Source organism: Malus sylvestris, chromosome 3, assembly GCF_916048215.2.
Source record: "Malus sylvestris chromosome 3, drMalSylv7.2, whole genome shotgun sequence".
NCBI lineage: Eukaryota > Viridiplantae > Streptophyta > Magnoliopsida > Rosales > Rosaceae > Malus > Malus sylvestris.
In genome coordinates this window covers 15759593-15831681 of record NC_062262.1, presented here as the reverse complement: position 1 = coordinate 15831681, position 72089 = coordinate 15759593, and the positions used below count along the sequence as shown (strand labels likewise).

The following is a 72089-nucleotide window of genomic DNA, read 5'->3' as shown; positions in this document are numbered from 1 at the left end:
GCTCACATTTTAGTAAAGGTAGAAAACTCACGAATCAAAATAATATTTGTTATTCTTTGTAAGTAAACATGCCCTTGAATTTATCAAGAGGTCATGACATAAGAGAATCAAATGATATGCTTATCTTAAGAGCGTCCCCAAGGAGGGGCTCTATACAAAGCTAAAAAAGTGGTAGATATAGCCCAATTTAGAGTTCTAAAGAATCTTTCACTCTAAAAACTAATCTCTCCAATGAGGGGCAATATACCTTTCAAGCTCTATGTATTTATTTTTGTAATGATTTGATTGCGCAGTAAATTTATTTTTGTCTTAACTTTTCTTAATTTGATTTTTGGACGTGTTATTTTAAATTTTTTTTATGAACTTATTTGATTGGCAGATTCTCCAAAATCAAACAAGATAAAATTTCATTTCATAACAACCATTGGATTGGATTATCTTTTTCAATTTAGTCATGTTGTTTGTTTATGTTTTCAGTTTAGGTCTCTAAACTACCAATGTTAAATTTCATCATTTTTTTATGAACTTTTCAACCTAGAAATTTAATCACAAGGCACAACATTTTTCTCTTGGCCAATCACATACAAAAAATAGCTGTTGTTTGTTTATGTTTTTATAATCAAACAACCGATTGAAAAATAAACCTTTAAAATCATAAATGGTTTAAAAAATAAACCGTTAAAAATCATATTTTGAAATTGAAAATGAGACTGATCTATTTCTAAATTTAAAAAAAAAAAAAAAGACTGGGCCCCCAATTTGGTGTAGATCCTCATGCTTTTTGGGGCTAGAAGTAGTCAAAGTTTTTGCTACTCGATAAATGAAGTTGCTAGTCCATGTGATGGATGTTGCCCTATTTTCCGGCTCTTTGAGAATGAAAATTTTCACTAGAATTATAAATATAGTAGCCTTAAGGAGGCTAAAACCTTCATTGGAAATGCTCTAAGTTATTTGAACGCTTGCCTCCATGGCTGTCAGGTCGTCATCAACCACAATCATCGCTTAGTCTAACTTTAAATGTCCCCCTACAATTTTGTTAGAAACTAACAAGTGAACTCAAAAACTAAACACTCAATTTTTTGGTTATCATTTCATGCATGACTCAAGTTTTGTAAGTTGTACGTTTCATGTTACCAATAACGGAATGGAAGAATTTATTGTTTAATTAGTATCGGATTCAATCTCAACCATTGATTATAATTTTTAATGTAAATTAATGAATTAAAAATGAGTGTCACAATGTATGTTAAAAATGTATCTCTCGATTCTAATCCAATGTATCGTAATATGTTCTTAATATCGATATGTAGATAAGACATTAAGCTTCTTGATTCAGCTTCTTTGAAATGGGAGGGTAACAATCATGCCATATCAAAAATGTGCTTCATCTAACTTGGTTGCATTGCAAGGAAGTTGTAATTGTGATGATTGGGGAAACATTTATTTAACTAAATTTAATTCTCTGATTTAGTACACCGTACCTTTAACTTTCTGTGTTAATGATATGAAAATATATACAATTTTTATCCATTGCATCATTAACAGGAGATACCATATATAAAAATATGAACAAATTTTTGTCCGTTGCATCTTTTGACATAAAATACGTTCTTTTATAAAAGTGGGTATAAAAAAAGTTGAGCTCAAAAAAATGTTTGGTAAACACTAAAAAACAGCTTATTTTCAGAGTTTTTGGTGAAGAAAAAGCTGAAAACGTGAAGCAACAAAAATGAACTTATAAGGCAGGTGAAAATGATACATCGAAGCAAAAAAACTTCCAGTCAGGAACCAACTGCCTGAAATCCCTTCCCTGATTGCTTACCTGGCACTGCTCTCAAGTACTCATCTTCAACTGTTGATGTACTTCTGAAAAAGATACCAGATGCCTGGAAAACATAAAAGGCAGGTGAAAATGATACATCGAAGCATGTGGGGACAAGCGCAACAAATACTTATGCTGATTCATCCACTACTTCTTCAAAAGCAAAAGTATCTCATATCATCAGGGCTGAAAACAAAGGTATCTCATATCATGCCTTTTCCCTTTGCCCTTACTCTTACCAGCAAGACAAGGAGAAAGAAAACAATCAGTCAGAACCTGAAATCAAACTTCCGATTTGGAACAGATTGCCCGAAACCTTTTCCTGGTTGCTTACCTAGCATTGCTCTCGAGTGCTCATCTTCAACTGTTGACAGGTCTCGAATTTCCTCAGCAAATACTTCAGGACGGTTGATGTGATGTTGGCTTTTTACACTGAAGCTGCCAAGCATGGATGAGTCGCTGAGAAGTGATGCTTTGAAGGACCATTTAAAGGCAAAAGGTTGAACACCACTTCTGCTATGCAAGAGAAACAAGCAGAGAAGAATGCAGCACGATAAGCTGGAACAAATCATTATAGCAAGACACCCTTCTCAGCAGAACTGCATAATCCAGACAGAGGAGTCCAATTCAAATCCAAGCCCGTCATCGTTGCTATAATCAGAGAGCTCGAGAAGCTTCAACAGCATTTCGCTGGCACTGTCGCCGAAGAGCAAAACCCCGACGACCCTTTAAGAAATCACAAGTCTGATTCAAGATCAAGTGTCCACCACCCTTGAAGAACATACCGTTAACCAAACTGCTCAGGTATGAATTGGAAAGATTGAACAAAGAAACAGACCATCACCTTCACCTCGTGCCTGCTTGCCATATATCTGAATCTTGAAACCGCTCGTGGAGTCCTATTTAAATTCAAGATCAAGCCCCAACGGCCCTTGAAGAAATCACAAGTCCGATTCAAACTCAAGTGTCCACCACCCTTGAATCAAATTCATGTCCACATAAAAAGAGTAAGTTCAGACCTTTTAAGGAAACTAGAAAACCCTCTAGCCTAGTTCAAGATTAAGCCTGTGGAAAATTAACAATTGGAAGAAACCAGAAAATCTTCCAACCGAATTCAAGATCAAGCCCCGAAGGCCCTTGAAGAAATTTCCACCCCAATTCAAGATCAAGCCTCGACGGCCCTTGGATCGACATCTACATTAAAGGACTTCAAAACGCATCTTCTACACATGACAAGCACATGTATACGACACGCCTTGAAGTGGGGGCAATTGTAGACATCAAAATTTCGGTGAAACAAATGTTGATCAATAATTAAAATTTCAACGTTCATGTGTCACATAAATTTTACACGTAGCACGTGACTTAACAAGAAATCGAAAATCATCGGAAAAGTCATCAAACAGGACACGTGTCAACACCAGGCAGAAATGATTTATTTCATCTGATTATTTAAGTCCAAAAATCAAGTTTTAGAATTCTATAAATAGGAAGCCAAGGCAATCATTTTAATTCACCAATTCATAACCAATTCACATCACACCAAAACCTTGAAGCTTGGGAAACTCTAAAGCTCCCAAGCAAATCCCGGAGTATCAAGAAAGCTCTCTTTGTTCTTCATCAAATCCTCCTTCAAGATCAAGCCCCAATGGCCCTTGAGGAACTTCCACCAAATCCTCCTTCAAGATCAAGCCCCAACGGCCCTTGAAGAACTTCCACCAATTCAAGATCAAGCCCCCGACGTCCCCTTGAAGAAAGCGTTCATCGTTCATCACCTGTTCATCGTAAGATCAAGCCTCGAAGGCCCTGAGATCAACATCAAATTCCACAAATCTACACATTATGAAGATCAAATCAGAGGCTAAATTTGTAGAAGAGATTGTAACCCCCAAATCTACACATTTTGACATGTTAAGGAAAATGTTCTTTTGATGATTTTTATTTTTTAAACTACTAAAAACACTTACTATAAAATACAATAGACATAGTGTATATGTATATATTGTGTATGAAATCTGTATTATTGTATATATAGGCATAGAGTGAGATTAAAAAATTACACATTAAAAATAAAAATATCAAGTAATTTAAAAATACCTAAGACATCTTGCTCAAAAATACCAAATACATTACAACAATTATAATAATTAATTTACAAGTGCAAAAAATGTGAAAAAATAGGTAAACGCTCATGATTGCATCCTCTACGCTTTGAGGATGGGTACATCGGCGTTCGAATTTTTAAAACCATACAAACCCTCATGCATAGTTTTCTTTAACGAGTAACGGTTTAGATCATATAACCTGATAATATTAACGGGTCATATTACCCGTTTACTTTAACAGGTGTTACACGACACGACCTGTTAAGATATCAGGTATGTCACGAAAATGATACGAACACGAAAAGCAGGACATGATGCTAGGTCTAAAGCATATATGGTGAGCAAACACACCATAGTTATGGTGATGACTAAACATGCTTCTGCAACGAAAAGTGCCAAGATTTATGGAATCCCAATACGCAATATCATAAGCTAGGCAATACGCAATATCATAAGCTAGGCTTGGCCAACTTAGAATTTTGAAGTTGGATCGGTGCAGACATGCCTTTATAATGCCCATCAAGGTCTTTTCGAATCGCCTTTATGTTATATTATGTGGTCCATTCCTCAATAGTTTGACTTCAATCCCTCGAAACTTGGAAAACCCTCATTCAAACATAGCACATATATATTTTATGAAGGGAATAAAAAATTGAAAGACATGATAAACATCCACAAAAAGGGAAGATGTCAAACAGCCATGGATATGTGGTTTGGGAATTGTGTCTGAGATGGAGGTGTTTCTGTTACTTTTGTTAAATTTTTTAACTTTTATTTTTAAGTATTTGAATGATGTCTAATTTAGTTGTAATTTTATTTTTAAGCTCTTAAAGGCGGATAGGGATTCTCTCCCCTCCCTTTTACCCTCCCTCCTTCCACTCCCCTCACAATTTTTTTTCCTCTCTCCCTATAAAAATGAAAAAACAAGATGAAATATTGAAAGTTCAAACGAGAGGGGAGAGGGAAAAAAAAAAGAAAAAAATAGAAGAGAATCGTTGTCCTTTAAACTGCAACTTTTAATTACTATTTTTTAAATAAAAACTCCATTTCTATTGGTTCCTATTTATTATGGCTCCCTAAATTAAATGGTATGGTTGGAGTATAAATGTTTTAGGGAGCTAATAAAATAGTTTTCCACCCCTTTTTACTTAATTTAACTAAAATATCTTTCTACTCTTTTTTACTTAATCTATGCACATCAACTGTAGAACAAAATCAAATAATATATTAATGCATTTCTTTTGATACATCCTAGTGGGATTTGTTCTTAGCAGCACCCACCCATTTTCACAATAAAATAATGCTAACTGAACTGAAGAAATTATAATGTACATGTTCTAACCTTAAAAAGAAATATGTAACTGTGCTTATTTATGACCAACTGTATTATGTATACCACATAGTTGCCAACAAATTAATCAATAATTCAATTATACAGTAAATAACCCTGCTGCAGCAGTTTGCATATATAATTCTTCACTTGTTTTTCCCAGTTTTTTTCGTGTCCCTTCCAAGAGCAATATGAGTATTTGGCAGATAGGAGCTTCCACCATTCTGAAAAGATGACTGGGATGACGAAGACTTCGTATCGTCCCTACCTAGATCACCATGAGCGTTTGGCAGATACGAGCCTCCAGCCCTCTGAAAAGATGACTGGGATGACGAAGAATTTGTTTTGGGCCTTCCTAAAACATTTTGAGCATCTAGCGGATCCGAGTTAGAAGATATAGTTGCTAATGATCAGCTTAATTAAACTTGTACACAGAAGGTGTATAAAGGAGATCAATTTCTGGATTTTGGGCATTGAAGTTGGAAATATTTATAGTTGCCGATTGGGAGGGACGTTAGGGTTCGTATCATGCATCCACAGAACTACAAAGAAATTAGAGTAACCTAAGCGCATAAGTAAACACAATTGATTTGTTTAACTTGAATTCCTTTTTCTATGTCTCCAGCTGAATGTGAGTGGTCGGCTGAGCTAAGAAGAATTGGTTCTTACGCCGCTTGTGCAGCGCAGTTAAGAAGAAATCATTGACTGTGTTTTGATTGCGCTGGCATGTGATTGCTTGGGGGATTTCTCCTCCTATATCATACACACATATTCCTGGAAAATGAGAACAAGTTTCTGACAAGGTTCTTTGTTAGATTGATTGAGTTAATACATGGATATTTACATAATGTATGGGAAATTTCTCTTAAAATTTCTCTCCATTGATAATTTCTGATGTTTCTCTGTGATATAATTTTCTTCTCTCTCTGTGACCCCGTGTGTGTGATAGAGTATAGCTTGATGTATAGGATGATGACATGTGTAATTAGATTAGAAGAGGAGTTAGTTAAGGCAGTTAGTCTTGTTGTTAGAAGGGTATAAATATCTCAACCTCTTGTATTACTTAGTTGTTAAGAAATATATCAAGAACATTCATTCTCTCTCTCTTCTCTCTGAATTGTTATCTCTCTCTCTAGAATATCTGTATACAATTTCATAGATTTAGTTACATTTACATGGTATCACTCGCCTTTGTTGCCTGCGCTTGATCTTCGATCCTCCGTCTCTGCTTCCGCTCGCCTCGACGGTGTAATTGTTCTTGGAATTTGTCTTCGGTATCTTCAATTCTCTTCGTCTTCTCAAAATTCTGATCTCTAGGGTTTTATTTTGTGTTCTTGGTTGATCGTCTTCCTGCGTTGATCATTTTCTCTGCTCTTTTGGTCAGTGCCTTCCACCTGTTTGCTAAAAGGTCTCACTGAGTTTGTCTGAAGCAATTTCAATGGTGACTGCCTTGCAACTTCAAATTGTACAATCTCCGATTACTGCCCTAATCTCCTCCATTTCGACTTCGGTGAATGTCAAATTGGATGACTCCAACTACCTTAATTGGCATTTTCAGATCCAACTCTTGTTGGAAAGCAATGGCATTATGGGGTTTGTTGATGGCTCACATCCCTGTCCTCCTCAATTTTCCGATCAATCTGGTGGCTCTGGTATGAACTCTAGCTCTAATGCTTCTATTGCAACGGATGAGTTTATGATTTGGAAAATGCATGATAAGGCTGTAATGCAACTGCTCACTGCTACCCTTTCGCCTGCGGCTCTATCTTGTGCTATTGGTAGTAAGAGTTCTCAGGATATATGGATTCGTTTGAAAGAACAATTCTCTACTGTGTCTAAGACTAGCATCTTTCAAATGAAATCTAATCTCCAAACTATTAAGAAGGGTTCTGATTCGGTGTCCCAGTATCTTCATAGGATAAAAGAGGCTCGGGATTACTTATCTGCTGCTGGAGTTCACTTTGCTGATGAAGATATTGTTATCCTTGCTCTCAATGGATTACCCTCTGAATATAATACTTTTCGGTGTGTCATTAGAGGTCGGGAGAATGTGATATCTCTTAAAGAGTTTCGGTCTCAATTGCTTGCTGAAGAGACTATGGTTGAGAATTCTATCACTGCACCATTTACTGCAATGGTTACAAATAATGTTTCGCATTCCGGAAATGGTGCTTCTGGTCAGTCTCAGTTCTTTTCTGGTGGTTATAAGCAGTTCAATGGCAACAGAAACAAAGGAAAAGGCAAGTTTAATCAAGGGTTTCGGTCTTATCCACCCAAACCGTCTTTTTCCACTCAAACACATGTGCTATCAACACCGAATCCGGGCATCCTTGGTCACTCTCCTTTGCAGTCTTATGGCCATTCAAGTGTTGCCTTGGTGCAAACCTGTCAACTGTGTCATGCTGAAGGACACACCGCACCATTCTGCCGGTCTAAACCTTCTGACAGAGTTAATTGTCAAATCTGTGGCAAGCAAAATCACACCACATGGTATTGTTTTTATAATGATAAAGGTCCTAATTTTGTTGGTAATCCCAGTCAGTTTTATCAGTCTCAGCTGCATTCCTCAACCTTTGGTGCTCCCGAGTACAATGTTTCTAGTCAGCCTTCTGCCATGAATGGACACCAATTCTCTCTTCAGGCTATGCATACTGTGATGCCTCAGTCTCCTTCCGTGGCATCTCCTTCTTCCTCTAATCCTCAAGTGTGGCTCACTGACTCTGGTGCTACCAATCACATGACTTCTGATCTCAGCAACTTATATCTGGCATCTCCATATCCTACATCTGAGATTGTACAAACTGCCAATGGTGAAGGTTTGCCTGTATCTCATATTGGCAGTACTGTTCTTAATCTTTCTACAGTTAATTCTGTTCCTCCAATGAAGCTCAATTTTGTGCTATATGTTCCGAAGTTAACCCAAAATTTATTGTCTGTGCATCGGATCTGTTTGGATAACAATTGCTGGCTAATTTTTTATGCTTTTTGCTTCTGGATTCAGGACAAGGCCACAGGGAGGCTCATTTACAAAGGAGTATGCAGTAATGGTCTATACCCGATTCCCTGTCTTTCAACCAATTCTCATGGATCCAATTCAGTCCCGTTCCAAGCTAAAGCTATTCTCGGTCAGCACATTCACTTTACTACTTGGCACCATAGACTAGGTCATCCATCCAATTCTATTGCTTCTTTGATGTTAAAACAAGCTCATATTCCCTGTCCCAAACTATCCTTACCTGTCCTGTGCTCTAGTTGTTTGGAGGGGAAGTTTTGTAAACTTCCTTTTTCTCTCAGTCCACATAAGTCTGTAAAACCCTTTGCTATAGTTCACAGTGACCTTTGGGGTCCAGCTCCTTCTGTTTCTATTGATGGTTACAAGTATTATGTGACCTTTATTGATGAGTGTACACGATACTGCTGGATTTTCCCATTAATAAATAAATCTGATGTTTTTGCCAAATTTGTTGCATTCTATTCCTTTGTTAATACTCAGTTTGCAACTTCTATTCAAACTCTTCAAAGTGATGGAGGGGGAGAGTATGTTAGTAAAGCATTTCAGTCCTTTCTTCTTGACAAAGGCATTACACATCATAAATCATGTCCATATACCCCAGAGCAAAATGGCCTCGCTGAGCGAAAGCATCGGCATATCATTGAAACAACTGTGACCCTTTTGCAAACTGCTAGATTACCTGCCATGTTTTGGTCCTATGCTTGTCAAACAGCCATCTACCTCATCAATAGAATGCCCACTCCCGTTCTAGGCAATCATTCTCCATTTGAACTATTGTTTGGGCTTCTCCCTGTCATTTCTCATCTTAGATCATTTGGTTGTGCTTGTTATCCGCTATTAAGGCCTTATAATGACTCTAAGCTACAACCAAAGACCACCAAGTGTATTTTCCTGGGGTATGCTACAAACTATAAAGGATATATATGTTATGAGGTTTCTAAACAAAGACTATACATATCCCGGCATGTAGTATTTGATGAGTCTCAATTCCCATACAAAGACTTGTTGGTCCATCATACCTCATCACACCTTAGTTCTACCACCCACAGTCCAATACTTGTTTCCACTGATAATGTTGTGATCCCTATGCCTACTGTCCCCATAACATCACAATCCCATTCTGTCTCTTCAGACTTGCCTGGTTCTCCTCCTATGTCACTGTCTCTGATTACATCATCACCACTATCCTCTCAGTCCATTACTGCCTCTAATACTTCCCAACCTCATGTGGCCCTTGTCAATGGTTCTCCTCCGTCTCAAGGTTCAGAGGTCCACTTTCATCCTGATACTTTGTCAGTGGTACTGGAGGTTCCACCCATCAATTTACATCATATGCAAACTCGGAGCAAGAGTGGAATTATCAAGAAGAGGGTTTTATTAGCTACTGTTCAGGAGGCTGAGGGTACTGATTTGTCTCTTATTGAACCTTCTTCCTACAAATCTGCCCTTAAGGATCCAATTTGGTTTAAGGCTATGCAAGAGGAACTCAGTGCTTTACATACACAAGGTACCTGGAATCTGGTGGTCCTTCATTCTTCGAAGAATTTGGTGGGGTGCAAGTGGATCTTCAAGATCAAGAGACATTCTGATGGTATTATTGCCCGACATAAAGCTCGGTTAGTGGCTAAAGGGTTCAGTCAAGAACCTGGTATTGACTATGGGGAAACATTCAGTCCGGTGGTTAAACCTACCACTGTTCGATTAGTATTGGCTCTTGCAGCTCAGTTTGGTTGGTCCCTTCGCCAACTCGATGTCAAAAATGCTTTTTTACATGGCATTTTAGAAGACGAAGTGTACATGGCTCAGCCTCCTGGATTTGAAGATGTGCATCATCCTCACCTCGTTTGCAAACTGCAGAAATCTCTATATGGCCTTAAGCAAGCTCCCCGAGCTTGGAATGATAGATTCACCAAGTTCCTGCCTCAGTTGGGGTTTAAAACTACTTATGCCGATTCCTCTTTGTTTGTCAAAACGGTGGATTCTGGTATAGTCATTCTTCTCCTCTATGTGGATGATATTATCATCACAGGGAGTGCATCTGCATCCATACAACAGGTTATTACTGCTTTACACACTGAGTTTGACATCAAGGATTTAGGGGATTTGCATTATTTTCTTGGCATTCAAATTTCCCGGACTGCCACTTGTTTATTCTTGTCCCAATCGAAATATGTGTTGGATCTTCTCACCAAAACAGAGATGATCGATGCCAAACCTTGTGACACTCCTTGTTTGCCGTATACCAGGCTTCTCAAGGATGATGGTGATCCATATACCAATCCCACTTTGTACAGAAGTGTGGTAGATGCCTTGCAGTACCTTACGTTTACAAGGCCGGATATAGCTTTCTCTGTTCATCAAGTGGCTCAGTTCATGCAATCTCCTATGGTTACTCACTTCACAGCAGTCAAACGCATCTTGCGGTACTTAAAAGGCACCATTAGTCATGGCATTGGTTATTCTCGTGGCTCCCTTCAATTACAGGCCTTCAGTGATGCTGACTGGGCAGGGGATCCTAATGACCGCCGGTCGACTACTGGCTTGGTTGTGTTTTTAGGGAATAGTCCTATTTCCTGGTCATCCAAGAAGCAACTGACAGTATCCCGGTCGTCTACAGAGGCCGAATATCGTGCCCTGTCATCCACATCAGCAGAATTGGACTGGATCCAGCAACTCTTAGTATTCTTGCAGGTTCCTTTATCCTCCCCACCTGTGTTGTTTTGTGATAATCTGTCTGCCATTGCGTTGTCTTTTAATCCCGTTCAACATCAACGCACTAAACACATTGAGATTGATGTTCATTTTGTGCGGGAACGGGTGGCAAAGAAGCAACTCTCTGTGCAGTTTGTGTCGTCCAAAGAGCAGTTTGCTGACATTTTGACTAAAGGATTGAGTTCTCCTTTGTTTCATATTCACTGTTCCAATCTCATGCTTCGTGCCTCCCAGCATGAGTTTGCGGGGGGATGATAGAGTATAGCTTGATGTATAGGATGATGACATGTGTAATTAGATTAGAAGAGGAGTTAGTTAAGGCAATTAGTCTTGTTGTTAGAAGGGTATAAATATCTCAACCTCTTGTATTACTTAGTTGTTAAGAAATATATCAAGAACATTCATTCTCTCTCTCTTCTCTCTGAATTGTTATCTCTCTCTCTAGAATATCTGTATACAATTTCATAGATTTAGTTACATTTACAGTGTGTATATCTTGTGTGTGTGTGTGTATATATCTGTTGACTTTCAACCGCTTAATAAAATGAAGAGAAAGGCTTACTCATATAGAAAAACATTAGTGGATCGAAACCCACAAAAGAATTGTAATATTATATGTGGCTCTCCAGGCATGCATATGTGTGTTGATCCATATCAGTTTCCTTGTTAACAAAGAAGGAAAGAAATCTTCTAAGGCTTACAGGCAGTAAGTTGCTGCACAAGTTCCCAGATTTTTCCCAAAAACACAAATATGGGATTGATCGGTGGGTATGACAGACGGACCATTTCCAAATCAGAAATATGTGTTTGTGACCAGAAGGGGAGGTGTTTGCCGAGTGAAGAAGAACAAGTAAGAAATCAAATGGAGGATTTATGAGTCTAACGATATTTTAGACCGTTCTTCGTATCATCACCTTCAATGAATTGGAACCAAGCTCATAGATCCAAAGAAGCCTCCCATCATCCAAGTTGCCAAAATTTCGGTCCTTGGTCGAAAACAAGCACACACAATGAAACTTAATGCCCCACATAATTAAGAATTTTTGCAAGCTGTACGAGGAGAAAACTTCTTGAATCAAGATGAATTGAAAAATGTCAAGTGACGTAAACACCACATCCAAGTAGCCCGTACTGATTTTAGAGAAGAGGACTCGGTTTCCCATCCTCTTCATAAGCTAGGCTTGGCTACTCTTAATTTTGAAGTTGGATCGGCAAGGACACGCCTTTTAATGCTCATGAAGGACTTTTCATTTTGCCTCTATGTTATATTTTGTGGTCCATTCCTTCATGGTTTGACTTCAATCCTTTGGGACTTGGAAAACAACCCTCATCCAAACATAGCACATATATATGCTATGAAGTGAATAATAAATTGAAAGAGATGAAAAGCATCCATAAAACGGGAGCATGTCAAAGAGCCAGGGATGTATGGTTTGGGAATTTTGTCGGAGATGGAGGTGTCCCTCTCCTCCCCACCCCACCCCTCCCTCTTCCTCTCCCTCACAGTTTTATTTTTCTTCTCTCCCCTCCTTTAAAGGCAACTAGATTTAATTACAATTTTTTTATAACTTTTTAAATAAAAGAACTCCATTTCTATAGGTTCTTATTTATTATGGCTCCCTAAATTAGGCGGTATGGTTGGAGTATACGAACGATAGTATCTACACTAAGGGGGTGAGGGAGTGGGCTACGCCTTACAATAAGCTTGCCATAATAATATGGTTCAACTTCGGCTTTGGCGAGAATCGAACCTAAGACCTCTCACTCATAAGTGGACAGGAATACCATTAAACCGTAGCACTAAGTGTTTGCTTTTTTAGTTGAACAAATGATAATATTTGCACTAAGGGGGTTGGGGAACTAATAAAATAATTTTCTACCCGTTTTTACTTGAAATTTAACTAAAATAGCTTTCCACCCCTTTATACTTGCTTAAAATCTATGCAAACATCAACTATATATAGAACAAAATCAAATAATATATTAATGCATTTCTTTTGATACATTCTTGTGGGATTTGTTCTTAACAGCACCCACCCTTTTTTACAATATAATAACGCTGACTGAACTTAAGAAATTATAATGTACATGTTTCTAACCTTGAAAAGAAATATTTGTACCAAATAATGGAGACAAATATTTTCCAAGTTTGTAAATATAAATATGCAATTGTGCTTATTTATGTCCAACTGTGTTTTGTATACCTCCATGGTTGCCAACAAATTAATCAATAATTCAATTGTATAGTATATAACCTTAATGTAACAGTCTGCATATATAATTCTTCACTTGTTTTTCCCAAATTTCTTCTTGTCCTTTCCTAGAGCGCTATGAGTATTTGGCGGATACGAGCCTCCACCACTTTGAGATGGTGATTGGGACGACGAAGATTTCATCTTGTCCCTTCCTAGAGCACCCTGAGCGTTTGGCAGATACGACCCTCCAGCACTCTGAAAAGATGACAGGGAGGAGGAAGAATTCCTTTTGGGCCTTCCTATAACAGCTTGAGCATCTGGCGGATCCGAGTCAGACATAATTGCTAATGATCAGCTTAATTAAATTTGAGCATTAAGGTGTATACCTTGTGGATTTTGCATTGAAGTTGGAATATTTATAGTAGCCGATTGGGAGGGACGTTAGGGTTCGTATCGTGCAGTTTGGTTTCCACAGACCTACCAGGAAATTAGAGTAACCTGAACGCATAAGTAAACACAATTTATTTGTTTAATTTGAATTCCTTTTTCTATATTTCCAGCTGAATGCGAGTGGTCGGCTGAGCTGAAATTTGTTTTTATGCCGCGTATGCAATTCTGTTAAGAAGACGACGGTGTTTTGATTGCGCATGCATGTGATTGCTTGGGGGATTTCTCCTCCTGTACCATACACACATATTCCTGGAAAATGAGAACAAGTTTTTGACTAGGCTGTTTGTTATATTAATTAAGTTAATACATGGGCTGTATATTTACATTATATATTGGAAATTTCTCTTAAAATATTTTCTCTCCATTTTTAATTTCTGATGTTTCTCTGTGATATAATTTTCCTTTCTGTGTGTGTATATCTTTATGCCAATGGATGGAGGGCTCAGATCTTAATCTACAGGCTCTTCATGCGTTCCTATGTGTGTGTATTCATCCATATCAGTTTCCTTGTTAACAAAGAAAGAAGAAATCTTCAAAGGGCTGCATGCAGTAAGTTGCTGCACAATTTCTCAGCTTTTTCCAGAAACACAAATAAGGGACTGATCGGTTGGTAAGACCAACAGACCATTTACAAATCAGAAATACGTGTTCGTAAGGGGAGGCGTCTGCCGAGTGAAGAAGAACAAATAAGAAATCAAATGGAGGATTTATGACCCATGCATGTTAATGGCACACGAAGTCCAGTATATAGTTTCCTAGCTACAACAGTGGGAAATGAAAACGTACAGCTAGTACAAACACGTTTATACACACACACACACACACACACACACATATCTATATATGTGATCAACACGTTTTGACATTAACCATGTAATTTCGACTTAAATCTCATTGAAAGTCAATCCTCGTAGCTCCACAGAAATGGGTGGCATGGCTCCATGGGTCATAAATCCTCCATTTTATTTCTTATTTGTTCTTATTCTTCACTCGGCAGACGCCTCCCCTTCTGATCACGAACATGTATTTCTCATTTATTAATTGTCCATCGGTCTTGCCTACCGATCAATCCCTTATCTGTGTTTCTGGTAAAAATTTGAGAAACTGTGCAGCAACTTACTGCATGCAGGTCTTTGACGATTTTTTTCTTTCTTTGTTATAAAGGAAACTGATATGGATGAATGCACACATATGCATGCATGGAGAGTCTGTAGATAACATCTAAGCCCTTCATCCTCCGGCATAAAGAGGGACACGTAGGCTTCATACGCTGGTTATCCCATGTAATTTGGGGAAACGGGTTAAATTATTTGGATACACATACATATAACGTTTTTTTTTATTTTCTTGTCAATTCGAAATTTTACAACAAAGTCCAAACAGACAATGGATAAAGATTTTGAATATGGCAGACCAGCCACCTCAAAAATGATGAGGCTGCAAATGAGACGTCACAACTTAAGGTGTTTACATAAAGCGGACATCAACCCAAATAATATAAAGACCTACAGACAAAAAAAGCCCAAAAACAAACAAAGAACTAAGAGAAATACTACAAAGGTCACCCACAGTCATCGCCTAAAATCTAATGAAGCAGGCCATCCACCAGAAAACTCAAAATGACCACCCAAACACAACTATAGCCCATTATGTATCATCACCTCCAGTGAAATGGATCCAAACCAGCAGATCTAGAGAAGCCTCAAATCTCTGAGTTGTCATAATTTTGATCCTAAATTGAAAGCAAGCACACACGAGCCTATTAACTGCATTAGGAAAAATCAAAGCACAATGAAGAATTGAGAAGACGAAGAACTAGAGAGAAACTTTGGAGAGAAATGAGACTTCTGTATTTCTTAGAAAAATTACTAACACATTACATTTTTAAGTTGTAATTCTTAATATAACAAGCACAGTAGAAGCTTACTTGTAAGTTATAACTAATTAACCAACTAACAAATCACTTAACAGCTTAGCAATATTCTAACACCTTTGATTGACCTGGCAGTGATTGTATGACAACTAATGATCATAAGATATCTATCTTTAGATGCAACTTAACAAAGTTCATAGAGAAAAGAATTTTGTGGCGGACAATTTAGTGACTTATAGTCTTGATTTACATTAGGTAATTTTTATTTTGACACTACTCCTTCTTGTTCAGTTAGTTTTATTCATGAGGATCAACTTGAGATGTCTCGGTCTAGATTTATTATTGAGTAGGTTTATTTGGGCTCTTTCTTTTAGCCCCTTTTTTCAACCAAAAAAAACTTAACAAAGTCCAAACAGACAATTTGTAAAGATTACGTAGATGCAGGTAGAAAACTGCCCAAAATATGGGGATTGTGGAAATGGGATGTCACGTGTGCATATGTATATTACGATTAAAGGTTTATTGTTTGTACCCAAAACAAAAAATTTCATAAATTGTGTCTAAACCCAAAATAATGAGGAGGCCAATACATAAAGGGCCAAGAGTGGCTACAAACAGAGGCTTTTACTACAAAGGTCACTAGCTGTCACCGCCATAGATCTGGTGGAGATGACAAGCTAGTGGAGAAACTTAAAAAGACCATTGTAACCTTACATTAGGGGCCATTCTTCGTATCATCACCTTCGATGAATTGGAACCAAACTCATAGATTAAGAGAAGCCTCACATCTTCCAAGATGCCATAATTTCGTTCCTTAATAGAAAGCAAGCACACACAATGCAACTTAATGCCCCACATAATTTAGGTTTCTTTTATGAGTTGTACGAGGAGAAAACTTCTTGACCAAAATGAACTGAAAAAGTCAAGTGATGTGAACACCACGTCCAAGTAGCCTGTATTGATTTTAAAGAAGAAGACTCAGTTCCCATCCTCGTTTTTGTATTAATGTTATAGTAGACATATTTTATAGATGTTTAGCTCTACATAGGAGAAGAAATGAGAGGGAATAAGATCAACCAGTCCTTTTAGTCGATATGATTTCTCATTTTTAGGTATTTGATTACAGGTTTTAAGAAATTTTTTTTGCACTTTTCTAATTTCTTGCATGTAAGTTGTTGATGCACAAAACCGGAGGTCTTGGAACAACGTAAATCCGACTGTGAATTTGCAAGAAAGTAAATAACACAAGATGTATCAAGGTTCACCCCAATGTTTGGTCTACGTCCACACTAATTATTGTATTTCTCTGAGAGGTGAGGGGAGTGAGGGAGAGAACTTCTGAGGGTGAAAGAGCTCTCCCATGGCCTAAGAATTGGCCTCCCCTAATTGTGAGGGTGATGAGTCCTTTTATAGAATAAGGGCTCCTCACTTATTACATATTTGCCCTTTCCTTTATTACATAATTACATTTAAGTCCCCCGAGTATTTGTACGAGATCTAAATACGGATGCCCTAAGTATGGTACAAACAGTAGTCCCCTAAGTCTTCAGTCAAGAGAGTCTTTTGGCTGGAGACTTGAAATTCAGTTCATGTGTGGGCCGAAGTAACTAGATGTCGTCTTGACCTGAATACTCGATATGAGGCGGTGCTTAATCTGAAATGATGCTCAACTAGAAGTAGCATATGTTGCGAGGTTGCTCGGCTTGTGGCTTATGTTGCCTTGGTTGGCTCGGCTTGTGGCGTTGAAGGTGAGGGAGTCCCTTTTATAGAATAAGGGCTCGCTCCTCAATACATGAATGATGGGCTAGATTTGATGCTTGCGGCGAGGCAGTTGCTTGGTAGACGATGATGCTCTCTAATGATGGTAAGGGAGTCCCTTTAATAGAATAAGGGCTCGCTCCTCAATACATGAATAATGGGCTAGAGTTGATGCTCTCTAATGATGGTGAGGGAGTCCATTTTATAAAATAAGGGCTCGCTCCTCAATACATAAATAATGGGCTAAGTCCCCCAAGTATTTTTTATGAGGCCCAATATATGGTACATAATGTAGTCCCCCAAGTCTTTTGTCAATAGAGTGTATTGGCTGGAGACTTCAAATTGAATCCATGTATGGGCCGAAGTGGCGATCGTTCCGAGGCGGTATTTGTATACCCTGCACTGAAGCTTTGTATGTGAAGCTTTGCATGTGAAGCTTTTCAAGTGAAGCTTTGTAGGTGAAGCTTTGTAGGTGAAGCTTTTCAAGTGAAGCTTTTGAAGCTAGAGCTCTGTAAATGAAGCTTTCGAAGCTGGAGCTTTTGTAAATGAAGCTTTTGAAGCTAGAGCTCTGTAAATGAAGCTTTTGAAGCTAGAGATTTTGTAAATGAAGCCTTTGAAGCTAGAGCTCTGTAAATGAAGCTTTTGAAGCTAGAGCTCTGTAAATGAAGCTTTCGAAGGTAGATTGACATGAGTGATGCTCATGGATGTTAACATGAGTGATGCTCATAAATGTTTGACATGAGTGATGCTCATGAATGTTGACATGAATGATGGTAATGAATGTTTATGTATGATTGACATGAGTGATGCTCATGAATGTTTATGTATGATTGACATGAGGGATGCTCATGTGTAATTTTGGAGTACTGGACGTACTTTTGATCACTTGGTTAATGATAATAGCGGTAGGTTGCCGAATAATTTTTGTAGTACTGGACGTATTTTTGATCACTTGGTTGGTGATAATAGCGGCAGGTTGCCGAATAATTTTTGTAGTACTGGACGTACTTTTGATCACTTGGTTGGTGATAATAGTGGTGGGGTGCCGAATAATTTTTTGTAGTACTGGACGTACTTTTGATCACTTGGTTGGTGATAATAGCGGCGAGGTGCCGAATAATTTTTTATAGTACTTGACGTACTTTTGATCACCTGGTTGGTGCTATTTTGGGCTTATGGGCCTTCGCCCTCCACACAACATTCCAGCCCGTTTATTTTGGGCTTTGCTCTTTTTTTTACCCTCTAATGGGGTTATACAGATGTCTTTGAAAGAGAAGAAAAATAAATTACATCATTCAAAAATAAATCTGACCCTCTGCTCAATGGGTCACGCCCATAATTCCCTTTTCTGTATGCCATCACCACCGCAATTATGTCTACTTTATCTTCTTTTGCTTTGTGCTTTTGCTTTCTGTCTCTCCACCTGGCAGACAAAAGGAATCGTGATAGAATTAATAGGAAGCTTATCTTTTGCTTTTCTTGATCTCCTCGTTCCTTGCTTTTGCTTTCTGTATTCCTTTTCTCTTTTCCCTTTTGCAGATGGCAGACAATGATTAATAATAGAGTTAATAATGAGAAAAAAAATTTATCTTCTTCCTGTTTTCCACTAGTGCTCGTGGCATTTGCAGGAGGTGGGATCCCTGCCCTTGTTGAATTGGCCATGTCTATGAGCCATAGGGAGAAACCAGAGGTGCCTGCATGCTTGGTGTTGTCGCTGAAAATGGTGGTGCCTGCTGAACAGGACCTGGTGGAGCACTAACTGCTGGAGTGCCTAGCATAGAGTGCATGGTTGGCATTCGAGGAGGACCTGTTGAAGACACGGCCGTATGATATGTTGCTTGAATTGGAGGGACCGTGGAAGTTGTTACTTCATTAACACTGGGTCCACCAAACAGGATTATCTGCTGAGCAAGGATTGCATATCCATGAACTGTTGGATAACCCTGATCACCAGGAATGGTTTGACCTAGTTGTTCATAAGGATAAGAAAAAGTAGTAACTGTCCCTGGAAGTCCATATATTTGAAAATATTACTAACCCGCATATGGGCTGTAAACACCCTGTGAATAAGCGTACTCAGGTCCATATGTTGCATACCCACATGGAGGATAAACTAATCCTTGTTGATAGTTGTAAGAAAGAGGCTGCTGGTAGCCATATCCTCCAGTGCAAGCCCCACGGGTAGCTTGCATGCCTCCAATGTATGGAGAAACTGGTCTTGGACGTCCATAAGGCATAAGCGACCTGGGCCGCCGGAGTGAAGCCAAATTACAATTGGTGCGCCTGCCATCGATAATCGGAGTTGGATCAGCACAAGCCCGAGCAACAACCTCTAATTCGCGGAAAGTCACCTAAACCAAAGCCATAGCCTTTGGATCAGTTGGATCAGCCGATGTTTTTATCAGTAATAACGACGGCCTCGAGAAACTGGCCGAACTGGTCGAAATAGCGGCATATGGCATCGCTGTGCGTCTCCCAAGCGAAGCCCCCAACAAAGACCTTGGTGTCACCAAAAAAGGGAATTGGAATCCAGACGAACTGGAACTCGACCTAGAACTCATTGAATTTTGAAGTGAGGTAAGGGAGAATCAGGGAATGCTCAATTTTGTAGGAAAGAATGAATAAAGAGAATCGACATGACAGGGGAAAACACCGCCGTTCTTGGCCTTGATAGCTCAAAGCCCTCGTTTGTGGTACATCATGGACCTCGAGTGTTTCCCAATCCCTCTTATCAGATCTGGGTTTTCGGTAGAGTCATCTGCTTCGGCGCCATCGCTGACACGCGAAGGTGAAGGTACGCTCTCTCTCTCTTCTATCATTCGCTTGCCGTCTTTGATAAGCGCGACTACAAAACACCCTAGGGAAGAAGGTTGGGGTTGATCTGGACCGTTGGTTTGGAATAAGTTGTCACAGAGATGTTTATATGGAAATGGCATCACGGGTCAGTTGTCACAGAGAGAGATAGAGAGATCTGATGAGTGTTTGAGATTTGGATTTTTTATGTTTCTGGGTTTTTGCAGATTTACGGCGGAGGTGAAAAAATGAAAGAGAACCGACACAACTTTTTGTATCGATTCCCATAGACGACGCCAAATGTTGATGCACAAAACCGGAGGTCTTGGAACAACATAAATCTGACCGTGAATCTACAAGAAAGTAAATAACACAAGATGTATCGTGGTTCACCCCAATGTTTGGGCTACGTCCACACTAATTATTGTATTTCTCTGAAATGTGAGGGGAGTGAGGGAGAGAGCTTCTGAAGGTGAGAGAGCTCTTCCCATGGCCTAAGAATTGGCCTCTCCTAATTGTGAGGGTGATGAGTCCTTTTATAGAATAAGGGCTCCTCACTTATTACATATTTGCCCCTTTCTTTATTACATAATTACATTTAAGTCCCCCGAGTATTTGTACGAGATCTAAATACGGAGACCCTAAGGTATAAACATAAGTAAACACAGAAAAAAGTTAAGGAGTGAAATGATTGCCTTGCTCACATTTTAGTAAAGGCAGAAAACTCACGAATCAAAATAATATTTCTTATTCTTTGTAAGTAAAAATGCCCTTAAATTTATCAAGAGATCATGACATATGAGAATGAAATGATATGCTTATCTTAAGAGCATCCCCAAAGAGGGGCTCTATACAAAGATAAAAAAAGTGGTAGATATAGCCCAATTTAGAGTTCTAAAGAATCTTTCACTCTAAAAAATAATCTCTCCAATGAGGGGCAATATACCTTTCAAGCTCTATATATTTATTTTTGTAGTGATTTGATTACGTGGTAAATTTATTTTTGTCTTAACTTTTCTTAAGTTGATTTTTGGACATGTTATTTTAAATTTTTTTATGAACTTATTTGATTGGCAGATTCTCCAAAATCAAACAAGATAAAATTTCATTTCATAACAACCATTGGATTGGATTATTTTTTTCAATTTAGTTATGTTGTTTGTTTATGTTTTCAGTTTAGGTCTCTAAACTACCAATGTTAAATTTCATCACTTTTTTATGAACTTTTCAACCTAGAAATTTAATCACAAGGCACAACATTTTTCTCTTAGCCAATCACACACAAAAAATAGCCGTTGTTTGTTTATGTTTTTATAATCAAACAACCGATTGAAAAATAAACCTTTAAAATCATAAATGGTTAAAAAATAAACCATTAAAAATCATATTTTGAAATTGAAAATGAGACTGACATATTTCTAAACTTAAAAAAAAAAAAAAAAAAAAGAAGACTAGGCCCCCAATTTGGTGTAGATCCTCCTGCTTTTTGGGGCTAGAAGTAGTCAAATGTTTTGCTACTCGATAATGAAGTTGCTAGTCCATGTGATGGACGTTGCCCTATTTTCCAGCCCTTTGAGAATGAAAATTTTTACTAGAATTATAAATATAGTAGCCTCAAGGAGAATCAAACCTTCATTGGAAATGCTCTAAGTTATTTGAAAGCTTCCCTCCATGGCTGTCAAGTCATCATCAACCACAATCATCGCTTAGTCTAACTTTAAATGTCCCCCTACAATTTTGTTAGAAACTAACAAGTGAACTCAAAAACTAAACACTCAATTTTTTGGTTATCATTTCATGCATGACTCAAGTTTTGTAAGTTGTACGTTTCATGTTACCAATAACGGAATGGAAGAATTTATTTTTTAATTAGTATCGGATTCAATCTCAACCATTGATTATAATTTTTAATGTAAATTAATGAATTAAAAATGAGTGTCACAATGTATGTTAAAAATGTCTCTCAATTCTAATCCAATGTATCGTAATATGTTCTTAATATCGATATGTAGATAAGACATTAAGCTTCTTGATTCAGCTTCTTTGAAATGGGAGGGTAACAATCATGCCATATCAAAAATGTGCTTCATCTAACTTGGTTGCATTGCAAGGAAGTTGTAATTGTGATGATTGGGGAAACATTTATTAACTAAATTTAATTCTCTAATTTAGTACACCGTACCTTTAACTTTCCGTGTTAATGATATGAAAATATATACAATTTTTTATCCATTGCATCATTAACAGGACCATATATAAAAATATGTACAAATTTTTGTCCGTTGCATCTTTTGACATAAAATACGTTCTTTTATAAAAGTGGGTATAAAAAAAGCTAGGCTCAAAAAGATGTTTGGTAAACACTTAAAAACAGCTTATTTTCACAGTTTTTGATGAAAAAAATCTGAAAACGTGAAGCAGCAAAAATGAACTTATTCTCAATGCACAGCAAAAGCAATTTTTTTTCAAAACACAATATTGCAAACCAAGCCGAAAAGTGATAGAAGCATATTTATGCGACTTAGTTAGCTTGTTTTCTTGCATTTTCATAGTTAGTTTCTACTTATTATAGTGTTTTAAGTTATTTTCGTGTGTTTGTAGGTCCATATGACAAAGTTGGCAAGAAAGTGCAATTTGGAGCATTTTGAGGTAGTTTTGGGCACCAAATGGATAGCTTATGAATGGAGCAAGATGGTTGGACGAATTTGAAGTTCAAGAGGCTAGGAATGTGCTGAAAAGAGTGAAGAAATAAATCCAAGTCAAGGAAGATAAGAAATCAGCTAAAAAGAAGGAACATTATCCAAAACCTTATCCAACCTTATCTTATCTTATCCTATCATAATCATATCCTAACTTAATTCCAGCTGCATGAGGGATTTATTTTCAAATTAGGACACATTAAAATAGGTTTCTAGAAGCCCTTATCCACTCCTACAAAGGTGCCGAACCTTATCCCTGTTTTTCTAGGAATCAGCCACAAAACAACCTTTCTAGAAGGCCTTATCCCTTGTCCTACAAATCTGGCGCTTGGACCTTTTCTAGAAGCTCTAGAACATGCAATCCTTTTCCCTTAGGATTGTGCAATCCTTTTCCCTTCAGATTTTGGTTATCCCTGGTCCTTTTCCTTCATGAATTGTGCCAAATACACATTCCTTTTCTTCAGAAATTCGTGGGTTTCCCTAGCCCTATAAATACAAACCTTTGAGCAGCAATTAATCTACCACCCTCTACCACAATTCACTACATCATTCACCATACATCCCTTTTGTGCCGTGAGTATTGCAAGGAGAAAGAAGAGGAGCCTTTGTGCCGTGCCTATGCCCAAGTCTTTGGGAGTGCTGGAGCGTTCTTAGGTGTTTTCCATCTTTTACATTCAATGTTCAATTTAAGTTATCTTTGTTTATTTGCGAGCATGAGGAACTAATTTCTTTATAGTTAGATGTGAATTTGAAGCCATGATCATATGTTTTATATGAATTGATTTCATCCAATTATTGTTTCATGAATCGTGAATGTGGTTTGCTTATCTGTTTTATTAAGAACTTGTTCTTGTATGTTGATTAAGGTGGCCAACTTAGTTTGCATGCATGAATTTGATGCTAGAGTATAAGGGAATTTCACCTAATCGTTATGAACTTATATTCATGAGTAGTAAAAGTCGCTAGTCACGATTGTGTTAAGTAAATCCTAGGCAAGAGTAACTTGCTTTTCATAGTTATGAATGTCTCGTCAATGCTTATGGTTTCCATCGAACTTAATGATCTTTGTTAAGTGTTTCTATCATGCGTATTCCATAGTTAGGGAACTTGATAAAGAATAATTTGGTTGTGATGCGTTTTCCATTCAATTCAATGAATTTAGGGAAATCTGAGAATTAATTAGTTCAATACAATTAATTTGGGGCATTGTTATTCATGGTTTGTCGAAAGAATAATTGGAAATCGATTCGTATGCATATGTCATGTGTGGAGAATGAACCCTTTAACTAGTTTTTCACCATTCTATTTCATCAATTTTGTGTCTTCTTACGTTTGTTTTACAAGTTTCTGTTTTTAAGTTTTAATTTCGTCAAAACAAAATCCCTTTTTCTTAAGTCTTGTTTTTAGAGTCAAAACCTTTTTGCTTTTAGTCTTTTGAGTCAAGTTAAGTCTTATTTTCGTCCAAATCACTTGTTAGGTCTAGAATTGAGTCAATTTCATCTAGTTTTGCTGTTTTGAGTGTTTTAAGTTAGTTTTGAGTCTATAGAGTCTAGTTTAGTATTTTTTAGTCTTATTTGTGTTGATTAGCATCCCTAGTTAATCCCCGGTCTAGAACGATCCCTACTTGCTTAATACTACAATTGTCATCAATAGGGTTTAATTTGTGTGTCAAGTTAATTTTCACATCAAATTTTGGCGCCGTTGCTGGGGATTAGCAAAATTGCTAATCTCCCTTTGTTTCTATTCGTGTCTTTTATTTTTGATATTTGATTTAGTTTTATTTCATTGATTTAAGGTACTAGAGAAGTAAGACATGGCAATTGCTAATCTTCAAGCTCAAATGGCGAATCTTACTTCTCAGTTAACACAATATATCGAAAGGACCACAAGGCAAAGTGTCCCTACATTTGGTGCGTCTTATAGGCAAGAATATCAAACAAATCAACTTCCACAAAGAGGTTGGGAGAATATCAATACTTGGGGTTATCAAGATCATAATCAATCAGGGAAGAATTTGTTTTCCAACATGTACAATTCAGATTGGAGTGATCATTCAAACTCTATGTGGTGGGAATCTCAACAAGTTCAACATGAAGGATATTGGCAGCCATATGAGGAGTTCAATTTGAGACCTGCGTAACCACCACAACCTCATATACAATATGCCCAAACAAACTCAGGTTCGTCATTAGATAATGATACACTTCTTCAATTATTGGCAGCCATATAAGGAGTTCTATAAAACGCCTATGCAGCCACCACAGCTTACCCCGCAACAATTCCAATCGAAATCAAGTATGTCCATGGATAATGATAAAATTCTTGATGTACTAATTTCTTTGACACATGGCTTACAAAACCAAGCTAAAGAGATGAGCGAATTGAAAAATCAACTTGGAGAGATCACAGAATTTGTGGGGCAAATTCAAGAACAAAGTGAACTCTCCAATTCAACCGTTGTGAATCCAAGGGGAGGATTTGAATCCGTCAAGGCCATTACGTTAAAAAGTGGAAAAGAAATTGGAACGGACCCCCAACCTTCAAACTCTGCCCAAATGGAGGACGACAAGCTACAACAAGATGAGGATGTCCAACACACACCCACGGCAAGGAAGGAAACAACCTTGCTGTGCACTCCTACACTTCCTAATCCATCCAATCTGTCTACCACAGGTAAGAAAGGTTCTAATTCTATTAATTCTAACCCCATTCCACCAAATGCACCTTTCCTTAGTAGATTCATGCAAACATAGAAGGAAGAAGGTGAAAAAGACATCCTTGAAACATTCAGAAAAGTACAAGTCAATATTCCCATTCTTGATGCTATAAAGCAAATCCCGAAGTACGCTAAGTTTTTTAAGAAGCTTTGTACAACAAGGAAACGGATTCGGGAGAAAGAGGTGGTACATGTGGGTGAGAATGTCTCTGCAATGTTGCAAAGAAAGCTGCCAACTAAATGCAAAGATCCAGGTAGTTTCACTATCCCTTGTCTAATTGGTAATACAAGGTTTGAACATGCCATGCTAGATTTAGGTGCATTAATTAATGTCATGTCATATTCTGTTTATGCATCTATGAATCTAGGAGAGCTTAAAAATGATGGTGTTATTATTCAATTAGCCAATTAATCTAACACCTACCCGAAAGGAGTTTTGGAAGATGTTTTGGTGCAGGTAGACCACTTGATTTTTCCTGTAGATTTCTATGTGCTTGACATGGAGGATTCAGCCCATTCTCCACCATCGTCAATCTTACTTGGACGACCTTTCATGAAAACAGCTCAAACAAAGATTGATGTGGCCAAGGGAGCATTAACAATGGTGTTTGGGGCTGATATGATTAACTTTAAAATTCCTGAATCTCTTGAGAATTCTAATGATGTTCGTTCTTGTTTTGCCATTGATGTAATAAAAGATGTAGGGCATGAAAATTTAGCACCAATTAAGAAGGATGAATTTCGAACCACCAAAGAAGAGGGAATTGGAGTGGAGCACAAAGAACACGCCATTAACCTCAAAATGCACAATTTGGCCAAGAGCACCATTGAAGAATCTGTTGACAATGCTGCCACTTCATTGCAACACATTGGTGAGCCATCTAGTCTGATTTCAATTCCCATTTCCACTAATAGGTTGTTACGTCCTTTGGTCTATGTCCCCAATCGAATTCAAGGTGGTGTGACACTTTACATTGACTTTAGGATGCTCAACGCCCCAATCAGGAAGGATTACTATCCCTTCCATTTATAGAGCCAATGTATGAGTATTTTGAGGAGCATGTCGTGAAGGACATACCCCTTCATGCTGTGGGGCATATTCAAGCTTAACCGGAGGTATCGTCTGGCTGGAAGACGTTAAAGCAAGCGCTTCTTGGGAGGCAACCCATGCAAATAAAGAAGACCTAGGAAGCTTCGGCATCACAACCAGATTTGCGTTCCTAAACCCTACTCTTTATTGCTTTTACTTTGCCATATTTGTCATGTTTGCTAGTTATGTTATTTGCTTGTTTTTGTGTGAGTCTATGCTTCAAACATTGAGGACAATGTTTGGTTTAAGTGTAGGGGGTAAACAAAGTGTTTTTGTTGAAAAATTCGTAGGATTTTACCACCTAACATTTCAAAGGTTGTTTTTCATTGTTTTTTAGTGTTTTTAGTATGTTTTGATGTGTCTTTAAGTGGCTTTAAAAGGAAATACGAAAATTCAAGAAAAAATTCGAAAAAGTTTTGAAAAACCCAAAAAGAGTCGTTTTAAAGTTGTTTTTGTGTGTTTGTGTCTTAGGGTACCTTCCTACACAATGATGAAGATTTGGTTTTTAATTGCATGACTGTTAAAGAATGTTACAAACATGGATGGAAGTTTGATATACTCTTTGGTTTATGCTTGGTTATAGTTATAGTTTACGAATTCACATGTAATCATAAAGGAAAATCAGTTTTTGTAACATGCTTGAAGGAAGGAACTTAAACTAACGCTACAACCATGAGAGACTTGAGCCTAAACTTTGTTTGGAGAGTTATTAATCTGTGATTTCTTGTTTTCTAAAGTCGTTGCATGATCTCATTATTCTTTGCTTGGTTGCTACTTAGAATGCGTTTTATCACTTTAGTTCCAAATACTAGAACTCATGCCCGTTTCATTCAAAGCTTTAAAATTGAGTGCATAACATATAACAAGATGAAGTTGTTTAGTAGTTACCACCAAAGCCAAAAAGCCTTCATCCCATGCATTTGTTTTGTAGTTTAACCCATTTGAGCCTTATTTAGCCATTTTTTGTGTTTGCCACATTATCCTTACCTAGCCTAGATTAGGACTACCCATACCCTTGTTCTTAAAGGATAGTGAAGCATGATTTAGAGGGAATTCCTTTTGATCAAACATATTGCAGAAAAACAAGTGTGGGGGAAGGGATTTTTGTGTGTGTGTGTGTGTGCCAAAGTCTTAAAAGAGGCACGGGTAGAAAAGAAAAAGAAAAAAAAAATTCGTGGAAAATAGAAAGAAAAAAAAGAAAAGTTGTGAAAAGAATAAAGAAGAGTTGAAAAATATGTGAAAAAGAGCTCTAAAGTGTTGGTTGTTGAAAAAAGGGTCCACAAAGCTTGAATTTGACCTTAAGTGTTGCATGAATCTTCCCTTGTGTTTAAAAGTTGATTTCTGCATTCTAAAGTGAATTCTAAGTTGATTTAATAAAAGTTGATTTCTGAATTCTAAAGTGAATTCTAAGTTGATTTCATAACTTTGCTTGCTATCGCTTTAAGAACCTTTGTTTATCTTTAACCTTTCTTTGTTAGCCAATACCCTTAGCCCCATTACAACCCTTAGACTTTTATCTTGGTTGTTGTGTGTTTCAATATGTGGAGTTTGGGATTGGTATGAGCATATGGTGTCACTGGTTCTTGTGTCTAAGTAGTAGCATTCCATTCATGAGATCATAACTGAGCATGCTTAATAACTCCAGAAAATGCTTTCTTTGTTATACATATATGTGAGTGTTCGTCTACATGTTTATATCAATCTTCTCACATATAACTAGTGTAGGGTGTGTAGTTAGAAAATCTGAGTGAAAATTGAGTGCCTATCTAGTAAGGAATTGAGAGAATTCTCTAAAGCATGTTACTACATTCAAAATGTTGTTTTAATTGATTAAATGTGAGCTAGTAAATGGTGACTATGATTAAGTATGTGCTCGAGGGTAAGGACAACTAAAATCTATGTAAGTAGTGATTTTTAATGTGTCATGTTTCATTGGAAATCCCTAAGACAAACGTTGGAAGATTTAGGTAATGTTTTGTTTGTTTTGTTTCCTTTGTTTTGCTCGAGGACTAGCAAAAGCTAAGTGTGGGGGAATTTGATAGGAGCATATTTATGCGACTTAGTTAGCTTGTTTTCTTGCATTTTCATAGTTAGTTTCTACTTATTATAGTGTTTTAAGTTATTTTCGTGTGTTTGTAGGTCCATATGACAAAGTTGTCAAGAAAGTGCAATTTGGAGCATTTTGAGGTAGTTTTGGGCACCAAATGGATAACTTATGAATGGAGCAAGATGGTTGGACCAATTTGAAGTTCAAGAGGCTAGGAATGTGCTGAAAAGAGTGAAGAAATAAATCCAAGTCAAGGAAGATAAGAAATCAGCTAAAAAGAAGGAACATTATCCAAAACTTTATCCAACCTTATCTTATCTTATCCTATCATAATCTTATCCTAACTTAATTCCAACTGCATGTGGGATTTATTTTCAAATTAGGACACATTAAAATAGGTTTCTAGAAGCCCTTATCCACTCCTACAAAGGTGCCGAACCTTATCCCTTGTTTTTCTAGGAATCAGCCACAAAACAATCTTTCTAGAAGGCCTTATCCCTTGTCCTACAAATCTGGCGCTTGGACCCTTTCTAGAAGCTTTAGAACCTGCAATCCTTTTCCCTTAGGATTGTGCAATCCTTTTCCCTTAGGATTGTGCAATCCTTTTCCTTTCAGATTTTGGTTATCCCTAGTCCTTTTCCTTCATGAATTGTGCCAAATACACATTCATTTCCTTCAGAAATTCGTGGGTTTCCCTAGCCCTATAAATACAAACCTTTGAGCAGCAATTAATCCACCACCCTCTATCACAATTCACTACATCATTCACCATACATCCCTTTTGTGCAGTGAGTATTGCAAGGAGAAAGAAGAGGAGCCTTTGTGCCGTGCTTATGCCCAAGTCTTTGGGAGTGCTGGAGCGTTCTTAGGTGTTTTCCATCTTTTACTTTCAATGTTCAATTTAAGTTATCTTTGTTTATTTGCGAACATGAGGAACTAATTTCTTTATAGTTAGAGATGAATTCGAAGCCATGATTATATGTTTTATATGTGATGCGTTTTCCATTCAATTCAATGAATTTAGGGAAATCTGAGAATTAATTAGTTCAATACAATTAATTTGGGGCATTGTCATTCATGGTTTGTCGAAAGATAATTGGAAATCGATTCGTATGCATATGTCATGTGTGGAGAATGAACTCTCTAACTAGCCTTTCACCATTCTATTTCATCAATTTCGTGTCTTCTTAAGTTTGTTTTACAAGTTTCTGTTTTTAAGTTTTAATTTCGTCAAAACAAAATCCCTTTTTCTTAAGTCTTGTTTTTAGAGTCAAAACCTGTTTGCTTTTAGTCTTTTGAGTCAAGTTAAGTCTTATTTTCGTCCAAATCACTTGTTAGGTCTAGAATTGAGTCAATTTCATCTAGTTTTGCTGTTCTGAGTGTTTTAAATTAGTTTTGAGTCTATAGAGTCTAGTTTAGTGTTTTTGAGTCTTATTTGTGTTGATTAGCATCCCTAGTTAATCCCCGGTCTAGAACGATCCCTACTTGCTTAATACTACAATTGTCATCAATATGGTTTAATTTGTGTGTCAAGTTAATTTTCACATCAAAAAGTGCCAGATTTATAGAAACCCAACAGGCAATATCATAAGCTAGGCCTGGCCAAGGAAATTTTGAAGTTGGACCGGGCCGGACCTTTTCATGACGTGGCATGAGAGCTAATATGCCAAATCAGCGAACATCTTGCTAGTTGGCACAAAACCACTGGTTCACTACGTGGCATAACCAGCAGGCTGCTAACGTGCACCCATCCTACTTCTCATCCGCCGTTTGTTTCCCGAGAAAATCCCCGAAAAAGAAAATAAAAAAAAAAAACCGAAAATCACCACACCCCGCTCTCTGTATGGCGGTCCGAGCCTCCGTGTCGCGGTTTCCGATCGACGCCGGGGCCCACGAGAGCTCAGGCATCCCATGGGGCGTTTCGGTGACGCCGTTCGCGACGAAGGACGAGAACGGCCAGTCGCCGGCGTACGGATCGGACGGCCAGCTGCTGCCGAGGTGCGAGAACTGCTGGGCGTATTTCAACACGTTCTGCGAGCTGGATCAGTGGTCGTGGAACTGTGCCCTGTGCGGAAACCCCCAGGGGCTTTCGTCTCAGGCCATTGCTCGATACTCGCACCCTCAGTCCTGCCCCGAAATGATGTCCTCGTTCGTAGATCTGGAGCTTCCTGGTTGGTCAATTTCCCACACTTTCTTATGATTTAATTTTCTGTTTGATTGCTGAGAAAATGAACACAAAGTCGAAGTAATTTATGTTTTTATTTTTATTTGTTTTCAGTGCTAATTTATATTATTTTTGTCATTTTCGCCCGGTTTATTGTGCAGTAGAAGAGTCGGATGAAGTAATGCAACCTCGCCCAGTTTACGTTGCGGTCATTGATTTGTCCTGTAAGTGGTTGAAGTATTGGTCATTCATTTGGAGGAAGTTGTAATGTATGTACTGGATGATTGCAGTGGATCACATTGGATAATGGCCATTCATATGTATAATTTGGGATAATTGTCCTCGAAATAAGGTTGATGATTTCTAGTCATGTTGTTGGGCCGCATTGTTGTTGTTGACAATGAGAATTGGTATCCAATTAGGTTCTGTCCAACTCATTTCTCTGCTTTGTTTTGGATGCTGTAATTTCTCGTAATGGTTGATATGTGGGTTTAGTTGGGGATACGTATTCTAGGATATAGAATTCGAAGCTTAATGTCATGAGTATACATGTCACTAGAGCCAAAAGTTTTTCTTTCGATTACTGTTACCTTTTCATGAGAGGTCGCACTTGGTGCGATGCGATGGCAAGTGCCTTCGCCCATGAGCGGTAGGTCTCGGGTTCGAGACTTGGGAGCAGCCTCTCCATAAATGGGGGTAAGGCTAGCCGACATTCACCTCTCCCAGACCCTGCGTAAAGCGGGAGCCTTGTGCACTGGGTACGACCTTTTTTTTTACTGTTACCTTTTCATGAATTAGAAAGTGCTGTTCAGGTTTGGATATCGGTGAGGGTGTCAACTCTTGAACCATGTTTGGATCGCCACCATCTGGTTCATTTCGTTTTAAATTAACAATTATGTATTTCAAGATGCTTATTTTGGAGGGTATTATTTGAAAGACTCACATGACTATTTCCAAGGCTATACATATGAACTTTGGAGAACTTAATTCGATACTTGGATCTTTGAGATTTAACGTTTTTACATGCGTTTTGTTTGAATCGTTCTTCCATGCTTGCCAGCTAAGCAAAAAATTCTCAAGCACTTTAATATAGATGATTAAAAAACACATATTTGTAGGAGACCATTTGGAATTGACAAGGAACATTAATTTAAGTGTTCAAACATTGTAGTTGCACCTGGAATGGAAATGTAAGCACATTGTCGGCTATATTGACATAGTGGTCGATGTTGATGGTTTCAATGTTTTTGGTTGGGCTACATGGATGAGGAAATCCTTGGACTCCATCATTGTATAGGAAATAGTTAGTTGTATCATATCTAATCAAATGTTTCCTTCACTTGGCTTTGAGTTCTTCAAAAATCAAAGCCTAAAGATCTAGTTAAAGAGTTACAATATGAGAAAGATCTTCTGGCCATGTATCTTTTATGCATCTAATCTGTGAATTCTCTTCTTGAGATGTTAATTTATTTTTAATTGGTTATTTATTTTCAAATCAGTGACATTTATGTTTTATGGATTTTACTTCAGCTTCAGAAGAATTTTTGGAACTTATTAAAAGTGCATTGCTGGCCTCCTTGGAAGGTTGGTTGATAATTGCTACTTGAAATAGATTTTATTTGTTTCATTTCTTCATGATGCTGTACCTGACAACTAAATTCTCTCATTCAATCTTCTTTTTACAGCTCTTGGGCCCGGTTCTCTGTTTGGTCTTGCTACTTTTAGCCACAAATTAGGGTTGTATGATGTTCAAGGACCTATACCAGTTGTAAAGAATGTTTTCATTCCACCGGAAACAGACGGTACCCTACCAATTGAGCTTGAAGATGTCATGCCATTGTTACAGTTTTTGGCTCCAGTATGTCAGCCACAGTGTTTAATGACTTTTATCTTCTTTTTGTGCAATATATTTCTCTGCACCCAAATTCACAGTGGTATATATATTTTTGGTTTGGTAGCTAAATTCAGTAACTTCCTTCCAGGTGGAAACTTGTAAGGACCGTATTGGATCTGCACTTGAAACGCTCAGACCAACAACTTCATGGGAGAGAACCACAGCAGCTGGTCAAGGAATTGATGGTGTTTTGATGGGCGGGCGAGGGTTTGGGGTGGCAATGGAAGCACTTTTGAACTACCTTGGATCTGAGTATGGAAGTACATTTGCATTAGGTGAGGAGATGAATTTCGTAGCTAATAAAACTGTAATATTTGGTCCAACAACTATACCTATGAGTAGTGTTTCAAATCTTCTTCATATCATCAGACAATGTAAAATCATGACGTAGGTTGTTGTCTTGTCCTTTGAATGTAACTGCAGGTAGAGTCTTTGCCTTTATGTCTGGTCCTCCTGATTATGGAGCTGGGCAACTAGATACAAGACGTTATGGTGAACAATATGCTAGTAAGGGAGAGGATGCGGACCGTGCATTGCTTCCTGAGCAGACACCATTCTACAGAGATCTGGTAGTTTAATCTTCCGTATCTTTGTTGCTGTATGCTGGGGATTTTTTTGGAAACGTAAGCATTGACATACTTTACAGGCTGCTGTCGCTGTTCAAGCAGGTGTTTGCGTGGACATTTTTGCTGTTACAAATGAGTATACAGATTTGGCGTCTTTGAAGTTTCTAAGTGTAGACAGTGGAGGCTCATTGTATTTATATTCGAACACTGATGACTCAACTCTTCCTCAGGACATGTGAGTATACCTCAGAAAATACGGTGGTATTAGTTTGACAACAGCCCAATCTGGCATGCTTCAAATCAAATTGAATAATAGTCTTAATTTGGCATGCTTCAACCACGCACAACGCAACCCACAAGGCCTGCCTCTCTCCATGTGTAAATATTGCACCAAATGGGCCCTTAAAATGTTACAAATAGTTGTTTTTTCTTTTTTAGTTGAAAGTAAGGTCATAAGCCTTGAGCCCATCAGGCCCCAAAATCCCAAAATGCCTCTCAAACTCTTCCCCATTTTTCTCATTTGGGTAATGCTAGGGAGACTAAGTTGTGAACAAAATTTTGTAACCTAAATGACGTGGAAGTTGATGATTGGATTATTACTTTAGCGTTGATACACGTGCTTATTTCTATTGGTGACACATCATTTAGTTTGCAAATTTTGTCTACAAATTTAATCTCCCTAGCATTTTCCTTTCTCATATGAGCATACCTCAGAAAATAGTGTGGTATTATTTTGACTTGCATACATGTTTGTGTGTGATTATGTAAATTGGAGATGACACATTGGGTTTTAAATATTATGAATAATTTGATGGACGACTTATGTTTATTATTTATATAAGTAAACACGTTTTATCAATACATTTAATACAGTGGACTTCTTCATCCATAAAATAAATGATAAACAATATAGATTTTCGTCAATTCTTAATATTGTAGAGAGTAGTAGTTCGAATTTCTAGGTTATGATGATTGTCCTATGCATTATTTGCAGGTACCGAATGCTAAGTCGGCCATATGCTTTTGGTTGTGTACTGCGATTGAGGACCTCATCTGAATTCAAAACTGGCCACTCTGTGAGTGTCTTGTTGTTTCATTTTAGAGTTACAATTTTATCATTTTCTTATCGTATATCGTTTGTTTATTTTGCAGTATGGTCATTTCTTTCCGGATCCACAGTATGAGAATGTTCAACACATTATCTGTTGTGATTCTTATGCGACATATGCTTATGACTTTGAGTTTGAAGACACCAAGGGATTTGCAAAGTAAGTATATTCCTCAGATGGCCATCAGGGCATATTTATTTTGGCTAAACACAAATGATTCTTGATAGCTTTCATTTGACTTTGAGTTTCGCAATACCAAGGATCCTCAGTGGTGTTTGTTTGCAGCTAATTATACTAATATTGAAATCCCTAACTTGAAACTCATACTTTCTCTTCCTATTCTAGTTGCTATTTTCTTTTTACTAAAGTTGTAGCATGGTCCACGAATTCTAGTTTCTTGGTCTGCTTACCTTAAAGATCTCTGAAAACACATGTTTCCCCAAACCACAGCCCACCTCCATCATTTGTGGGGGAGAGTTTTACTAATTGATCAGTGCTTTGCATACCAACTCTCCAGTTCTCTACCTCAAAAATTTGTTTCATTAAAGATCCTTGTTAGTTACCATGTCAAGTATTCTAGATTTTTCTATGCTCGTAGTCAATTAAGTTTTGAGAGAACATGAAGTAATTACAAAATATGGGCACCCTGAAATTTGGTCTATAAAATTTTAATATTTCATTACAACCAATGAAATATTTCTATAGAAACTTTAATAAATAAGTATGGGGAAGAAATATTCCTCCCTCCTGCTGCTGCTTTTATCAATTGCTCAATTGACTCAAAATGCACAAATTATAACCAATTAAATATTTCTAAAGGGATTTCAGTAAATGATCTTTTTCTTTTTGTGAAAAAAGAGAGTAAAAGATCTCCTCCCTCCTGCTGCTGTTCTTCTCCTCCTTCCAAACCCCCCCCCCCCAAAAAACCAAAAAAAAAAAAACCCTCCCCTCCGCCTGCCATGCTCCTCCCCCATTGTCTTCTCTTGGCAACCATTAACGCAATACAGGTTAATCATATATAGAAGAGTGAATGCTACTTTCAAATACTATGAATTTTACCAATCATCTGTTGCACATTGTAGTTCTTAATTATTGGCCAGAATATTACTGATTTCTATCATTTACGGATATAAATCCGTGCTTGTGTGATGTGCATTCTAATCCAATCCTGGGTTCACTATTGTATTTTGCAGACATGGATCAGAGCCTCCTATTATACAGATTGCATTTCAATACACTGTTGTACTGCCTCCTAAGGAGCTCTCCGATTCAACATCCGTGTCCTCAAGTAGGTATGGTTAGTTTTACAGACAGCCTATGTTCTTAAATTTGTAATCATCTTACTACCACAGAAGTTATCTTGCTTTTTTAATTCAACATTACATTGCATTTTGTCTATATACTTACATTGAATTTGGTGTCAAATAGTTATTTAACCTAAGTATGTTTATAGAACTTAGAAGTTACTTCTCTCATGCTTGCATCTGATTGATGCCAATTTTCAATAATTGAGCCTTTTCATCTAATATTTATTTTCTCCCCTCCATAATTTTTTTTTTCTTTATGTGTGTTGCCCCTGCCAACTTGCAATTATGATCACTTTTTGATATCTAACATTTAATATTTACTTTTGGCTGAGCCTGCTAATTTTTTTTTGTAGAGGCAAGTATTCCCTTAAACGACGACTAAGGATCCGAACATTACAATGTGGAGTTGCCCAAAATATGAATGAACTCTACGACAGTGTTGATCCTGAAGTAATCCTGTCACTGCTTGTTCACAAGGTATACACCACCAGTTCTGTGCCTTAGATTGTCATATTGTCTTTTATATGATTACTAATATATTACTGCTTGGCGTGAATTAACTTGATGTTGGGTTCAATTGCTTAACCTTTGCTCTAATGTGTTGTTAATTCCATAAACTTAAACTGTATGGTTAATAGAATTCACAATGGAGAAACAGATAAATATTTGGTGATAAAATAACACACACTTCAAAAAATTTGGGCATGTTGTGGAATAGAACTCTCGAGCATTATTATTGATGCGTCTAGAAACTACTAAAAGTTAAAAAATTCTTTGTTCTTATCACTTAGCATTTCTCACCAGCAGTTGTTTTTGTTCTATAGGTTATACTAGCCTCTTTGGAGAAAGGAGTTCGGGAAGGCAGAATATTGCTTCATGATTGGCTTGTGATCCTAACAGCTCAATACAATGAAGCGTATAAACTAATTCAATACAAGAATGGGAGTGCAGGAACTGCTCAGATTGATGTTGCATTCACACAATGTCCAGAACTGCAGTCTTTGCCCCGCTTGGTTTTTGCATTGCTTCGAAATCCTCTGCTCCGTTTTCATGAAGAAGGTGTTCATCCGGACTACCGAATCTACCTGCAGTGCCTTTTCAGGTATTTGATGCACATACTGATATTACTAAAATGTTTTCAAGGATTTTGTTACTGGGTTTGAACTATAAGATTAAGTTATGGAACATGGTTTTCTTTTTCACATCTTATGCATCATCATATGCTATTTTGTGTGACAGGACAAAGTCTATTGTCTGAAAAACAAACAAAAAGGTTTTTTGTTATTATTTGATTCCCTGTCTTGTCTTATGTATTTTTGTGTTCAAAGAAGATTGAAATTCTTCCTGCAGTACATATATATTACTGCATTTGATGCTTGAAAACTTGTTCTCTTCTCACTTCTGACGAAGCATTAACTTCACAATTTTCTTTTGTGGAAACTTTGTGCAGTGCACTGGAACCAAGTTCACTTCATCGTGCCGTGTATCCAGTGCTGACCTCCTATTCTACTCCAGACAAACAAGCATACCCACGCCATTCATTGAGTCGTGCAGCGCTGATTACCAGTGGTAGTCCTATATTTTTCCTTGATGCATTTACGTCTCTGATTGTGTTCTATTCCTCAACGGCAGACCCTTCACTTCCTTTTCCTCCACCTCATGATTGTAAGTTATATATAATTTCCAGAAGCTTCTTAGCATATAGGTGGTTATCAAATTTGAAGGAATTTGGCAGTGCTTTTCTTATGACGTAAGACATCTATTAGGTTTGTTGCGGACTGTGATCAACAATTTGAAGAAAGAGAGATGCATCACCCCCAAACTCATATTTATCAGAGGAGGGCAGGACGATGCTACACCTTTCGAGAATTATCTTATTGAGGAACAGGATGTTGACGGAAGTGGTATAACGAGCGTTATGGGTTTTGTTTCCTTTCTGGAGGATGTTACGCAGAGTGTGCTAGAATACATGAAGTCTGGTATCTGAATTTAATCACAAGGTACAGGAAGGGGGTGCTTAAATCACATAAAGTTGTTGGTACCGAGTCTACTGACAGCTTGTTTAAAGCTCTGTCTGGCCATCGACATTGAGAATGTTTATTCTGCTGGTCGAACCAAATGTAGCGAGGGTTTCTAATTCTCTTTTATTCGAGAGCACCGTGCGTGGTACAAATTACCCAGAAATCACATTTACCTAGTTGTTGTAAAAGATAGTTACAGGCAGTTAAGAGCTCAACTTTCTGGTCAAATCATGAAAATATGAGTGGTAAAAGTTGCTTTTGGGTTTTCCATTGCTTGGATTTAGAACCATGTAGTTTTCATGAAAGTTATGTTATACATTCCTTAATCCTCAGTGGTGAAAAGTTGAATGTTTTGTTCATTCCTTGTGGAACAACTTTTAACTGTTTTCTTTGAAAAAGTGCTCAGCCAATGCGATGAACACTAACAGGTAACTGTTGAAAGTTCAATGATCGGGGGACCTAATTTTTGACAATCAATTTGCCACTTTTATTGTGGCACATATATATATATATATTTAAAACTATTAAAGATGTTTATATGTAGCAAATAAATGGGCGAATATAGTCCCATAAAGAAGCACTAAAATGACTACTATTTAATCTAATTGTCATATGATTTTTATTTTTTGGGTGAGAGGATCTTTGGGTGATTTGTGATGTTAATTAACTTTTGGTCTATATATTATAATGAAACATTTGTTATAGAGCCATCCCCAATCATGAAGAGTTAATAAAAGACGTGAGCACAATTTAGCCCTCAAAAATGTAATTTGTGAGGAAGAGTAACGGGCAATTTTTACTATACGCACTCCAACTAATAAAAGATATGAGCATAATTTGGTTTCACGTGGTTGTCTATGTGTAGATCTTTCACGTTGGCTAGAGGAAAAGAAATTTAAGAGTTAAATATTTTAATTCCACTCCAACTAATACCAAGGCATTTTGTGATAAAACCCCACGCTTCGAACTGTGTAGGTCATAATTAACAAGTTATGGACAATATAGGTATTGTTGGAAGTAGGCTTTTGGCCAATCTCTCTAATAATTTAACTTGGTATTAGAGCCAGAAAGTGGGCCTGTACACCCACGTGATGGGTGGATCCCCTTGGCCTAATGCGATGATGGTGGGTCCTTTTGACCCCGCTGTTGTGTGAGTCCCTTTGGCTCTACGTGGTTGCTGATGTATGCATCTCCCACGTGTGACCCACTAATTGAGTCCTACATTTGAGGGCGTGTTGGATATCCCACATCGGCTAGAGGAAGAAGAGTTTAAATATCATAAATACACCAACTAACACCGTTGCCTTTTGTGATAAAACCCCACATCTGTCGAACTGTGCAAGTGGTAATTAAGAAGTTAGGGACAATATCGGTGTTGTTGGAAGTAGGCCTTTTTCCCATCTCTTTGATAGTTTGACAGACCTCTATACCATTTGGGTTGATGTCTGTTGCATGTAAACACATTGAGTTGTGACGTCTCGTTTGTACCTTTCTCATTTTTTAGGCAGCTGGTCTACCTGTATATACAAAATCTTTATCCGTTGGCCATTTGGACTTTGTTGGCAAATCTCTAATTGACAAGAAAAAAAACCATTATATATGTATTTAGGATGTATCAAAATAATTTAGAACTTTTTTAGTATAGGTCAACAAATAATTTAACACTTTCCCAAATTACAAGCGATAACCTGCATATGAAGTCCTACGCGCCACTCTTTAGAGCAGCTCCAGCCCGTGGGACATGTTGAGGAATAGGGCTTGAATGCTCGAGTGATGTAGCCTAGCGTGCGTTGGAGAGCGAGCCTGAGCAGGCCTGTGGATTCGTGCCTACCCGAGAGCCCGAAGGCAGTTTGACTTGGGCTGACATGGCGTCAAGATGTCGTCATTCATTCGCTTTGGCTCTCTCTCTATCTTTTCTCACAGAGTTTTACAGAAGGTTTTGGATTTGGGTTTTCTCTGAGGAACGGAGGAGAGTGAAGGAGGAGGCTGCGTGGAGAGATTTTAGCTTTGATTTGGTGGTGTTTGAGGCTCCGCCGAAGCTCTGGATTTTAACTACTGCTTGCTCTACCGTCTGCTTTATGCTTCTTTGCTTTTTTCGGCAGAGATTCAACTTGGTGATTCGACCTTTTTCGATGAATTTGAGACCAAAAAGGTATGTGGGTTTTTGGTTATTTTCTCTAAATCTTTGTTAAACCGTCGTGGGTTTTTCGATTCTGGGTTGATTTTTTTTAGTTTTTTGAATTTAAATCTTACTAGTTGTTGAAATTTGCAGGATTTGTTATGGATTGCAATATTTTGGGGCTTTTCATATAAAAAAAATATTTTATTGCCAATTACTAGGACTATTTAGTGTAGGGGTGGAGATGCAAAATGCGGTAACTATTCACTGGGTGGATAGCATAGTGGATGGCCCTAGGGGGCCTCCACCACGTTGGAAGTGCTCTTATGCCAATGGCGGCAGGGCTCATATCTTAATCTACATGCTCTCCATGCATGCATCCATATCCGTTTCCTTGTTAAGAAAGAAAGAAAGAAATCATCAAGGGCCTGCATGCAGTAAGTTGCTGCACAATTTCTCATATTTTTCCGAGAAACACAAATAAGGGATTAATCGGTAGGTAGGACCGACGGACCATTTACAAATCAGAAATACGTGTTCACGATCAGAAGGGAGGTGTCTGCCGAGGAAGAAGAAGAACAAATAAGAAATTAGGCATGTTAATGGCACACGAAATCCAGTATATAGTTTCCTAGCTGCAACAATGAGAAATGAAAACGTACGGCCTGTAGAACCACGTTTTTGTGTATATATACAAATGGTCAACACGTTTTGACATTAACCGTGTAATTTCCACTTAAATATCATAGCAAATTAATCCTCGCAGCTCCACAGGAAAGGGTAGCATGATGAGTTGAATGTTGAAGCCCCACCCCAAACTCCAGCGTTACCCAGTTCAAAATACACACGCAGGGTGGCTTCCCAGTGAGTTCTAACTTCAAACTCTTTAACTACACATTACTATATCTTCAAATATTAATGAACCAAGTTATTAATTTGACTTTTCAACTATAAGGTATTTCAGCTTAAAATTTAGTAATTTAACTAAACAATTGCTACACTTGCCACATTTTTCATAACACATTCGTACCATTTCTTTGATAGAGGTAGGGTCCACCAACATATGCAGATCTTATCTATTTTATAAAAGTGCTAGTACCAATATGGTATGAAAAATGTTATAAGAGTAACATTTTTGCAATACATATACAAGGGACGATTGTGAAGCCAAATCCAGCTCCATACAATCCTAAAAGGGGAATATAAAACTCTATATGATTTTGGTTTAAGGTTAGTTTTTAATAATTCTACATGTGTTATAATTTAAGAAAGTGTTAAGGAGATCAAATTTTAGACCATCATTTGCAGACCGCATGATGTGACAGCTGATGATCATGTAGTCTACAAAAATTAATCTCTCTAACATCACCAAATAATTTAAGTTATTTGCTACACTGCTGTAGCATGCATGCCGCATAGTATTGTAGACATCACATTAAATTATGGGGTGTGCTATCCACACACCCCAAATTACTTCTCACACACCCTTGTTAATTTCTATCCGTTGATCTTCTTCAATTCATCCGATCCGACGGCCGAAAATTAGAAGGGTGTGTGAGAAGTAAAATGGGGTGTGTGGATATCACACCCCTAAATTATTCTAATAATAGGTATTCACGTATGATTTTATGAGTCAGATGGGGGATACACATTTTTTTAACACACATTATGACATTTTCTTAAGGCTCACTTTGTTACGTTTTTCACACTCATTCATATATCATTCTTGCACAAAATTAGACAAATCTAAAATCATTAATACATTCATTTATAGTGAAGAAAATTGACGAATGCAATTCTAAAAAGAAATACTAAACTAACTAGCGTTTAGTCCAATAGTCAGAAAATTGACGAATGCAATTCTAAAAAGAAATACTAAACTAACTAGCGTTTAGTCCAATAGTCATACATGGTTTTGGATTGGGATGATATTTGGTGGAGATAGATGGTTCGAATTGTTGAAATACATTATGGAGTAAGTCTTAAGAGATGTGTGTAAAAAACTGTGTCCACTATATATAGACTAAAAATATTTGTAGCTAGTGGAGGTACTTCTTGCCGTGATAAATTATGATAAACTCACCATCCTTCATGTTAGTTGAACTTAAAACCTCTTATTACGTGATTGGCTACAATACTTATATATATATATATATATATATTCAATGGCTTCAGCAATTATCATTACTGCTTTCTAAACATTACACGAACTTGTAGCTTGCATGAAGCGAGTGAAAATGAAGGGCCTTATTTTATAAGAAAAAGGGCCAAACGTCAAAAATTTGAAAGCAGCAGTTTTATTTGAAGTGTTCGTGTAGCACTACACAAAAACTACTATCACAAGTGATTGCTTAAATTTTCAAGATAATATCAATTTTACGGCCATGATAGTATTCAAATTAATTCAAAGTCAATGTATTCCCAGAAAATACAAAGAAAGTGATACTGATCAAGTTTTGGAATTTAAATTAAGGAGTAATTAGGTTTTCATCCTTATTTTTACTACTCTATTGATTAAAACCTTATTACTTTTCAATTTTTGATCAAGGTCCTTTGTATTAATAATATCATTAATTATTTCAATAATAAAATATTTTTTATTTCTAAATATATTCATTTAATATTAAAAATGTTACAATTAGTATATTTATATTTATGGCTAAATTTTTTATCATATATTTTATTTTTAGTTTGTACCCATTTTTAATTTGCAACCCTTTTTTAATTTGTACCAATTTTCCTTTCAATTTTAATTTGTACTCATATATTAATTTCTTTTTGTGCCCATATTTTTTAAAGTTTTATTTGTATTGTACCCATATTTATTTATTTATTTGTACCCATTTTTATTTTTGCTAAATGTACCCATTTTGAAGAATGTACCCATGTTTTTATACAATAATTTTTTGGTTATTTTTTATGAATGTACCCATGTTTACACACACACACACAATAGTATATTTATATTTTAATATTTTTAATCCCACAAATTATGGTTTTTTATTTAAAATCTCTTTACTATAAACAACTATAAATTTTAATTTTTAATTTTTAATTTAAAAAATATAGTAACGTACGTAGAAATAAATTATCAATTAATTTTAGGGACTTGGATCAAAAATTGAAAAACAACAAGGTTTCAGTTAAAGATTGTTCATAACTAGGGACCGCATCTAAAGTCTCCCTTAAATTAATTAGCTACTTGGAATTTTGGAATTATGTACTATGATATAGTGGTAACTGTTAAGCAATATGCAGAAAGAGAATAGAGAGATCGCAGAGGAAGAAGAAGGAAGGAGAGAGAGAGAGAGAGAGAGAGAGAGAGAGAGAGAGAGAGAGAGTGAATTGCACTTGTATTTTCTTGATTAATTGAATGGTTACAAAGGTACAGCTACTATATAGATGAGTACTGAGCTAATAGCCTTAACCGACTCAATCCCTTACCAACAATCCTAACTAATTATTCTAACAGTCACATTCCTAACTGCTTTATCTATTTGGCTAATGACATGTGTCATGATCCACACCCTCCATATCCTATATATTCTAACATCCCCCCGTAAGCTCATGGTGGTCCAATCATGAGATTGTTGCAATGAGTATTGAACAATGGCAAACTCGTACCTTTGGTAAGTATGTCAGCTTCTTGCTTGCAACCCGTTCTCTCACAAAATGAACATCGACTTCAATATGTTTTGTGCGCTGATGTTGAACTGGATTAAATGACAGTGCGATTGCAGAAAGATTGTCACAAAAAAGAACTGGTGGGTGAGGAATTTGAACTTGTAGAACCTGAAACAATTGTTGCAGCCAATCCAATTCAGCAGCAGTTGATGAGAGAGCTCGATATTCAGCTTCAGTTGATGATCTTGATACTGTTTGTTGTTTCTTTGAAGCCCAAGAGATAGGATTGTTACCAAGAAACACAACCAAACCTGTTGTAGAACACCTATCATTAGGGTCTCCAGCCCAATCAGCATCACTAAAAGATCTGAGTGTTAAATTGCCTCTTGTATATCGAATTCCATGTGTCATAGTCCCTTTGAGATACCTCAAGATTCTCTTCACAGGCAAATAATGAGAAGCCATTGGAGACTGCATAAACTGATAAACTTGGTGAATTGAAAAGGCTATGTCAGGCCTTGTAAAAACCAAGTATTGTAAGGCACCAACAATACTTCTATAGAGACTAGGATTATTAAAAGGTTCCCCATCATCCTTCAATAATTTGTTATAAGGTAAGCAATGAGTTGCACATGTTTTTGAATCAAACATTTCAGTTTTCTGCAACAAATCTTTCACATATTTCTCTTGAGGTAGAAACAACCCTTCATCTGTTCTTGTAATTTGTATCCTAAGAAAATAATGGAGAGACCCCATATCTTTGAGATCAAATTCTTTTGTTAAATCTATAATAATCTGTGCAATCATCTCAGTGTCATTTCCAATGATTATGATGTCATCTACGTAGAGCAACAAAATCACAAGTGAAAAACCAGAACTCTTGACAAAGAGTGATGAATCAGCATATGTATTGTGTAGCCCCAACTTAGGTAGAAAACTTGTGAACCTGTCATTCCAAGCCCTTGGGGCTTGCTTGAGTCCATAGAGGGACTTGTGTAATTTACAGACTTTAAGAGGATGATTATGATATTCAAAGCCCATAGGTTGGGACATATAAACTTCTTCTTGAAGAATGCCATGAAGAAAGACATTTTTGACATCTAATTAATGTAGAGGCCAATCATGATAAGCTGCCAAACTAATACTAACCTGACAGTTGTTGGTTTAACAACCAAACTGAAGGTTTCCCCATAATCGAGTCCATGCTCTTGATTAAACCCTTTTGCAACTAGTCTCGCTTTGTACCTCGCAACTGTCCCATCAGAATTCCTCTTGATTTTAAATACCCACTTGCAGCCAACAGGGTTCTTATTGTGGGGAAGATTCACTAGACTTCAGGTTCATTGAGAATGTAAAGCTTCAATCTCTTCATTCATAGCCTTATGCCACAATAGTTCTTTCAAAGTTGACTTATATGTTGCAGGCTCTGTTGTAGTAAGATCAACCCCTCCAGAATCACAGATTGATGAATATAGGGCTTTATGCTTCACAATACCACTTTTGGATCGAGTTTGCATCAAATGGAGATTCATAGGTGGAATCTCAAGAACAACTTGAAGTTTTTTAGGACAAAAATCAAGTGCCATAAGAGATGGTAAAGAGGGAGATGGGGTAGCAATAATGGATTGTGGTGTGTTTGGGGTATCAGTCTTATAGGAGCTAGAAGAGTGAGACAAATCTATGGACTCAATAGATCTTTGAATTGACTCTGTATGCATGTGAGGTGATTGACAATGACATGGAGGTGACTATGCATGCCCTTGAGGTGATTGAGATATAGTAGATAGAGTATCTCTAGATCGAGATGAAGTTTGCACTGTAGAACTTGAAACTAGTGAAACAAGGACATTCTGAAGGTTTGGAGTTGGTAATGGTGCAGTGTCAAGTGATGGAGTGGGAGTAATGACTTTAGATTTTGGGTAAACTGGTAGTGATGGAAATGGAAACTTAAGTTCATTGAACATGACATGTCTAGAAATGTAGGTTGTTTTGGTTTGATAACAAATGTATCCTTTATAATGAGGAACATATCCCAAAAATAAGCACCGAGAGGTTTTAGGTTGCAGTATAGAGATATTATATGGTTTAAGGAGAGGATAACAAGAACAGCCGAACACCCTTAAGTGAGAAAGTTCAGGGACAACTTTATATAGTAGTTCAAAAGGGGAAGGACAGTAGTTGGCATTCTATTGATCAAATAGGTTGCAGTAAAACAAACATAGGTTCAAAATAATGAGGGTAGATGAGCAGTTTGCAACAATGTAAGGGCAATTTCTACAATATGCCTATGTTTTCGTTTAGCCAACCCATTTTGTTTAGGGGTATAGGGACATGGAATCTGATGAAAGACACCTTGTGCAGTGAGAAAAGTTTGAAACTTTTTGCTTATAAACTCTCATCCTCCATCACTTTCCAAAATCTTAATTTTGGTTGTAAATTGAGTGCAAACATAATGATAGAAAGAGACAAATGTAGGGAAAAAATTTGATTTATTTATGAAGGAAAAGATCCAACTGAATCTAGTACATTCATCTATGAACAGAACATAGTATTTATAACCATCTACAGATTGACAAGGTGCTGAACCCCACAAATCACTATGTATCACCTCAAAAAGAACCACATACTTAGATTGAACAGACTGAAAGAGTAACTTGCTAAATTTCCCTTCTAAACAACTTTGACACACTATGGAATATGTATCATGTACAGTAACTATGTTAAACTTCTTAAGCATTGTAGAAGAAACTGAGTTGGAAGGATGACCTAGTCGATTGTTCCAAAGAGTTGAATTGACTAATTTTCCCAAGTAGGTCATGAGTTTTGAATTTGATGCAGATTGGTTTGGTAGAAGGGATGGTATAGGATAGAGTCCATTATTGCATGCTCCCTAGAATAGAATTATCCATGTGGCCTTGTCCTAGATCCAAAAAGAGAAGGCATTGAATATTAACCAACAATTATTGTCTAATCGATGCACAGATAAAAGATTATGAGACAATCTAGGCACATAAAGAACTAAGTTATATTTCAAAGGATGATGAGAAGTCTTCAAGAGAGATGTGCCAATGTGAGACACTTGCAAACCTTCCCCATTTGCAGTCTGGACAATTTTAGTAACTGGATATGGTGATGTTAAGCTTAGATTCCTCATATCAGTAGTCATGTGGTTTGTGGTCCCAGAATCTGTGAGCCAAATGTCAGGTGAATATTGTGTCATGGTGGCCAAAAGGACATAGTTGGACATTGCAGGAGACATCATGTGAGTGGATGGCACATAGTGTGAGTATATGGTATTCATGGCTGCCATGTGTGGGACTTGATTGTGAGGTTTATTCTTGAAGAAACAAGTTCTGGTAGTATGGTTTTTCTTGTCATAGATTGGACAAGGCTCAACAGGTTCAGCATCTTTATAGTTACAAGTTGCAGCAAAATGACCTTGTTTAGAGCAAATCTGACATATAACATTTGAAGAAGATGCACCATTATGGTATGAAGATGGAATCCCAAGAATTCCAGGAGCAAAATCATGTACCATAGGCCTAGAGTTATAATATCTTTGTCCTTAATTGTTGTTAAATTTCCCTTTCCCTTTACACTTTGATCAACTGCCACCATTGAAGAAATTGGATTGACCAGATTAACCATTAAACCCAAAATTACCACCATTGTTAATTGTCTGAGTATGATTATGAAGACCATGTGTAGAGGAATTCCCAATAGAGTAACTTTGTGATCCTTGACCATTGTTCTTGGCCACCATAGCAAACATAAAGGGCATAGAGACATTGTTTTCAATAGTGGCTTCCTTTGCAAGTAATTGAGAACGAAATTCCTTGAGAGATATAACACTTTCCATTCCACGAATAACACATTTGAAGGTGTTATATTCTGCACGAAGACCATTGAGAGCCAAGATCACAATATCTTCGTCGGCAAAGACAACTCTTGTACAACAACAACAACAACAACAAAGCATTTTCCCACTAAGTGGGGTCGGCTATATGAATCCTAGAACGCCATTGCGCTCATTTGTGTCATGTCCTCCGTTAGATCCAAGTACTCAAGTCTTTTCTTAGGGTCTCTTCCAAAGTTTTCCTAGGTCTTCCTCTACTCCTTCGGCCCCGAACCTCTGTCCCGTAGTCACATTTTCGAACCGGAGCGTCAGTAGGCCTTCTTTGCACATGTCCAAACCACCGGAACCGATTTTCTCTCATATTTCCTTCAATTTTGGCTACTCCTACTTTACCTCGGATATCCTAATTCCCAATCTTATCCTTTCTCGTGTGCCCATACATCCCACGAAGCATCCTCATCTCCGCTACACCCATTTTGTGTACGTTGATGCTTCACCGCCCAACATTCTGTGCCATACAACATCGCTGGCCTTATTGCCGTCCTATAAAATTTTCCCTTGAGCTTCAGTGGCCTACGACGGTCGCACAACACGCCGGATGCACTCTTACACTTCATCCATCCAGCTTGTATTCTATGGTTGAGATCTCCATCTAATTCTCCGTTCTCTTGCAAGATAGATCCTAGGTAGTGAAAACGGTCACTTTTTGTGATCTTCGCTAGATTGCTCCGGTCATTAGTGTGGATATTTTTTTTTTTTTTTTTTTTTTTTTTTTTGTCCACGATGATGCCAACACCGTTTCTCGTTCTATTTGTGCCCGAATACCATAGTTTAAACCCTGAGTTTTCTAGATCCTTTGCCTTATGACCAACCCACTTAGTTTCTTGTAGGCACATAATATTTATCATTCTCCTCACCATAACTTCTACTACTTCCATAGATTTTCCCGTCAAGGTTCCTATATTCCACGTTCCTAAACGCATTTTGCTCTCTTGAACTCTACCCTTCTGTCCTAGCTTCTTCACCCTTCCCCGTCTAATAGGATCAAAGTACTTCTTTTGTGTGTCCCGTGTAAAGTTGATAGGAGCATATGCTCCCAAACAACTTTGAGTGGAGTCATTCGAAAAGAAGTTTCTATAGCCCCCTTGCTCATTTAACACTGTATCCGGGTGCCGATGGAGATACAGCGACCCTTGCTCACTTATCACTGTGCTTAGGCCACACAGCGCGCCACTTACGGGTGACGCCCTAGCTTTAGCGCGATTTCGTTATGGATTCATTTTCATAAGGATTCGACGTGATCATGGAGTGCCGGCTGTCGACTACCTGACGCCCTCCCCCTCCTCCTTTATCCGGGCTTGGGACCGGCAATGTAAGATAAACTTACACGGCGGAGTTAAAGACAACTCTTGTAGCTGCAAGAAAATCCCTCGCTGCTTTAATGCATTGAAGATACATGGATACATAATCAGAGCCCTTTTTGATGTTCTAAAGATTAACTTTCATCTGGAAAATGGATGTACGACTAATAGTAGAGAATTGTTCTTAAAGCTGAATCCAAAGATCCCTTGAGCTAGTACTGCCTATGACATAAGAAATGGTAGAGGATGACAAAATTGCAGTAAGAAGTTGCATGAGAGCCTTGTCATGCATCTTCCAAATCTTGTACTCATCAGTTTTAGTTTGTGGGGTGGAAGAGGCAGAGAGTGTCAAATCAGGAGACCCAGATGAAGAAAACTGAGGTGGACACACATTGGTACTATCTACGAACCACATGAGCATTAATTGCAACTGAAACTACCATTGAAGGTAATTGGAATCATCCAACTTCACAATGACTGAATTAGAGACTGATGAAATCAAGTTGGTAATCGGTGATTGCAAGATTTGCAATTGATTCACAGCAATCATCGTGAGAGAATCTAAGTGAGAAAAAAAATCAAATACCTGGTGTGCAAGAATTCACCAAGAACAAATCAGAGAATTGGGGCAAGAAAGAAGCTCGAAATTCCTAGAGCAAGAGAAGAAGAATCAGTATGTAGAGATCGTAGTGGAAGCAAACCAATGATCGCAAAAGCTTGAATGGCTTTCAAGACAATGATACCATGTTAAGAAATATGCAGAAAGAGAACAGAGAGATCGCAGAGGAAGAAGAAGAAGGAAACAAAGAAGTTTTTAGAGAGAGGGAGAGAAAGAGAGAGAGAGAGAGAGAGAGAAAGAGAGTGAATTGCACTTGTATTTTCTTGATTAATTGAATGGTTACAAAGGTATAGTTACTATATAGATGAGTACTGAGCTAATAGCCTTAACCGACTCAATCCCTTACCAACAATCCTAACTAATTATTCTATCAGCCACACTCCTAACTGCCTTATCTATTTGGCTAATGACATGTGTCATGATCCACACCCTCCATATCCTATATATTCTAACAATAACTTCTTTATTTGTAAGTAAGAAGTCTTAGAATTGAATCTTGGAATGAACAGGTTGACGTCTCCACCATGTTGTATAAAAAAAATTGAAGTGGAAGATTACAACAGTTAGGATGGTGTGTCGGATTTGTAAAAAAATGAAAATTAAAGCTGTTTAGAATATCATTTGGATATATATGGTTCTTAATGGAAGCCTTTATTTGCTGTTTTACTTTCCATACCTATAACGTTAGACTACACGGCGCCTCTTAAGATATGCATCGGTGTGGATCTTCAAACATTCGTTGAACCGTGTTTCTAGGAAGATTAATTTTTTTGCAGGCCAACATTTGTTGTGAAATATGAAATCTGAGACCGCATACAATATGATAATTCTTTTGTGTGTTTCGATTACATGTGCAAGCCTTTCTCTTCATTTTCTTAAATGGTTGAAAGTCAATATATATACACACACAGAGAGAGAAGAAAATTCTACTACAGAGAAACATCAGAAATTAACAATGGATAGAAAAGATTTTAACAGAAATTTCCCATATATAGAGTAAATATCCATGTATTAACTAAATCAATACAAGAAAGTTCCTAGTAAAAAACTTGTTCTCATTTTCCAAGAATATGTGTGTTTGATACAGGAGGAGAAATCCCCAAGCAATCACATGCATGCACAATCAAAACACCGTCAAAGATTTCTTCATAACTGCGTTGCACACGCGGCCTAAGAACCAATTCATCTCACCGACCACCCGGCAAGCAGCTGGAAATATAGAAAAAGGAATTACAATTATACAAAATAAATTGTGTTTACTTATGCGGTTAGGTTACTCTAATTTCTTGGTAATTCGGTCGAAACCAAACTGCAAGATCGAACCCTAACGTCCCTCCCTATAAATTCCAACCTTCCATGTAAAAGCCACAACTCTCGATCTCCTTTTTATACCTTCTGTGAACAAGTTTAATTAAGTTGATCATTAGCAACTATGTCTTCTGGTGGAGATTCGAATCCGCCAAATGCTCAGAGTGTTCTAGGAAGGGACAAGAAGAGATCTTCATCCGCCAAATCATCTTCTCAGAGTGGTGGAGACTTGTATCCGCGAAACGCTCAAGTGCTCTAGGAAGGGACAAGAAGAAATCTTCGTCGTCCCAGTCATTCTCAAAGTGATGGAGGCTCGTATCCGCCAAATACTCATAGTGTGCTAGGAAGGGACAAGAAGAAATCTGGGAGAAACAAGTGAAGAATTATATATGAAGACTACTGCAGTAGGGTTATATACTATATTATTGAATTATTGATTAATTGGTTGACAACTACGGCGGTATACATAATACAGATCTTTGTACCAAATAATTGATAAAAAATTTTCTTTTCAAGGTTATATGATGTACATTATAATTTCTTAAGTTCAGTTAGCATTATTTTATTGTGAAAATGGCAGCTGCTGCTAAGAACAAATCCCACTAAGCTGCAACAAAATAAATGAATATATATATATAGGTCGCACTTGGTGCGATGGCAAGTGCCTTCGCATATGAGCGGTAGGTCTCGGGTTCGAGACTTGGGAGCAGCCTCTCCATAAATGGGGGTAAGGCTAGCCGACATTCACCTCTCCCAGACCCTGCGTAAAGTGGGAGCCTTGTGCACTGGATACGACCTTTATATTTATATATATATATATATATATATATACATATACATATATATATTATTTGATTTTGTTCTGCAGTTCATGTTGCTTAGATTTTAAGTAGACCTGGCAGTTTCTGACACGACACGAAAACGAAACGAAAATAACGGGTTTCGAGTCAACATGATAACTTATCGGGTGACCCGTTAAGAACCCGTTAATAACGGGTTCTTAACGGGTATACACGCAGGTAGCACGTGAGTAATCCGTTTCGACCTGTTAAGAAAAAAAATTATTTTGATAATTTTAAAGTTTAATTACTAAAAGATTTATTATAAAATACAATAGCCATATTAATATATACAATATATTCTATATTAAATATATAGTTTTGTATTATTATTCTATATAAGTTTAAAAAAAAAGTTTTAGTCATTATTTATTTTTATTATGAGAGTTCCTTATTATCAATACTAGGATAAATTTTACTTAACATGTTGTTGTCCAAAATTAAAATAAACTAATATAGTATTTGTATAGGCAAGAACTAAGAAGACATACATACAAGTATGAAAAATGTGAAAGAATATATAAACACTCATGATTCATTATTATTCCTCCACGAGTAATGGTTACACTTACATTATTGTTTAGATTTTTAAAATCCTCCAAACCTTCATGAATAATGTTTTTTATTTGAGGGAAAAATTAATAATAATCATTGTAGAAGTGTAAAAAATGTAAAAAAAAAATATACAATCACTCATAGTGACAAACTTTACAACTTTCATGAAGGGGTCAGCTTCGAAATCCAACACTATAATTCATAAACCTTAAATTTATATTAACCGTCGATTGCCATTTATGCTTTATTCTTCTTACTGAATTTCATTTTTTAAATTTTCTTTTTTTGAAAACATGATCATCTGGCGGATGTAAGAAGATAAATGGTTCAGATCTTTGATATCACGTTTCGATATTTATGATTAATTGAAATATGAGTCGATGTCATATAGTTTGTAGAAACTTTATAAACATCAAGCAATATTTTCACTAACCGTAAAACTCTGAATATAATATCAATGATCCAAACTGTTCATCTTCCTACATCCTTTAATAGATCAAGTTTTCAAAAAAGAAAATCTGAAAAAAAAAACAAAATTTGATGAGAACAATGAAGGGTAAATGTAAACAAAATTTTGATATATGATTTATATGATTATAGTGGCGAATTTCGAAGTTAAGCTTTTCATGAAAGTTGTAAAGCTTGTCATTACGAGCGTTTAAATATATTTTCTATATTTTTTTGCATTTCTACATTAATTAAAAAACCATTAAAGACTTTAGGTAAGTGAAAATATACTTAAAAGAAAAATGACTTTTTATGTTTTGAATGTGACAATATAGTATGTATATACTTATTTAGTATTATGTTTTTCATTTGATTATTTATTGGTTTAAAATATATTTTCCTGAACGGGTAATGGGTCAGGTCATATTACCTGTTAATATTATTGGGTCGATTTCGGGTCAGGTCATTTTACCCGTTTATTTTAACGGGTGTTACACGACACGACCCGTTAAAATATCGGGTATGACACGAAAACGACACGAACATGGAAAACACAACACGAATGCCAGGTCTAATTTTAAGTAAGTAAAAAGGGTAGAACCCATACCATTTAATTTAGAGAGTCATAATAAATACCAATAGAAATGGAGTTTTTTTTATATTTAAAAATAGTAATTAAAGCTAGGAGCCTTTAAGAGCTGATTTTTTTCTCACTAAAAATTATTGTGTGGCCACTTAGTATTACGGTCCACTAGTATTCTTCTTTCACCACTTAGTGTTGATAATATCGTTTGTTAAAAAAAAAATTATTGTGTGAATCTGATAGGCCACCACTATTACAGAAAACAACTTACGTAAGAAAAACAAGTTTATCGCGTAAAGCAGTTTCGTCGTGTCAAAAATGGGGGCGCCGAAGGTTAAGAAGTAAACAATTGCATGACAATATATATATATATATATATATATATATATATATATATATCACAGCACAACCAATAGTTTTCACGCGACGAAGAATTGAGACAAAGACATTCGTCGCACCAAAGTTCAAGGGATGAAGTATGTCATCGCGTCTAGTTTAAGGTTACAATAAAGGCAAATGGTGGCATGGGGAATCAAAAGCCAGACAACTAGAGGGCATGTAATATCTTAGTCATCTGATTGCCCTAGCCACAAGTTGCCGCTACAGGTCCTCAACTTGCATGTCAACGTGACAACCCGTCCCAAGGTCATTCGGGAAGAAGAGGAGGCAGTAGTGTCAAGGTGTCGCACATTCCCCATCCCCCGACAAGAATTTCATTGCGACCTTGTTTAACCGACGAAACAGTTCGTTGCACAAGGTCTTACATAAACTTACATGGAGTTACTCAATCATCTTATTGCCGGGTCGAACATAAACTTCCATGAACATGTCGATCTCTAAGAACTTAGAACCGTCTTGAAAAAAAATGTTAGGAAATTTGTTATTAATCATAATAGAAATTAATATGTATTATAATTTAAAAATAATATTCTTTGACACGTCGTCGCTTCTCCAACCTATAGAAGAAGGGTCTCAAACCGAAGTGGTGGAGAAGTTTCTTCGACCTATTGATCTTCTTTGTCTTAGCTCTCTTACTTTTTATGGTACGGCTGGAGGTGCCTATGTTGGTCTTGGTGCAGGGTATGGTGCTGCAGGTTTTCCACAGGTGAGATATGTGCCAACGTATGGTGATTTTCTATTTAGTTTACAGTGTCAAGTGAAAATTGAATGTAACTTTACATTTTCGCTCATGGAATTTGTTATTTATCCTTTAAATAAAAGGAAAACTAATGAAAAGGGCTTGAAAATTTTGAGTTTTAATGATAAGGACAAAATAAAGGGTAAAGTGAATAGTACCAGGATTGATTTTTTAGTGTAAAAATGTGGTTTTTCGTTAAAGTGAACAGTACCGGGTGCTTTTCGTTAAAATTCCCTTAAATAAATTGGATTAAACGGATTTCAATTGTAACCTCTCAATTGAATTTTTACCATGAATTAGAACTTTTGTTGGGGCTTGTTTTATGAACATGATAATAGATTGTTTATCAATAGTTTTCTTGTGTTCATTTTGTGCTTTGCTAGCGGTTTGAGTTCCTTTATACATATTATTTAATAGGTAATTTAGCTAAAAATCAATAATTTTTTTACCATTTAACTATTGGGAACTTTAACTAAAAGTTCCCGGTATTGTTCACTTTAACGAAAAACCATATTTTTACATTAAAAAATCAATCCTGGTACTATTCACTTTACCCTTTATTTTGTCATTTTTGTTAAAACTGTAAGTTTTCAAGCTCTTTTCATTTGTTTTCTTATATATCAATGGCATATTTTTGTTTTGGATTTAATCAATGATATATTTTTATTAGTTAAGCACAGGTCATTGATAAATGTCACATGGGCTTTAAGTCATTATAAATAGTTAGAACTTAACTCTTCTATCATTTCTCTCTGCTTCTCTTTCTCTCTCTATGAATGTCGTATAGGCTTTAAGCTATTATAACTAGATAGAACATGAATATTCTATCATTCTATTTCTCTCTCTCTCGTGCTCTTCATTTACATGGAGGAGTCTACTCAACTCAACGAAATAGAACCAAAAAACTAACACTGCATTGCAGTGTCTAAATCCAAATGTGACAAATAGAATCCAAATGTATGAATATAAGGAAGCATAATAACCATAGATGCAATGGAAAAGAACCATGGAACTTGAATTTGCAGGGATAAAGATGAGATGGAAAAGACCAGAGTTTGGGACACTTAAAGTGAATTGTGATGTAGCTTGGAATCCACAATTACATAAAGATGGAGCATGATGGGTTATAAGGGACTTTGTTGGCCTGCTGCACTCTGCAGGAGGATCGAGAGACATGTACTCTCATTCTGCTGAAATGGCTGAAGCTACTGCGTTGAGGGTAGTGATGCAGGTGTTCGTGGCTAGAATTTCCGTCAGGGATGTCTCTTAGCCGACGAGCACACAGCTCCCCGAGAGGTTGGCGTCGGTTGATGCTTTCTGTCGGGCTTCTGCTTCACTGGCGGGCTTGTTGGGCAAAGCTTGTCGGGCAAGACTGAAAGAGAAGGACCGAGTTAACTTTGAAAGGTGTCTTTGTAGGGCCTTAGATATAGGCCTTGAGGCTCACAATCAAGATTAACTTTTAAGTGCTCAGGTGTGCCACTGCCATCTTTAGCATGGCAGATGTAAAATGGATATTGAGTTTTAGTTGTACATATACCCGAGAGGCCATGTTAGTTATGACAGGTGTCTTTGTAGAGCCTTAGGTGTAGGCCTTGAGGCTTCCGATCAAGAACTAACCCAGTACTCGAATATATGATGTCTGTTTTATTGTTTGCAGAAGTGTTATAACCATTATACTTCTGATTATCCGAGCCCGCATAGCAGAATGAACCCAAATACCTTTGTAGGGCCTTAGATATAGGCCTTGAGGCTTCCCATCAGAATTCCTTCTATACTCAAACGTTCTACTACGATCATAATATAATAGAAATAAAACTAAGAGATAAATTAATTACTTGCGCCCCAAGTAACTTCGGACTTCTTGTTATCAAAGCTTGTCATGGATGGGTTAAGTCCACATAAGGTTCTTTTTTATGCCTTGAGGCCAAGGACTTTTGAATGATCAATCTTACATGCCCGAAAGCTTAGAACTTAGATCTGGTTTGAACTGTGAAGACATATTCAAATCGGATTCAAGAACTGAGAGAATCTTTTAATCATCATCTTACTAGAAATAATTTGAATACAACTAGAAGTATATAACATATTGCTAGGCTAATGAATGAAAAGACAAAAACAAAGAAGGTCGGGCAAGGTTTAACCTTGTCGGGAAGGCTGATCGTCTTGCAACTTCCTATCTTTGTGGTTATTCAAGGGGTTTGAGAGCTTTAGAAAAGGAGGTAGAGAGTTGAGTTTACAGAAAGAAATCAATACTACAGCAAGCTTAGGACAAGGTAACAGAGTTATTACAAAAGCTTTTGATGAGGGTTTATCCCGAAAGGGATGAAGGCTTGGGCTGACTACAGCTTCGTTTGAAGGCAAATCTGGCTTTGAGCAGAGTTTGTGCTTGTATTTTTTTATTTGTTTGAGTGTTCTTATCTCTGATTTCTCTTTCTTCTTTTATAGACACTTCGGTTTGGCCCCATGTTGCAATAATCTTGTCCGAATGCAGCTTGAAGGGTAATGACTCATCAGTTATTTACTTATACTGCTACTGTAAAGTACTTTTGGGCTGATTAGTTGGCTGGTCTATACCACTTGGTCTCTAGGCAGGTGAGCAAGTGGTGCAAATGATTTACACCTAGTCGGGAAAGGCCTTTTCTTCCTTCTGGGCTTGGGCTGGGCTTCGTGCTTCTCTCCTCCTTTTGGGCCAACTCCCTTTTGAGCCTAAAGTTTAAGTTTTAACCCCAAACAATGCTTCCTTCAATTGATATTCAGCCTGGAATTTCAGGCGCCAATATTGATTGAAAAGTTCCCCATTAAAACCCACGTCTCTTTCTCGGGTTTTGCATACCTTCTAAAGATAATCATCATTTTCTTGCGATCACTTGACTAACCCACGAATCCTCTGCATTCTTTAACATGAAATCCCTCTGCAATTGAAAATTTCTTAACCTCCTAGACATTTTGCTTCTCTAAATCTTTCAGATTCTCTATTGCTCTTTGCCCGATATCTTTTACCCTTGTTGTCTTCTTTGCCATTCCCCTTCCAAACCTCATCAAATGGCTTCAGAACCCAGCCAAATCCAACTATCCTATGAGTCTAGCGAAGACATTGCCACTTTGCGCCGTCTACTCAACGGGCTGCATCGCCCTCGGGCAGGTTTGTATTATGAGCTTTTCTTTGAAGCGTATGGGGCACAATTATTGGGTCCCGCATGGATTTCTAAGGTCCCTTCCGTGATAGAGAACAATATGCCCAGGGATAACTGGTTTTCCCCAAATCCCTTTTTGGCTAAGTCGGGCATTTCTTCATCCAAGTGGTCGTCATATCGTCGAGGCTTTCCTTTGATGAACGATCCGGCTTAGGCTCAGTGGATCGATGAACTAGAGCCAACTTTTAAGAAGAAATGGATGAATAATGATATTTATGAATTGATCATGCTCTCGAAAACTACCATTATTCCCAAGCCCGAATTGATTGCTTCTTCTCTTCTCTTCTGGAATTCGGGCACAAACACTTTTGACTTCCGTATGGGTCCCATGTCTCCGACTAGTCTTGATATGGCCCAGGTCTTCGGGCTAAGGCCATCGGGCATGATAATGGATGTTACTCAAGACTGGGCTCCCCCCTCAATTGCTGAAAGCTCAGGGTCATCTGCCTCTTTTCTTTCCTTGGAATATAATTCTGCAACCTTCAAGAGTTACGGGACCTCCTTCAAGGGCTTCATCCCTTTTGTAAAGGAAAATTTTGGAGCAGGTTCTTCTCATGTTGATAAAGATTAAGAGCACATGTATTTCCTCCTATACTGGCTCAACAAACATGGCTTCCCCAATAAGTCTAAAGGAGTGAAGGTTGAATGGATCCCCTTGGTGGAAGCTCTTTATAACTTTGATGATGTAGCTACGGGTCCGTTCCTTCTTTCTTATATTTACCATCTTCTTTTTTAAATGACTCAAGGTGAGCCATTTGAGACTAACCTGAATGGGCCCATATGGATGATATAAACATGGCTTCAATGGTACTTTCCAGAGTTTCGGGCTGTCAACTTAAAGTTCCCAGAAGGTGTGGCCCCTACCCGAATCCTAGCTGAAACTGCTCTTACCGATCACTCCACCTTCGCCTGTTTTTACTTCTTCAAAGTTTGTAGGACTCGATCAGACTTGGAATGGGGCGCGTTGGTCTTGAGGAGATATCCTTGGTTTTCTGACCAAGCCTTTCAAGATGCTCCTGGGGAAGGTGCCACCTCCTTTTGCAGGGAGAAATTTATTAGTTGTATTCAACCAAGAGACATGGCCTGGGGAGTTTGGGGCAATCGATATGATCGAGGGTTAGAGGTGTATCACCCTAACTTTTGTAGCAAGCAATTAGGTTTTAGGCAAGCCATTCCCATCCCGTTCTTCGACTCTGTCCATTGTGGCACTTCCTTTCGATTGTCATCTCCTTTCGAGGTGACCTTTCGAGCTGCTCGACGTAGTCTTGAAGTCATGGTTCAGGCTACCCGAAAGTCCATCATCCTCAATTTTGAATGCACTTCACTATTCTCTTCTTGGTGGGAAAATAAATGGACCAAGAAATATGGAGGAGACTTGAGAGAGACTCATGATCGCCTTTTCAGTCAACTTTCTCTCAAATCGTACCCTAGTTCAGGCGAACTTGAAAATTGGAAGGAGATGATCCAGGAGAAGAATTGGTTACTTTTAATAGGTATTTTTTCTTCTTATCTTGATTCTACATCCCTTCTGAAGCCTTCTAAATCTTTACCTTGCTTGATCTTGAGCCCAAATGGATGTTGAATTAGTACCTATTGAGTCCGAGGATGACTCAGCTGATGCAGCAGTTCTTCATGGAGATGCGGCGGAGGCTAAAAGACGAGAAACTAGAGAAGGTGGGGATGTTTCAGAAGATTCAGGGGCTGACGAAGAAGCGTCTGAAGTCATCACCCAAGTGTCTAAGCGAAAGTAGTTGTGATTGAGACCTCAGATTCTAATCCTGCATCCCCACCCAAGATTAAACGACCAATTCCTACTAGAAAAAGTAAGAGAACAAGAACCGTCCAAACTCACAAGTCTTTAGCCTTATTTGCTCCAGTTTCTGAGGCAGGCAGAAAGAAGCAAAAATCTTCAAGTGAGTCTTGTTCTTCTTTATCAGATCGCCACCCTTCCTCTTTATCTAATTACCCTTGCTTTCCTTGAAAATAAGACCTCAAACATCTAAGAAACCAACCATTGCTTCTAAGGCGGAACCATTAGGAGCTGAAATGCACAAAAAGGTTGAAGAATTGCGAAATATCACCCTTAAAGAACTTAAGGTATAGTTTCTATTTATGTCTGCATAATCTTTCCTGCTTCCACAAAAACCTGAGCATGATTTACTTGAATCAGGCTGTAAGAGAGGAAAAGCTCCGTCCGCCTGAGGTCTCTTCGCCACTTGCCCGAGAAACAAGCCTTTCTCCTCCCCGAGTTAATCCTTCAGAGGTGCATTCCCTTCTTTCTCGATCCTTGGGCAATTTTATAGTCTCTGGAGCTAATGCCTGAACCTTTCTCTTCTTCTATCTTCCTCCAGGTCGGGGTATCTGCCTCTTTGCCTAGTCAAGGTTTTCCTTTGAAGTCTTTGATTTCTCATTCTGCCTTGGAGGCAACTCCATCTTCTCAATTTGATCCATCCATCAGAGTTATGTTGCACTTTGTGGATAAGGACAGTAATTTGGTGAGTAACTATCCTTACATTGACTTTCTGTGCATTGTTTTCATATTAACTTCTATTCATATTTCTTGCAGCCTTCTTCATTATATGAAGCACCCCAACCGTCAGTGGCAATATGTGATGAACCTCAGGGGTAGCGGTATTGCAGGTGTTTGCTTGCCCGACGGTTACCATCGATGAACCTCATTCTTCTCGGGGTCAAACTTAGGTATAGAGGTATTTTCTTCCTGTTTTTCTCTTTCAATCTGCTTACTAATAATTGTTGCTATCCCTAGATACTTCTAGGGCATTGGCGAAGGTTCAGGCGCAGCTTTTTCTTCCCCTGTCAGTGGTAAAGAGTCATCCCCTCAACCAGGAATTGGTAGTCTTCCTTGTGAAGCCTCAGGGCTCAATCATGTATATTTCTTCTTCCCAAGGCTTCCCTTTGCTTCAAACTGTATTTTTGTCTTAATCTGGTCTTCTTTGGTCTTTGCAGCAAGTTCTGGAAGAAGCCTCTCCTCCTCGTTTGGTTCGTAAGTCAAAGCTCCCCCGACCTCATTTAACTATTAGGAGTGCCGGGATTTCCCATCCTGGAATTGAGAAGACCAGGAAGACAGAAACAGCCCCATCAGTAAGTACTACTTCATTAGAGGAAACTGGAGTGCGAAATCCTCCTCCTCCTTCTTTATTTTCAAAAACTGCTAAGTTGCCCGAACGTTTTGAAGAATTCGGGCAACTCGAGACAAGACTGAAATCTTCAAAGCATTCTACCGTATCTTCTGGTCTTTAAGAGCAGCAACGAGCTTTCCAAGAATGGGATAGGAAAGACTTCTCAGCTTCGTTTAGCCTCAAGGCTTTTCATGATATAGAGAAGGTTACAATGGAGCTGCTCAAAACCGGTCAGCTATCCAAAACTCAACATGATTCATTTCTCTCTTTCTTTGAGAACCTGAGGGCTCTCCGGGATCAACATAAGAAAGCTGAAAGACAAGCCAATCGTATAAGATGTTTCCAGGAGAAAGATTCAAGTACTTCTGCTCAGGTTGAAAGGTTGATGGATGATGGTTTGCTGACAAAAGAAAGGATCGGAGTGGTGACTTCTGAAATCCAGAAGCTAGAGGAACAACTAGTTGTTCTAAAAGCTGAGCAAGCAACTCTTCTTGACACCCTCAAAAACCAAATCGAAGAAGTGAAGAAGTCAGACTCGGAATTAGAGCATACTAGGTCTCAACTTGCAAATAACCATACTGTTTTAGCCGAACCTAGTAGGATCTTTGCCATCATGCAGACATATCATTCTCGAATAATCACTCTGAGTAGAGATGTAAAATTATTAGACTAGAATTTATTTGTAACCCTTCTTTTAGCAGAATGAACATGTATTTGCCTTTTGCTTGCTTTGCTTCTGGCATTTGTCTGAACTTATTTCGGGCAACTCTTTGCCCCTTTATCTATTTTCTTTTTTCTTCTGCTTCCCTTACTAATACCAATTTTGGGACATGATCATGATCCTTTGGTCCCCCCTCTGGTACTTTTATTTGAGCGAGGGTGCTGGGACAACCTGGGATCCATTTTTCTCCTCTGTCGTAACAACTGATGATCCTGTCTTCCCCACCCAAATTAGATTGATCGTGTTAATAGGGGCTTCTGGGAAAGGATTGGTATCAACCATCATACTGGTTTGGGGCTTGTCAAGCAACAGCTTTCCCTTCACTATAAGGTCTTGTATCCAATCTCTGAACTGGACACAATTGGTTATAGAATGGTTGAAGGTATAGTGTAACTTACAATACTTCTTCCCCCCCAGCTCTTCTGGTTTGGGCATATTTTTAGTACTGTCAGGCAAAATTACTCTTGCCCGCACCAGTTCTTCATAAATCTCGGGTGCCTTGGCCAAATCGGATGAATAACTCTGGTATTTGGGAGGTATCATAGGGACGAAGCCTCCATCGTTCATCACAATTTCTGGTCTTTGATGGGTTGAACTAATCTTTTCACCATCAATGGTTTGAAAGGCATGGTCATCCCAGCAGCACACACCTCAACTTCCTCTCTGTCATGGCCATTCTCTTGTTCTGGCCTGATTTCTCCTACCTCCACACGATGAATTGCAGCTTTGTTTTTGTAGAAGGGAGGAGTTTTGGAAGTATACTTCACTTGCTATTCTTCTAGCAATAGCCTCTCATACTTTGTGGCAGCAATTACCAACTCTTGTAGCTCGTTAAATTGTGTATCATAAAATCTTTTCCTCAAAGGTAATCTCAGAGCCCTTTGAGCAATTGATAGGAGCTGAGCTTGGTTAACAGGGAATTGGCATCTCATCTTTATCTTCCTGAACCTCATCATGAAGTCATCTGTGGATTCATGTTCATATTGTTTGACTTCAACCAGATCATTAATAGTCATTTCTGGTTCTATTCTATAAAATTGTTCGTGGAAGGCCATCTCCATCTGCCCCCAGTTGGCAATAGAGTTAGGGGGTAATAGAGAATACCACTGAGATGCTAATTCTGCTAATGAATTCCCAAACAACCTTAACTTGTAGTTTGGGTTGTCTTCATATGCCACACAATGATTGGAGAATTTGAAAATGTGGTATCTGGAGGACACACTACTATCTTCACCTGTGAACGTTTGGAATGCAGGCATCTTGAAGTTGAGAGGAAATGGATTTTGCTCATCAATGTATTCAGGATAAGGCTTTTGATAAGTAACCCTGAACACTGGGCGAGCCCGTGGTTGAGCATTTTGAGCTACCGTCTTCCTTAATTCAGCCAACTCATCCCTCAGTTGTTGAGTAGCTGTATTATTATTTTGGAGGAGAAAGGCAGATTCGTTCTTCGAGCTTCGGTCATTGCCCACGCCTACTTCTTTCTTTGACTCAGGTTTTCTCCAATTGGTTCCTCATCCCTTATGAGCCAATAAGGGTGGCCTATAAGGAAGAGGTTTATCCGAAGCTACTTTCTTTTTGGCTGGACTCTCCTGTAGTTATGGGCATCCCATACTTCATCATTTCTTGCTCGCTTTGCTTCCTATTATTAAATGATAATAATGGGAAGCTAGGAAATTCCTTCTCCAGAACTGGTTCTATCACGAGTTGACTTCCTTTAGGAACTACTTTCTTCTTTCCCCTATCATTTTCTTCTTCTAACAATGGAAATAGAGGAATAACTGGTTCGCTTTCGATGGTAACCTGGCTCATCCCACTTCTCTGAGCGTCTTTTGGAATGGAAAACTCCAGATCTAACCTTATCTGTAAATTCCCTGTTAAGGTACACAGTCTACTGACTTCCCCCTTGGTTTCCAAAGAGATTTTTTCCATACTCCTTAATACTTGTATCATAGTAGCCTGTAATTCCTCATTAGTTCCTCTCATTTCCGACTTTCCGAATGAAGATGGATTTTCCGAGACCACCTGTCCTGATAGGGAATAAGGATTTCCTGATTGATCTGCCATTTGTAGCAAAGTTTGAGAAGAACCGTCCTTCGTATTCTTTCTGCAAAGTTTATGGTTGTCCTTCTTGGTTTTGCAAGATCAAAACAAATGAAGTCCCATTGGGCGTGCCAAAACTATGTTTGTGGCTAGAATTTCCGTCGGGGATGTCTCTTAGCCGACGAGCACACAGCTCCCCGAGAGGTTGGCGCCAGTTGATGCTTTCTGTCGGGCTTTTGCTTCACTGGCGGGCTTTTCGGGCAAAGTTTGTCGGGCAAGGTTTGTCGGGCAAGGCTGAAAGAGAAGGACCGAGTTAACTTTGAAAGGTGCCTTTGTAGGGCCTTAGGTATAGGCCTTGAGGCTCACAATCAAGATTAACTTTTAAGTGCTCAGGCGTGCCACTGCCATCTTTAGCATGGCGGATGTAAAATGGATGTTAAGTTTTAGTTGTACATATACCCGAGATGCCATGTTAGTTATGACAGGTGCCTTTGTAGGGCCTTAGGTGTAGGCCTTGAGGCTTCCGATCAAGAACTAACCCAGTACTCGAATATATGATGTATGTTTTATTGTTTGCATAAGTGTTATAACCATTATACTTTTGATTATCCGAGCCCGCAGAGCAGAATGAACCCAAATAGGTGCCTTTGTAGGGCCTTAGATATAGGCCTTGAGGCTTCCCATCAGAATTTCTTCTATACTCAAACGTTCTACTACAATCATAATATAATAGAAATAAAACTAAGAGATAAATTGATTACTTGCGCCCCAAGTAACTTCGGACTTCTTGTTATCAAAGCTTGTCGTGGATGGGTTGAGTCCACATAAGGTTCTTTTTTATGCCTTGAGGCCAAGGACTTTTGAATGATCAATCTTACATGCCCGAAAGCTTAGAACTTAGATATGGTTTGAACTGTGAAGACATATTCAAATCGGATTCAAGAACTGAGAGAATCTTTTAATCATCATCTTACTAGAAATAACTTGAATACAACTGGAAGTATATAACATATTGCTAGGCTAATGAATGAAAAGACAAAAACAAAAAGGGTCGGGCAAGGTTTAACCTTGTCGGGCAATGCTGATCGTCTTGCAACTTCCTATCTTTGTGGTTATTCAAGGGGTTTGAGAGCTTTAGAAAATGAGGTAGGGAGTTGAGTTTACAGAAAGAAATCGATACTACAGCAAGCTTAGGACAAGGTAGCAGAGCTATTACAAAGGCTTTTGGTGAGGGTTTATCCCAAAAGGGATGAAGGCTTGGGCTGACTACAGCTTCGTTTGAAGGCAAATCTGGCTTTGAGCAGAGTTTGTGCTTGTATTTGTTTGTTTGTTTGTTTGAGTTTCCTTATCTCTGATTTCTCTTTCTTCTTTTATAGACACTTCGGTTTGGCCCCATGTAGCAATAAGCTTGTCCGAATGCAGCTTGAAGGGTATTGACTCATCAGCTATTTACTTGTACTGCCATTGTAAAGTACTTTTGGGCTGATTAGCTGGCTGGTCTCTACCACTTGGTCTCTAGGTAGGTGAGCAAGTGGTGCAAATGATCTGCACCTAGTCGGGAAAGGCCTTTTCTGTCTTCTGGGCTTGGGATGGGCTTCGGGCTTCTCTCCTCCTTTTGGGCCAACTCCCTTTTGAGCCTAAAGTTTAAGTTTTAACCCAAACATCAAGAATGTGCAAAAGAAGGCATCCAGTCTATTGAGATTGAAACTGATGCCAAGACAATCGTGCATATGATCGATAAAGAAACTGGAATATATGCATCTTTGGAGAGTACGATTCAGGACATCTAGAATCTTGCTCAAACATTCCAAAATGCAATGTTCACGTATGCCCATCAGAAGTGCAACCACGCCGCTCATGTTGTTGCCTCTTATGTCTCTAAGGATGGAGGTGTCTATTTATGGGATTATATTGGCCCAGATTTTATTTTCGATATCCTAGCTGAAGATGTAAACATTTCAATTAGAATCTAATAAATTTTCTCTTTAAGACAAAAAAAAAAAAAAAAAAAAAAAAACTAGAATTAGGAAACGGACATTGCACTACATTGTCTGAATCCAAATGTAAAAAACAGAGCCAAGAAATGAAAACTGCATCACAGCATCTAAATCTAAAAGTAAAAAACAGAACTAGGAAACAGACACTGCAACGCAATGTCTGAATCCAAATGTAAAAAGAACATGTAGGAGGTGTGTGAGTGATGGGAAAAGTGTAATCAAGAAATGGACACTACAACGCAATGAATGAATCCAAATGTAAAAAAACAGTCATATGGACTTATTTTAAAGTATAAAAACTATGAGAAAGGGGGTGTGTGGCCAGCTGTAGTGGCAGATTTTGTAATTTTTGTTTATTTTAAAAGTATTTAAATATTACAGTACATAATTGACCTATTTGTAAGTAACATAAATATTGTTGTCATATTATTAATATTGTAACTTTTTATTGATTTTGTACAAAATAAACCTTATTTAATTTACTCTTGGGGTCGGGCAATAAATAAATGAAACAGTTAGCCTAGGTGGTGATTCAACACTTCAGAAGTATTGAAACAGATGATCGTGTTCCGGTGTCCAGATCGCTGCCATTGAGCCCACCTGCACTGCGCATGTGTCCATGTCTGATGAAGAAATGAAATTGTTTTAGGCTTTAGATTTGGTAGTTGGTGCGGACAGATTTAAGGCACAGCATGATAGGAATTTTAATACGTGTGCAAATAGGGTTAAAATCACTGAAAATACTTACAAGAATACAAGAATATTGTAGTATAATTGCTCATGCAAGATCGTTGTCCCGAAAGATTGTTTGACTAATTTGTAATTAAACGAACTCTTAATTAATTATTAAAACAGATTTTTATCAAAGATTTGAGATTTTTAAATCTTAAAAAGATTAAATTAACAATAAAAGATATCTAAAAGTTTGGAAATAATAACAGCAAAGAAGAAAAACGTTTTTAAAGTGAAATCAATTTAAAGAAAAACTAGGGTTTAGACGTCACCGTTACAATCCTATACAATTATACTAGTTACTTATGAATTTCCACATACATGCTTTGAAGGTTAGATTTTCTTAATGCATATTTTTCTCATGATGTTCAAGCAAAAACATATATCTAACATGCAACCCATATGTGATGTTTAGATCAAATATAAGCATGCAAGACTCATTAAGCTTTGTGAAAATCCTTTGAAAAACCATGCAACCCTTAAGAGCGTGATGTTCACCTTAAGTGAACTTACTAATCACAAGAAGCCCTCCTCAATTTCAGGGTGATGTTCCAACAGAAATTGCATCAAATTACTTGTCTAAATATCTTAATGGTGATCAATCATTAAAATATATAGATAGTTTTAATCGCGGTGATTAATAATTCAGAGCAAGCATGCATCCATTCATAAACATATTAATAAAAGGGAGATTTTGGATGTGGTTCTTAGTTATAAATATTCTTTGATTGAAACCTTATTGGTTTTTAATTTTTTTATTGATGTCCCTGAAATTAATGTGATAATTTATTTCTATGTACGTTACTATATCTTTGTAATTAAAATTAGAAATTTTAGTTGTTTATATAAATGAGATTTTAAATAAAAAAATCATAATTTGTGGGATTAAAAATATTCAAATATAAATATACTATTGTGTGTGTGTGTGTGTGTGTATATATAAACATGGGTACATTCATCAAAATTAACCAAAAAATTTATTCTATCAAAACATGGGTACATTCTTCAAAATCACCAAAAAAAAAAAAGATATTAGGCTTAATAACATTAGTAAATTTCTTCGATTAAATTTGACATGGATACATTTTAAAAATCAAATAAAAAAGAATGTACCCATATAAGTTTAAAAATGGATTAGAAAAAAATTGAATAAATTTTATATAAAAAAAAGGGTACATTTTACATATAACAAATTGGTATATTTAAGAATGAGTACATTTTAAGATTAAAAAGTTTTACATGAATGGGTACATATAATTAGCATGGGTACATTTAGCAAAATAAAAAGTACAAATACAAAAAAAAAATATGGGTACAAATAGAAATAAACTTTAAAAAATATGGGCACAAAAAGAAATTAATATATGGGTACAAATTAAAAGTGAAAAGAAAATTGGTACAAGTTAAAAAAGAATTACAAATTAAAAATGGGTACAAACTAAAACTAAAAATATGTGATAAAAAATTGAATCATAAATATAAATATACTAATTGAACATTTTAACATTAAATGAATATATTTAGAAATAAAAAAAATTTATTATTGAAATAATTAATGATGTTATTAATACCCAAGGACCTTGATCAAAAATTGAAAAGGAATAGGATTTTAATCAATGGAGTAGCAAAATGAAAGATGAAAATCTAATATTATATATTCATGCTAAGGTTCATGGCCTAACCCTAGCAAAGGAATTAGTTACGCATACTCTTAATTGAAATCATAGAAAATGTTATTATGAAGAAAATGATTGAAAACACCTTAAAGTAGAAAATCTGAAAGCCTTTGAAAACCCTAGCAAAGTTAAGCGTCTCCCAAATTGCATAAAAGAAAGCGTGCCTAAAAACTAAGAACGGCAAAGCAATATAACTTGCTATGCCATCACACAAACCCTAAAATGTAGGTCTTTTATTCCAACTAGGAAACTAAAAAAAAAATAAAATAACTTAGAAAATAAAGTCCTAATTAAGCTAGGAGAATCTACCAAGTACTTGTCCAGTGTCATGCCCCAATCTAGACATACGTCTAGGATTGACACGTGACGTCATTAAAACCCATATATCTAACATACCCCGTCTTCGGAATATGTACCAAGCACTTCTTGAGCTTCGATTTGCGTAGTGGTTATTTGTATACTTTATGGCTGCAACTAACTTCCTCGTTAAACTGCGTATATACCCTAAACAGGGATCTAGCCATTCGTAGTTCGTCATTCACTACACTCAAATATTTATCACATAAATCATCATGTGTCAAAGATACATGGTCTTAGCATATAACTACGCTAATCAATCAATGCGAAAACATATCATTTCATGAATTTAATTAAGGAACTTTATATAATTCCCTACTTGGATTATAAGTAGCAAACATGATAATTCTAAATTATATTCACGAGGTCTTTTGTGGGTAATTCTCATTCACTCGAATCTAGGGTTCTAGAGTAACCTTATGGATATGAGCAAGAGTAAGGATTTCGAATCACTGAACGGAATCCAACAATCTTGGGTTCCGGACCACTCAACAGAACTAAAATACCAAGCTGCTTCTCGTAATCTACCCAGACCTATCATATGTACAATCATGCCTACATCTAGGAGATGGCACACTAGGCAAATCAGACACTCGGATAAGCTGCGAAGTTCGGGTGAGTGACAATATTAAAACCGACCATCGATCACAATCTATAAACATCAAGTATAAAATCATGCTTTATGGAATCATAATCAAGTCGCTGAAAACTCCGTAGGAGTCACCCATACATCCAACAGTTTTTCTAATTCAAACCATAAGATTCTTAAAAACCATTGTTCATATGTACATTAAAAATTAGGGTTAGAGGGACACAGTTCGGCCGAAGCCTACATAAGTAACCAAACAGGAAGTGGCCCCCCATAGCGGATTAACCAAGCAGAGCCACCCCTGAGTAACCATGTAGGTAGTGACCCCCCATCGCGGATTAACCAAGCAGAGTGACTCCCAAGAATTTGTTAGGCAGTGATCACCCATCACAGATTAACCAAACATGATCACTCCTAAGTATGTATGGCCATAAGGATCGCCCATCGCGGATTAACCAAGCACGATCCATAAATAATATGGTCCCCCATCGCAGATTAACCAAGCAGGACCATTCATGTACCACTACTACATGGTGCAGACTCGGTGTCACCTAACCCCGTGACACTAGGGTAACGGTCCCCTACTAACTCTCATATTTCTCAACATTTCAATATGCAATTCAAATTACTTTTTTTCACAAGTATTACCAATCCATGAATCAATTCACATTTAATAAAAATAGATCGATGGCCAATTATAAAAGAATCACATTTTAACAAAAAAACGCATTTATAAAACTAAGTCACATTTTAACAGAAAACACATTTATAAAACCAAGTCACATTTTCATACCAGTAACCATACATTTTATTGCTCTTCTATGCAATCAACGTCGTAAGGTTCTATTCCTATGCTTCGTAACCTTCTTTCTCTATCCTTTAGTAAACCAACCTAAAGTTAACGGTTTTCAACTTAAAACACTACCTCTTCACTCTTGCCACTACCCTTTTTTGACATGTATATGAAGCAAATAAATATATTAAGAGAAATTGGTTCGTTTACTACTAATTTGAATATAAATACTAGTAAACAATCTAAACTCTTAAACCCCAACCAAACACACTAGCACAAAATTAACAAGGATATTATTTCAACTAGAATTCCCTTCTAGGTCTAGATGCTTGGTAACGAAAGAAGCATTTCATATAAAAGAACTCTGAATCCATAAGGTAATACCATTTGCTTGTTAATCGATATAACAAAACAGTGGTTTGGTTTAACTCAATTTAATAACCTAATCAATAATAGAACTTAATAAAGATCCGCATTAACATTTGGTTGTTTACTAACAATTAAGTTTCAGCATCCACATACAACAATTTCATAGAACAAACTAAGCGTAAGTTCTCTTGGGTATTAAATCAAACACCTTGCAAGCATACATGCATTTATCTACTCAACCAAAAATATCCACTTGCCAGTACCCACAGTTTCACACTCTTCAGCACCCAAAAATATCAACAACCACAATCATACAGATCAACAGAATTCTAGATTTACTGAAAAAACCTCACCACTTGCCAGCACCCTTTGTTGTTGTTGTTGTTGTTGTTGCAATTGGATGACCACCGCTGCAAATTGAAGCGAGATTCTACCTTTGCGGATCTGCCTCAGAGCAAGAGTGAGAGTGTGGACTTCCCCCTCAATATTTTACAATTCTGGGGATTTAAGTTTTGAGAATCTTTTTCCTTCTTGAGACTTGGAGTTGATGAGATCATCTGGGAGTAGAAAACAAAGAGAGTTCTAGAGAGTTCCTCCGAAGGAGAGTCGGGATTTTTATTTTCTCCCCCCCCTCTCTGATTGGTTGCTGCCTTCCCCAACTTATTTTCTAATTGTTCCACAAATACACATACATAATTGACCTCTTGCCATTTGTCTGATTGGCCCACAATCACTAATCTGATTGATCTTCTTTCCCACAAGGTGAGAGTTTAAATAACTTAATCTAAAGTTTAGAAAAACATCTTCAAATGTCCGTAACTATACCGTTATAATCCGTACTCACAAACGGCTATTGCCTATGTGCTCGTGGTTTCGAGATCTATTCGAAAACCTTACTTGTGACCTTGAAAGGTCAACGAATCTTAAAGATTAATTATGAAAATTCAACCCAATAACTATTCGATTTAATTCCCAAAATTTACGGAATTAAAATTAAGTAATAAAAATAACGTAAACGTGAAATACAAATTTAAATTATGAGATACATAATGAATGGTGAAATTCTAGGGACGAGATTTCACATCGAATCACGTTTTAGCCTTAGATATCCTCCAAATTGGCCCATGATAGCTTGTTTTGAAGATCAAGACTTTCTGAACACATCTCCAAAAGGCCACAAACCCATCAGATATCATCTTGGGCTCAAAAATACAATTCAAGTCCAAAACGTCACTATTCCAGCATTGCACATTGCTTCTTTATTTTAGAATAATACTATTCATACCATATTTTTGTACCACATCTTCATACCACCTTAGGTGGCATTTGATGTGGACAGCCACATCATTTGAATTAATCATATTTTTAAATTTAGTTCATTATTTAATAAACTAATAATTAAGAAAAACTAGTTAATTAAATGATGATTGTGGTATACAAGAAGTTTTTCTCCTTCATTTTCTTGGGTTTTGCAAATTTTTCAAATGATATGGCAGTCCACATCAGATGCCACCTAAGGTGGTATAAAATGTGGTATAAACATATAGTATGAATAACATTACTCTTTATTTTATTGCCAGAAAATCACCGATAGGTAGAAAAATTCCAAATTTTGACAGGATCAAGCCAAGTGATTCACAAACGTTCTCCATCTGGAATTACTCAAAAATTCGTCCATTTGATTACGTTTTGCTCCAGAGGAAGTCGAAAGTCCTATATTGAAAATACAACTCAAAATATCAAAAAATTTCCATAATATTAACCCAAATATATTAAGAATAGGGTTAAATATATAATATAAAATCTACTGATCACAACGCTTGAGAAAACAAGTGGATTTTAAAAATTCCATGGCTGGACTGAACAGAACCATATAAATAGACATTAGACAAGACTCATCAATCTCCTTACTGAAACAGGGTTATGAAATGCAAGAAAACATCTGAAATGTGGGCTTTTATTATTGATGTCAAACTCTGGTTCATTCGCGTCGCTTTTAATTGAATGCATTTGTTACAGAGTTATGAACCTGAGTTGTGGAACTTGGTATATCGTCTTTCTTCCATGTAGTGATGCATGTTTTGTAGATCTGTAAAAGTATCTGCAGGTTTTGTTGAAAGCATAGGAATAGAAATATTTGGTGATTTAATGCTACTGCGTCCAAATCTTATCTGCCATGCTTTTTTAGGTATATAATTTCCAAATTATGCTGAATTTTGATTGTAGCCTTTAATGTTTGGACCGGGACCAGCTCCTGGTGGCATGGCAATGATAGCGATTCTTCTACCTGATGGACGGATTGGATATGTTATGTAAGCACAATACACATTTGCCTCGCATAGCGCTAATAACAGAAGCATTACAT

At 37.3% G+C, this 72089-nt stretch overlaps 2 protein-coding genes and 1 pseudogene across 2 annotated transcripts; 2 read left to right on the top strand and 1 right to left on the bottom strand.

Moving 5' to 3' along the window:
• Positions 1–18922: 18922 nt before the first annotated feature.
• Positions 18923–19819, bottom strand: LOC126617017 (uncharacterized; annotated as a pseudogene).
• A 10556-nt stretch (positions 19820–30375) lies between these two features.
• LOC126615740 (protein transport protein sec24-like) lies at positions 30376–38023 on the top strand. The gene is made up of 14 exons (XM_050283627.1): positions 30376–30774; positions 30929–30991; positions 32298–32351; positions 32453–32625; positions 32750–32936; positions 33085–33230; positions 33308–33462; positions 34222–34303; positions 34380–34495; positions 35530–35628; positions 35997–36120; positions 36468–36745; positions 37094–37308; positions 37410–38023. Exons 1-14 carry the CDS (start codon positions 30447–30449, stop codon positions 37628–37630), a joined length of 2241 nt encoding a protein of 746 aa, XP_050139584.1. The 5' UTR covers positions 30376–30446; the 3' UTR covers positions 37631–38023.
• A 1301-nt stretch (positions 38024–39324) lies between these two features.
• LOC126614720 (uncharacterized) lies at positions 39325–40512 on the top strand. Its single transcript, XM_050282365.1, has 2 exons — positions 39325–39816; positions 39937–40512. The coding sequence occupies exons 1-2, from the start codon at positions 39530–39532 to the stop codon at positions 40265–40267; spliced, it is 618 nt and encodes a 205-aa protein (XP_050138322.1). The 5' UTR covers positions 39325–39529; the 3' UTR covers positions 40268–40512.
• The last annotated feature ends 31577 nt before the right edge of the window (positions 40513–72089 follow it).

Excerpts from the sequence above, each read along its gene's own strand:
- LOC126615740 (XM_050283627.1), top strand. The coding sequence starts at position 30,447 with ATGGCGGTCCGAGCCTCCGTGTCGCGGTTTCCGATCGACGCCGGGGCC. Across the intron at positions 36,121-36,467 it reads TGTCACTGCTTGTTCACAAG|GTTATACTAGCCTCTTTGGA; the intron begins GTATACACCACC and ends TTTGTTCTATAG. Across the intron at positions 37,309-37,409 it reads TTTTCCTCCACCTCATGATT|GTTTGTTGCGGACTGTGATC; the intron begins GTAAGTTATATA and ends GACATCTATTAG.
- LOC126614720 (XM_050282365.1), top strand. The coding sequence starts at position 39,530 with ATGGCGTCAAGATGTCGTCATTCATTCGCTTTGGCTCTCTCTCTATCT. Across the intron at positions 39,817-39,936 it reads ATGAATTTGAGACCAAAAAG|GATTTGTTATGGATTGCAAT; the intron begins GTATGTGGGTTT and ends TGAAATTTGCAG.